The sequence below is a fragment of the Rhinatrema bivittatum genome, chromosome 1, assembly GCF_901001135.1.
Source record: "Rhinatrema bivittatum chromosome 1, aRhiBiv1.1, whole genome shotgun sequence".
NCBI classification, from domain to species: domain Eukaryota; kingdom Metazoa; phylum Chordata; class Amphibia; order Gymnophiona; family Rhinatrematidae; genus Rhinatrema; species Rhinatrema bivittatum.
The window spans coordinates 405,613,080-405,685,168 of record NC_042615.1 but is presented as its reverse complement, the minus strand read 5'-3'; the positions used below and the strand labels follow the sequence as shown (position 1 = coordinate 405,685,168).

Sequence of the window (72,089 nt, the reverse complement as noted above, 5' to 3'; positions counted from 1 at the left end):
CAGGTTTTCCCCTTTTCGGGGGAAAGTGAGGAATGATGGGTTTGGAGAGGAAGTGTAAGTGATATCCATCTTGAATTATGTCCAGAACCCACTGATCTGTCGTAATGGATTTCCACGCATCGCAACAAGCTGTCACCCTGCCCGGGGGATGTTCGGGTAGGGATGGAGGTAGAGGTGGCAATGGAGTCAAAAAGACGGAGTCGTTTTGCTTGGGACTGCCGTCTGTTGCTGCTGCTGTGGTTGCCTTTGCGTTCGGGGTTTCCCCCTCCTCTGCTGTTGCTGAGGTGCATTATTATGCGCTTGCCTCTGGTAAGGGGTGAAGGATTGTGGTCTGAAGGTCTGATATGACCTGTACGGTCGCCTATTGTAAGGTTGCCGGCGTGCTGAAAAATATCGTTTCGAAGGCTGTGGAGCTGTCAGCGATTGAACCGCCAGCGCCTGATCCTTTAGTTTACTCACGGTGTCATGTAACCGGTCTCCGAAAAGGTTATCCCCCGAGCATGGTAAATTCGCCAACTTCTCATGTAGATCCTCTCTAATGGCACTAGCTTTGAGCCAGGCCAGACGTCTGGCGGAGATTGCCATAGCGGAAGCTCTTGCAGAAGTCTCAAATCCCTCATATACCGCTCGTAGCATGTGACGTGTGCATTCCTCCATATCCGAAATCGGGGATGGAATTGTTTCTCCCCCTGCTGTAAACATGCCCTTGGTGGCTTGCAGACACTCGTATAAATATTGCACCATATAGAAATGGTGATGATTAATTCTGGCTGTAAGCATCGCGTTTTGATAAATCCTTCTCGCAAAATCGTCGAGACACTTATTATCCTTTCCAGGCGGAGCCGAAGTATGCGTCTTCGCCTTTCGGAACTTTTGGAGTGCGGACTCTACCACTATAGATTCATGTGGTAGCTGTGGCATGGAATACAAGGACGGCTTTTGTAGCTTAAATTTTAAGTCCGTTTTTCTGGATACTGCTGACAAAGTATAGGGTGTGTCCCACGATTTTTGTAGAACGCTATGCAACACTGTATGCGGTGGTAAGGCTGACGGCTCCCCAGGGGTGTCGAAGATCTTTAATAATCCAAAAGTTTCCGCCCTTGGTTCAGGCAATTTCTGGACATCCAGCTTCAAGATGTTACCCATCTTGTCCACAAATTTAGGATACGTGAGATCCTCTGGGGGAGAGTACAGTTCCGCTGGCTGGTCCGGTGGGTCTGAAGGGTAGCCCATCGAGGATGCCGGCGAAGAGTGCGGTGATATGGACTCCGTGTGATGGGACGGCGAGTCTGCATACAGTGGTGGCGAGTGAGCAATAGAGGCCGGTTTATTCAGAGGCGTCTGCGGCGGGGTGCGTGCTGACTCCCTCAGAGTAGTGGTTTCTGGAGGAAGGGTGTATGTGGATTGCAGGGATTCAAAAAATCCTGCTAGAGAATGCGTTAGGTCCCAGAACGCCTTAGAAGCGTGTGGTGGCATTGGTGGTGGTTGGCCCCTCGTAGGTGAGTGTAACGGAAGAGGACTGGCCTCCTTCGTCTGCTCAGGATGAGCCCCCCAACTTGATTCACTGTGGCTCCTGGAATGTGCTGAGTCTAGAGTGTTAGGGGACTGCGACGAGGAGATAGGAATCACCCTGTGCGAGGAGGAGGCAGAACGATTGGAGCTACTCCTAACCTGAGAGGATGAAGAGGAGGAAGACCTCCGATTGTGGTGATGTGTGCCTCTGTGCCTCTTCGACTCGCCCTGATGTCTTTTCGGGGGAGGCGATGAAGGCGAACAATGATGGCTCCTCTTTCTCGAAGGGGACACCCTGCCTTCCTTTGTTTGGTCTAACCCGGGCTGTTTGGTGTATCTGTCCCGGTCTCGGGAGCTTTCGCTTCCTGAGTGGGAATATCTCGACCCATGGAGAGTGGTCGGTTTTGCGATCGGTCGTGGCTCCTGAACACGTGGATTGCTGACCTTACGCTTGTTATGGTCCGTGGCTTTTGTCGAATCCGACTGCGGACCCTGCGTTTTCAGTTTCGATGTATCCCGCTTAGAAAACCCCTTTGCAGGCGGCTCCGAACTAGTGCTTGGCACCGCTCGTGACTCTGAATCCCGGGCTTCCTTCCCGCCTGGTCGGTCTTGTCTCCGAGCGGAGACGGCTCCTTGGACTTCGGCTTCCGTGTCGGCTCCGGGTGTTTTGACGCCCGCCCCGGCTCCGGGTGCTTCGGCGCCCGCCCCGGCTCCAGGTGTTTCGGCGCCAGTCTGTGATCCTTCGGCTCCGGGTGAGCCCGCGCCGTATCCGAGTCCGGCTCTGGTCGGCTCCCAGGCACCTGGAGTGGCCTCGGCGCCGGATGTGACTTCGGCGCCGATTTGGAGGAAATAGGCCGTGATGCCTTTCTCTGCGCCGACAAGGGTTCACCTTTCGATTGTGGCTTCTTCGGCGCCGCTGCTGGCTTCGGACCCCTGGCCTTGGACAGTAACAAGGCTCTGACTGGAAGTTCTTTTCGAGGTCTCTGGGAACTGGGTTCAGTCAACTTGAATGGTTTCTGTAACCCGTCGTCCCCTCCTTCGGAGTGACCAGGGCCCTGGCCCTCCGTCTCTCTGGGTCGTCTCTTCGCGTCCCTTACCTTCGGGGACTGAGGATCCCAGGAGGAAGCTCTCTTCGCCGTCGAAGTTTTAGTTTCTGGGCCCGGCGAAGAATGTGTGGTCGAAGTCTTCTCAGCAATTGCCAGCCAGCGATAGCTTCGATGACGACGAGCTCTCGGCGACATTATGTCGCAGTGTTCGCAATCGGTTTGAGGATGCTCGCGGCCTAGGCATCGATAGCAGCGATCATGTCCATCCGTGATGGACATGATCTTGCCACAGGGGCAAGGCTTAAAACCCGACTGCGGTTTAGACATTTTGTTTGGTTTTTTTTTTTTTTTTCTATCTCTTCTGAGGAGAAGAAGGGCTCTGCGTGCGCTCCCGCGCGCGGAAAAAAACAGACTGAGGAGAACCGTTACTGCTGCGCGGGAACCCACGCGCAGCCGCAGGCGATCAAAGATCTGATTCTGCTAAAAAGCTCCGCCTCCTGGGCCCTGATTGACAGTTCCCATACAGCATGGCTAATTCAGCCCTGCTATCGACGGGAAAAAAGGCATGACATCATGGTTTAAAGGCACATATTTTTTTCAATCCTTGATTAACAAGATAAATTATTAATCAATTGAGTAGAGGCTAAAGAACACATCCATATGCATCTAAGGGTCGCATGTTTGGGATCAGGCTCGCACTTATGTTTTTTTACAATTATTAAATAATAGCTTTATGTTTTTAAGTAAAAGAAAAGAGTCTTCAAGCTCATAACGGGTGAGGGCACACATTTTACTTGACCATAGGTGCCAAATTGTCTGGCTCTGTGTAGCGCCTCTACTCCTCCGTTTCATAGTCATTGTCCAAACAGCGTGGGAGTTTGGGTAGCATGCAGCTCAAACTTCCCAAGAGCCATACAAAGCTCTGAGAGACCGATGCAATAAAGTGCATGTAAAAAAGTGCATGTAAACTGGGCGCCCATTTTTTAATGCACGCACATTCACCTCGCTTGGGTGCCCAATGCAATAGGTAAAAATTATGCTTCTCTAGCACGTCCTTGGCATCGGGCGCCTAGATGTGGCTGTGTGCAGCTTACCAAAACAGACGTTCAATATACGAGTGTCCGTTTTATCCCATGGCAGCAAATTTATTGGCACAACATACATGCATAATACACACGGCCTGGACCAAGTATTATGTGCGTGTTTATTGTATGCCCAGAATTTTTATTTTTTCCATCAAGCCTTTTTATTTTTGCAGGATGCTTTCTGTGGTTCCTACTTGTATTGCGACAATACTAGGTGGGAGGAACCACAGAAAAGCAGTATTTTTTTGTTTTTAAGTAAACCCTTTGACACGCGGCCAGACTTTATGCCTGCTCCGGTGCAGGCATAAAATTTGACAGGTTAAAAATTGTTTTTTAGGCGCAAGGTGATTTTTTGCATTGTGGTGTAATAGCTAATAACCTCATCTACATGGCATTTACATGTGATGAGCGCCACTAGCTACGCCTTTGTTTAGACATGCATTTTGCATCAGGAAGTGTGTCCAAAATGAATGTCCACTTGTTAAGCTGTGTGCACTTTATTATATCAGCCCCTGAGTTGGCAGCAAAATTCTGCCAAATACTGTACTTGCTCCCTCCTGCTCAGAACAGCTGTGCATGTGAGGCCTGGGCCAGGACCCAGCAGTGTATGTGGGACCTGAATTTGAAAAACCCTGTGCTGCAGTATTTACTCACTGACAGGTCGATACAGTAAGGCCGCGGTAGAAACAGTGCGGCAGTGTCAGGCGCACCCTTCCTCCCCGCACGCACAGTTCTCTTCACTAAGTCCCCAATACTCTCTTCTAATTGCATGCAAATGCATGCCGCGGCTGTGAAGCGATAGGGAAGGGTTATGCCTGTGCAACCCATTTTACTGTATAGGCGCTTAATACAGCACCTATACAGTAACCTGGGTGCGCTGGTACCTGTCATTTCAAATGTCATTTCAAATGACATTTGGAATGACAGGCACCGGGAGGAGGGAAGCGGCGAAGCAACTTACTTCTTGCTGTGTCTCTCCTCCTCCCGGAGCAGGGCGCGAAAGCAGCCTTGCTCCGGGAGGAGGTGGGACACAGCGGCGAAGCAAAAAAAAAAACCAAAGGCGCGTGTTCGATCGGGCGGGTGGGCGCGTGTTCGATCGGGCGGGTAGGCGGCAGCAGCGGCGGCAGAGAAGAAAAAAAAAACCAAAAGCAATTTTTTTTTTTTTCAAAAAGCGACAATTTTGGTTTTTTCCAAAAGCGACTTACTTTTGGGATCTGTCAAGATCCCAAAAGTAAGTCGCAAAAGTAACTTACTTTTCTGAAGCCATCAGGAACAAGATCGTAGCTCCTCCCGATGAAGACGAAGATGGCCGCCTGCACGGGAAAGCGTGCAATTGGCCGCTGAAGACGTGACGTCACGACGTTTGGCGTCATGGGATGTGACGTCACGTCTTCAGCGGCCAATTGCACGCTTTCCCCCGTGCAGGCGGCCATCTTCGTCTTCATCGGGGGGAGCTACGATCCTGCTGATGGCTTCAGATCCCGGGGGGCGGGTGGGCGCGTGTCCGGCTCCCGCCGCTGCCTGGATGGGTGGGCGCGTGTCCGGCTGGATGAATGCCCGTGCGATTTTGGCGCTCATGGCATGAGCGCCAAAATCGCACGGGCATTCATTCCGGCGGGGGCCGTGCGTTCATCCAGGCAGAGGGAGCCGGAGGTCGTTCGCCGTCGGCTCCCTCTGCCTGGATGAATGCCCGTGCGATTTTGGCGCTCATGGCATGAGCGCCAAAATCGCACGGGCATCCATTCCGGCGGGGGCCGTGCATTCATCCAGGCAGAGGGAACCGTGGGCCGTTTTCGCCACCGGTTCCCTCTGCCTGGATGAATGCCCGTGCGATTTTGGCGCTCATGGCATGAGCGCCAAAATCGCACGGGCATCCATTCCGGCGGGGGCCGTGCATTCATCCAGGCAGAGGGAACCGTGGGCCGTTTTCGCCACCGGTTCCCTCTGCCTGGATGAATGGCCGTGCGATTTTGGCGCTCATGGCATGAGCGCCAAAATCGCACGGGCATCCATTCCGGCGGGGGCCGTGCATTCATCCAGGCAGAGGGAACCGTGGGCCGTTTTCGCCACCGGTTCCCTCTGCCTGGATGAATGGCCGTGCGATTTTGGCGCTCATGCCATGAGCGCCAAAATCGCACGGCCATCAATTCCGCTGCTGCCCCCGGATCCCGCTGCTTCTTTGCTGCCCCCCCCCCCCCCCCCCCGCTGCCGCTGCTGCCCCCGGATCCCGCTGCCGCTGCTGCCCCCAGATCCCGCTGCCCCCCCCTCTGCCGCTGCCGCTTACCCGCGAAATCGGGAGGAAGGGAGAAGGGACTACCGTAGCAGGCCCGAGCCTTGCTACTTTTTCGGTTTGTTTTTTTTTTTTGCTTCGGGAGGAGGGGACCGGACGGGGCTGCAGGAGACCAGACTGGGGCTACACCGGACGGCTGGACCGGGGACCAGGGCAGGTAAGCAATTTTTTACACTACACTACACTACACTAACACCTACTAGGGGGAGGCGGTAAACTAGCACGTTAAGGCCGCGGCAGAACAGCGGGTTACTGAGGAGATAATATCAGCGCCCGTTACAGTATCGGAGGGGAATAGCTAATTCCTTCATTATACAGCTTTTTCGTTCATTTACATGCTGCGTGCGGAAAGGGTTATGTGTTTACTTTAGGAAGCGCTAAGGACACGTGAAACTGGAGACTGAATTGCTGGACCGCCTTACTCGTCTGTATTGTGCGCTCCCAGCACGTTACAGACGGGGAATCTTTAACTGAACGTTACTGTATCGACCTGTGAATGACAGAAGGGGGGGGGGGATTTAGAATGGAACACACAAAGCAGAAGGTTGCTCTCTGCTGCCTGAAATTCTGTACTAAGAGTCCAGTGAAGAGCCTGGAGGCCATTCCAAGGGGAATTTTCCTATATTGCTCCACAAGACCCTAGAATTTATGCAAATTTCCAGAGTCTCTAAGTGAAATATGGGGAATTACAGTCTGGGAATAGAATGCTGCTAATTACAATGAAAAGAACTTAGCCTGGCTGAGATCAGAGAGAGCCATTGGCCAGTAGGTGGAGTCTGATCAGCTTTCTATCTTCTCCAGCAACAGCCATGCCCCATTCTCTGGGGTGGGGTACGGCTTGGTTAGGATTCAAAGCTTTGGGGCAGGTATAGGGATAGCCTAAAAACTGAGGCATATCCTTGTTGCTTTGGGTGATGAGGGTGGGCTTCCAAAAGACAGAGAGAAATAAAACCTGAGAAAGGCAATGAGGCCTCGCTTAGTCCTGAGAGCTTGCAGGGCCGGTTAGCTCAAGAAACATATTACGTCCACTGCTAGCTTTTGGTTTGGTAAACTGAATCTCCATGTCCAGCTTTCAGAACCCGAGGAATTCGTGTGACTGAGGGTCTGCTTCCTTTAAAAAAAAAAAAAAAAGAGAGATCACGTGATGTGGTGAGCGGAGGTGGACGTGTGCAGGAGAGCTCCGGGTGCCTCAATCCGTTTATCTATTAATCTGCACTTAAATCGGCACGAAATCCCCTCCCAATAAGAAGGACAATCATTGTTTATCTTTTACATGTCTATTACCACTTACATGAATCGCTCGCCCACGGTGATGCCGATCAGAGCAGGGAGACGAGACAAAGATAAGGCAAGCTCTGGGGACCCTAAAATGGCGGCGACACCGGGGACTGCGGGACAGAGAGGCCCAGACCCGGACTTGACGGAAAACTTTAAGGCGATCCTCATGGAAGCCCTGGATTCCAAATTGGGGGCTATCTCTACACAGATTGCGGATGTGAAATCGGCGCTAGACGAACTTAATCCGCGCTTTGACAGGCTGGAAGGCAGGGTAAATCTTGTCGAAGACGATACGCTCGCCCTCACGGGCAAAATCTCGGTCCTCGAAAAACTTGTCGATGCTCAGGCCTCTAAGCTCGAGGATCTGGAGAACCGGGCAAGAAGGTCTAATATTCGGGTGATGGGTCTCCCGGAATCCTTGGTGGAAAGTAATCTGGGCACCTTTCTAGAGAGCTGGCTCCCGGAGGCCTTGCACTTACCGGAGCTGACTACCTCCTTCCGGGTAGAGCGAGCGCACAGGCTCGGTGCACGTAAGGAGGGGGAGACACGGCCGAGGATGGTTATCTTAAAAGTTCTGAATTTTGCTCACAAACAAGCCATAATACAAGCCTACAGGAAGGTCCCAGATTTGGCGTATGACGGCAAGAAGATTCGGCTGTTTCAGGACTATTCCTCGAGGGTCTCCGGGCTGCGGCGGAGCTTCTCCCCCATCTGTTCCCTGTTGTTTGAGAAGCAGATTCGGTTTACCTTACAATTCCCTGCGCGCCTCAAAGTTTGGTATGATAACCAGATTACCTTTTTTGAGTCTCCGGAAGATGCCCAGAAGTTTGTGAAGACAAAACTACAAAACTGATCGACGGAGACCGGCGGCCATTTTGGCCACGTGGAAGTGTGTCTTTATGCACTGTCAGGGGCTTACATAGCGAGTGCCTAATCAGGGGCGCCAAATGCTGGGTAGCAGTGCACATTGAGCTTTGGTTATTTTTTACTTTTTACTTTTTATTTTTTTACTTTTTGCTCGTTACCTAATACCCTTGGTTTCTTTGGGGAGGCTGTGTTTATCGGGCGGCCCTCCTGAATCTCACCCGGAGATGGACACTGTATGCAGAGCTCGCTTTTCTCCCCTAGACGTTGGGGACCCTACGAGAGACTGGATGGTCATCGGGCGACATGAGAACCTATGGGGCATACATGGGTCTGTTTTTTCTTTTTTTTTTTTTTTTCAGCGCAAGGGGACCCCAGGTACCCTGACTGTAATGGGTGCTTTGCCTGGACATGTTTCTGGTTTTTTCGTTTAGTGGTGATGACATGACTGTATTTTGCTCAGCGAAATCGGCTTGGGTTTTTCTTTTCAGTATGGTCTATTGTTATGTTTTATAATGCCCTTTCTATCCTTCTCATTTATCTTATTTTGTATACGGTACGGGGGAGGGGGACTGGAAAGGGGCACCTGAACACTTGTTTAACGTGATCTCTTCCTCGATATACGGGGAGTTACTTGGGAGTTTGGCTTCTTCCCCACAGAGGGGGGTCGAGGCACAGATTGCTGAGTTATGTAAAGTTGGGTTTTGGTTTCGGTGGGGATCAGTTGGGGGGGGAAATGTAGAGGGAGGAGGGGGAAGGGATGGGAGGGTTGGGCAGGGGGGGGACGGTGTGTGTGTTGAACAACTGGTGTGTTTTTTGTGGCCTATGCAGTGTGAGGGTCAGGGAATTGGTGTTAGGGGGCATAGGTGGAAGTACGAGGGAGATTGTTTAGGTGGGGTTTCCCTTGGGGTTCTTCTCATTTGGAAAAGGGTGTGTGGGGAAGCCACATATTTTCTTTCTTGGTTGGCTGGGGCAATCAGGCTCTTAGCTACAGAAGCACGATTTCTCATCTGCATTTCATGGGAGTTTACTCTTTCTGATGGCTGACAATACACATATAATATCCTGGAATGTTAACGGGATGGGTTCTCCGGTGAAGAGATACAAAATCCTCAAACAACTCAAATCCCATAAACCGACAGTTGCCTGTATTCAAGAAACACATCTTTCTGCAATAGAAAGCAGCAAACTCAAAAGGGATTGGGTGGGAGACTGCCATTTTACCCCTGCAGTGGGGAAAAAGGGTGGTGTAGCTATACTGGTACACAAAGCTGCCTCTTTCAGTGCCTCTAATACAGTTCGAGACGCGGAGGGTAGATTCCTTCTGGTGTCTGGTGTCCTTAATGGCCAGGAGGTAACTATATGCAGTATTTATGCACCCAATGCATACTCTCACTCCTTCTTTATCTTTGTTTTGGAGCAACTGGTGGAGCATGCGAAGGGTTACCTTGTGGTGACGGGGGATTTTAACCTCCCTGCGGATCCTGGCATGGACAAGACTCCTTCGGGAGTGGCATCGCCCAATAGAGGGGGAAAGGGGGTCCCGTTTTTATGCTCCGAGTACTCTCTTTTGGATGTTTGGCGGACATTACACCCCATGGAGAAGGATTATACGCACATTTCTCGGGCGCATGCATCCTTATCTCGTATTGATTACATACTTATACCGAGGGAGGGACTCCATGTCGTCTCGGATGCGGCGATTGGGCCACAGGGGGTCTCAGATCACGCATTGATCTGGGTGGATCTTGGCTTCCATGCGCGGGACAGTGGGGACAGGATGTGGAGATTTCCTGGGTTCCTCCGTACAGACCTGCCCTTTAAGACTTTCTTGCAAAATAAATGGGAAGATTATGTCAGTCTTAATAGTCAACATGTCTCGAACCCGCAACTGTTTTGGGAAACGGCTAAAGCTGTTCTAAGAGGTGAAATCATCTCCTATGTTGCTGCTCGAAACCGGATGCTTAATAAAAATATCCTAGACTTAGAAGCTAAGTTGAGTACCCTTAAGCGAGAACTCATAGCTCATCCATCCCCAAATTCTCAAAGGGAGTATTTTGCGGTCCTGAGGGATTTAAATGGCATTTTGCATCAAAGAGCTCAGCGAGTGTTTCAAGCTGGAGAACGGAACTTTTTCCGTTATGGTAATAAGGCGGGGAAACATCTAGCAAATTTAGTCAGGGCCCACAGAGGGAGGACCTTTATTCCAGCTATGCGTACTACGACAGGTACTACTGTCTCCGCACGAAAAGATATTTGTGAAGTATTCCGTCAGTTCTATGCACAACTATACACTGACGATGTGCGGGGGGGAATGACGGACGAGGCGACGTTCTTTGAAGGACTCCAACTACCAACCCTTACTAAATCTCAATTATCTTTTCTCAATAGACCCATTATACCCCTGGAGGTCCTTGCTGCGATTTCTACCAGCAAGATGGGTAAGGCGCCTGGGCCAGACGGCTTTTCTTTTGATTTTTATAAGATCTTGCAACACCACCTTGTCAATCACCTGACTGATTTTTTCAATGATGCGGTAAATAAGGGGACATTTCCCCCATTTTTTAATACTGCTTTCATCACTGTTCTCCCCAAACCGGGTAAAGACCCGTTGTATCCTGCGTCTTACCGCCCTATCTCATTGTTAAACTGTGACCTAAAGCTTCTCGCTAAGCTACTAGCAAATCGACTAAATGTAATGTTACCACAGTTAATATCTGCTTACCAGGTAGGCTTTGTCAAAAATAGACCGGCCTGTACTCACATCATCAAGCTCCTAACCGCTATGTGCTCTTCCCTGTCCCAACGTTCTCCGGCACTGGTGATTGGCCTAGACTCGGAGAAGGCGTTCGACCGTGTATCCTGGCCCTATCTTTTTTCGGTCTTACAGCGTTATGGATTTGAGGGCAATTTTTTGAATTATCTCCATCTGCTGTATGCTCAACCTAAATCACACATCATAGCAAATGGTTGTAAGTCTGGGGAGGTACTCATACAGCGCGGGGTGAGACAGGGTTGTCCGCTTTCCCCACTCTTATATATTTTGGCTATTGATCCGTTACTTAGGAAAATAGCGAGCTCACCACTTATTAAGGGTTATGGTCCGGACCATCAGATGTTCTCGATTGCTGCCTTTGCAGACGATATTTTAATCTATCTCACAGAACCCCAAAAGTCTTTAACTCCTCTGTTGGGCATCTTGGAACAGTATGGAGATTTTGCAGGGTTACGCATCAATAAGGATAAATCGGAGGCCTTAGATGTTGGGAGTAGAGTGAAACCACAGTGGCACGGTCCTTTTCCCCTTAAGTGGGTGACCACCCACATGAAATATCTGGGGGTCCAGATCCCTTCTGATATACAGGACTTTCATAAGTTAAATGTGGGGCCGTTACTAGAGGCTACGTCTTTATTATTGAAGAAATGGCAGGGGCTACCCCTTTCGGTAACTGGTCGAATACAACTTATCAAAATGATGATCCTTCCCAGATGGCTCTATATATTGCAAATGACACCGATATGGTTGACAGGGAGAGATGTTAAAGGGGCAAATGCCTTATTTCGGAAATTCATATGGAATGGGCGCAAAGCCCGTTTATCACTCATGATCCTCACACAGCCTCATAAAAAAGGGGGGCTGGGCTGTCCCAATCTCCGAAGATACAATTTGGCTTGCCTCCTTCGTCATGTGAAGGATATTTTAGGGGGAACATCACACTACACTCCCATCACACTCCTTCGTTCCTGGTGGAATCAGAAATCCCTGAATCCTCTACTCCAACTACCTAGAGTCCAGGTACCAACGGGGCTCTTTACCCAACCATTACTTTGGGCAAGTCGGAAGGCATGGGCGTATTTGTGTTCCCTAGCAAGGTGCCCTTCAACGTTGACCCCAATGCTTACGATATGTAGTAACCCATTGTTCCCCCCAGCGATGACGGTTTCTACTTTTCATAAATGGAAAGAGAAGGGACTAATTTGGTTGTATCAGTGCTTTTCCCCAGATGAGAACCAGCTTTATGATTTTTCGAAATTACAGCAACTATTTGATTTGTCCCCTTCTGACTACTTTGCATACAGACAGTTGAGAGATTTCTGCTTGGCCCATAGGTTATTCAAACTGGGATCCCCACATTTTTGGGTGGTTAATAAGGTGATCTCGGTCCACAAACCTCAAAAGCCCACTATTGCGCTCTTTAACCAAGTTATAGGGCTGCATCTTCAGGTAGATGTTATATCTGGTCTTTGGCAACAATGGACGCAGTGGACTGAATTTACCCTTACCATTCAAGAATTTTTATCATGCTTTGACCGGCTTTTTGAGTGGTCAGAGAGTGTACTTTATAGAGAGATCCAATTTAAATTCTTGAGACGGTACTACATGGCGACCGATCGAGCTTTCTTGGCTCATATAGCGGAGTCTGCAGACTGTCCCAAATGTCAAACCAGTAGGGGTACTTATACCCATCAGTTCTGGGCCTGCGACATGATTTCCGTATTCTGGAGGGAGCTGATTGGTACCTGTAGCTCTCTGCTTTCCATGGATCTTCCAGCAGACCCTGCTTTTTGGCTATTTGGGATGATACGGAATCCTGTTATGGGGCTGGGTAAGTGTGAGCTACAGTTCATCCGTAGAGCGAGCCTGACGGGCAAAAAGGCCATCTTAGCCTGCTGGTTATCCACGGTACCTCCATTGCATGATGTGTGGTTTCGGCTTTTGATCAAGCTATTTACACTGGAGTATACCTGCGCTCAGGGTGCAACTGAACAGAAGCGAACACTTGTGGGCAATATCTGGAAACCATTGGAGCTTTACTTAAGGCCAAATATAAGCCCCTGAAAGAGACCCAGGTTTCTGTTTTTGTTACCTGAGTTTTCTGGACCACTTAATGAGTTTACCTCCACTCATGGTACTTATCCTGACACCTCATTACGTTGTTGTTTTAGCACTCACACACGTTCAGGGTTTGGGGGGGGGGGGGAGTGAAGAAGGGGGGGGGGGGGGAGACCTGGGGAATAATGGCTCACTTGTTCTGTTTTGAGGTTTTGGACGGTTGAGATGCCCGGGAGGGTTGGGACTGTTGGACTGTTGGTTTGTTTGTTTTTACTGTTTGACTTGAATGCCATGGTGTGTATTGCTGTGCTCTTTTCCTTGGATATTTGTCTTAATATATCCTAGTGTAATGGTCTTGTTTGCACTGTAATGGCTGCATTATTGTGTGTAAATGGCATATTCTGATTCTTTATGCTTAAAAATTAATAAAACATAAGTTTCAAAAAAAAAAAAAAAAAAAAAAATATATATATATATATATATATATATATATATATATATATATCACGTTCTTTTGAGTGGAAAAAAATACACGGTCGAGACCTCACTCGGTTCCAGATGCTGTCTCCCCATAGCCTAACTACTGATCACGTGTTAGTGTACTCAGTTCACGCGGGAGCATGCTACTCCCATTGGTCGGCATCGGCAGCTGGCAGGGTGCCCATTGGCTCCCCGGGGGCTTCACGTGAACAGCGTTAGGAATGGAACGCGGCTACTTAACAATGAAATCGTTCTTAAGAGGGTGGAGGGAAGCTTAGTGGGGATTTAATGCTAGCTTGTGGTAGTGAATCTTGTTTTTTTGGGGGAGCAGCTGCTCCGAGGGAGGGCTATTTCTCATCTAATGATAGGAGCTGAGAGCGCGTAAGACCGGGTTTCCCCCATAAATGCATCGTGTCCGCCTCTGCCCAGCTGTTCCCCCTGCTTTGGTAATCCAACTCTCTGCAGCCAGCCTTTAGGTGCCTCCCGCGCCTTGCGGCGCTGAAGGAACTTGTTGTACGTTGTCGGTGTCTGACTCTTTACCCCGTGGGAGGACTCTGCACGGGGATGCGAGCTGTAGCCGCTGGGGGGAGCTGTGGCTGCGCCGCTCTGAGCCTGGGTTCGGAGTGGAGGGTTTGCGTACGTGCAGCGTTAACTTCCGTCTACTTCTCTCCGGCAGGCGGGCGGCTCTGCTATTGCTTTCTTCTGCCGCAGAGCTGTGTAAATGCCTTGGAGCGGGACCGCTGTCTTGATGAACTCCCTCAGGTGAGGAGGGCTCTGCTGCCTCGCGTCCAGGAGTTGGGCAGGGGCAGTTGGGAACTCCCCAGCTAGAATCGGTCAAAATATCCGGTAGGTGATCGTCGCTTTGCCCTTGAGCCAACCCTTCCCCGGGGGTTTTACAACAAATGCTTTTCCTCTTCTTCGGGTGTCAAACGCCCATGGATCAACTTGTGGGCCGCGCAGATTGGGCTTGCTCCTCTTTTGCCTGGAAAATGTTTACTTTCTGCAGGGAGGAGTTGAAGAGGGAAGTGTTCAGTAAACTGTTTCAGCCAGGTCTGCTTGTTTGGAAATGTTAGGTATAATATAAATGCTTCCATAGTGTTGTGTGTGTGTGTTTTCTTGGTAAGCTTTGATATCTTTTCTAATGTATATGGTAGCTTTGTATTGAGGAAGGGGGCTGAGCTACAGAAGATTAGTTTTCAATATTAGATGACTTTAAAAAAAAAAAAACAAATCTAAAAACCTATTTGACTTTCTATGACCTACCCTTTTAATCTGTGAGTTGCATCTTAAGTTTTTATTGGTCAACAATGTACAGTTATTCGATTAGGGTGGTGCAAATAAATTGAAGGTTTACAGGATCATAGTAAAAAGTCATGGGACAGGTGGTGATGTCCTTTCGTGGATTACGAACTGGCTAAAAGACAGGAAACAGTAGGATTAAATGGGCAGTTTTCTCAGTGGAAGGGAGTGGGCAGTGGAGTGCCTCAGGGATCTGTATTGGGACCCTTACTTTTCAATATATTTATAAATGATCTGGAAAGAAATATGACAAGTGAGGTGATCAAACTTGCAGATGATACAAAATTGTTCAGAGTAGTTAAATCACAAGCAGATTGTGATAAATTGCAGGAAGGCTGGAAAATTGGGCATCTAAATGGCAGATGAAATTTAATGTGGATAAGTGCAAGGTGATGCATATAGGGAAAAATAACCCATGCTATAGTTACACAATGTTAGGTTCCATTTTAGGTGCTTCTACCCAAGAAAGAGATCTAGGTGTCATACCCTGTTTCCCCGAAAATAAGACCTAGTAGAGGTTTTGCTGAATTGCTAAATATAAGACCTAGCAAAGTTTTTATTTGGGAGCATGCAGCTGTGATTTTTTTACCCTGCAGGATTCACAGTTGTCATCACAAACCAGCATAACCAGACAACTATTCAGAATATAATAAATGTTCATTTTTTTTGTTCAACAATATATGTGAATTCTTCTTCATGGAAAAATAAGACATCCCCTGAAAATAAGGCCTAGTGCATCTTTGGAAGCAAAAATTAATATAAGACACTGTCTTATTTTCAGGGAAACAGGGTAGTGGATAACACAATGAAATCATCAGTTCAGTGTGCTGTGGCAGCCAAAAAAGCAAACAGAATGTTGGGAATTATTAGAAAGGAAATGGTGAATAAAACGGAAAATGTCATGCCTCTGTATCGCTCCATGGTGAAACCGCACCTTAAATATTGCGTACAAATCTGATCGCCGAATCTCAAAGTTATAATTGCGATGGGGAAGGTACAGAGAAGGGCTACCAAAATGATAAAGGGAATGGAACAGCTCCCCTATGAGGAAAGACTAAAAAGAGGTTAGGACTTTTCAGCTTGGAGAAGACTGCTGACGGGGGATATGATAGAGGTGTTCAAAATCATGAGAGGTCTAGAACGGGTAGATGTGAATGGTTTTTTTACTCCTTCGGATAATACCGTGTTTCCCCGAAAGTAAGACAGCGTCTTACTTTCTTTTTACCCCAAAAAGTCCCACTATGTCTTACTTTCAGGGTATGTCTTATATTGGAAAAAACCTGTAAGACATCCCCCGAAAGTAAGACGTAGTGTTCAAAAAAAAATAAAATTTTTTAAATACCTGTCGGAGGGCCGCGTGGGTCCAGGCGGCCGGCGGCGGGAGCCGGGTGGTCGCGTGTTAAATCTAGGCCGCGGGCAGGTGGGCGCTTGTTCCCGGGGGGGGGGGGGGGGGCGGATGGACGCGCGTTAGTTCGAGGCGGGCGGCGGGCGGTCGCGTGTTACATCTAGGCCGGGTCGCACAGGCGCGCATTCATTCACTGCCGGTGGGGGCTGCCTCGGCAGCCCCCGGCAGCCCCCACCGGCAGTGAATGAATGCGCGCACAGGCCCACAGCGCCTGTGCGACCCCTGCGATTCGGCGGTGGGGGCTGCTTGCGGCGCTCAAGGCACTGAGCGCCGAAAGCAGCCCCCACCGGCAGCCCCCAGCGCCGAATCGCAGGGGTCGCACAGGCGCTGTGGGCCTGTGCGCGCATTCATTCACTGCCGGTGGGGGCTGCCGGGGGCTGCCGAGGCAGCCCCCACCGGCAGTGAATGAATGCGTGCCTGTGCGACCCGGCCTAGATGTAACACGCGACCGCCCGCCGGCCGTCTCGAACTAACGCGCGTCCACCCGCCCCCCCCGGGAACAAGCGCCCACCCGCCCGCGGCCTAGATTTAACACGCGACCACCCGGCTCCCGCCGCCGGCCGCCTGGACCCACGCGGCCCTCCGACAGGTATTTAAAAAATTTTATTTTTTTTTTTGAACACTACGTCTTACTTTCGGGGGATGTCTTACATTAGCCGACCCCCCTAAAATTCCCACTACGTCTTACTATCAGGGGTGTCTTACTATCGGGGAAACACGGTAGAAAGACTAGGGGGCACTCCATGAAGTTAGCATGTGGCACATTTAAAACTAATCGGAGAAAGTTCTCTTTCACTCAACGCACAATTAAACTCGAATTTGTTGCCAGAGGATGTGGTTAGTGCAGTTAGTATAGCTGTGTTTAAAAAAAGGATTGGATAAGTTCTTGGAGGAGAAGTCCATTACCTGCTATTAATTAAGTTGACTTAGATGATAACCACGGCTATTACTAGCAACGGTAACATGGAATAGACTTAGTTTTGGGGTACTTGCCAGGTTCTTATGGCCTGGATTGGCCGCTGTTGGAAACAGGATGCTGGGCTTGATGGACCCTTGGTCTGATCCAGTATGGCATATTCTTATGTTCTTATAGCCGGATTATGTAAGTTTTTTTTTTGTTTTTTTTTCTTTTGCCTAGTGTCATGAAATTATTGCATCACTTTTGGCTTTGTTTCTTTGGACACTCATAAATGGGGTCTGCTGGAGGAGGTCAAGATAGAAGGGGAGGAGAGACTTCGCAGACTTGTGCAGGTTCTGACTAGAACTTTCTCAAGAAATAACTTTTGAAGTTTATTTATTTTTTATTTATTTGTGTTTTTCTATACCGGCATTCACGGAGTTCGTATCATGCCGGTTTACATAAAACAAGGGGTGAGCAATACATTATAACGTACATAACTATAACAAGAGAGTATACTTTACAACTTAAAACAAGTGCATAGAAAAATAAGTTACAATAAACAGGGATGAATCTAACTGAGAGTAGAATAAGAGGAAAGATAGAGGTTTAACAAGAAGTAGAACGTTGCAGTAATTGGTAAAGTCTGGATCAGTTTAAAGGATTATGATCAGTCTTGCTGCATTTGAAGGAAGAGAATCAGTAAGGGTCCGGAAAGGCTTTCTTGAACAGCTATGTTTTAAGTCTTTTCCTGAAGGTTGGAAGACATGGTTCTTGTCGTAATTCTAAGGGGATTGAGTTCCATAGTGGAGGACCTGCTGTGGAGAAGGCCCGATCTCTCAATGTTATATGTTGGGTGGTATTGGTGTGTGGTACCTGTAGATATTCTCTGTATGCTTCTCTAATGGGTCTGTTGGAGGAGTGTTTTTTGAGAGCTATTTGTAGATGGAGTGGAGCCAGTCCATGGATATTTTTGTAGATTGTGGTGAGGGACTTATGGATTATTCTATAGTGGATTGGCAACCAGTGAAGGTCTTTAAGGACTGGCGTAATGTGATCTCTTCCTCCCAGTCCTCCTTGGAAGATGCTTGGAAAAATGGATCTGTGGGTATAGCTTTGTACAGTGCTTGGACTAGTATAGCAGTTAATCACTAAGGGCCTGAATGTTACACTTTATTACAGATTTGTGACTACATTTTGTAACTTTCCTCAGATTTTTTGAGAAACTAAGTCAGAAGCCTGTATTCACTGTGCATTGAAAGTGTGCTGCTGTCACATGATGCTGCTTGATTAATTATACGCCTAGAATTTTTTCAAGCCATACAAGATTTAGTGTTTTAATGAAATATTAAACTCTCAAAATAGCTGGGCCATAAATTTGTGCAATGTTGCACACTGCAGTATGGAAGATAGAGGTCTGGTTCTGGAACCTGTTTTCTGCCCTTTAACCTCAAGTCCACAAATGCTGCGGAGGTTGTATTCATAGCAGTAATACTAACCAGTCTTTGCATGCATAGCAGGTTCTGGAGGAAACAGCAGTCTATGGCTCTTGTCCAAATATGATTTCTGTGCTCATCAGGTTAGTAGGGAGGGGACTAAAAACTGACTGAAGGACCCTGGGTAGCTGTGCCTGGTACTAGAACTCTAGTAAAGGCATGTTCAATAAATCTGGAAACCCAAGGAAGTTGCCAGGCCAAAAGCAATACATCTGGAACTCCATGACAGCTTAAAGGGCCAATGCATTAAAAGGATGCTGAAAGCGGATGCTGAGTGTTCAGCATTTGCTTTCCTAACTTGCCCCCAGGCACCCCTCCTGGGAGTGCTGTGCAATATTTAAATTAGGGGTCACGTCAAGGAGGTGCTTGGGTTGCATGTGTACCCTTAGCGCCTGCTAGTGGTTGGCTCTGTCAGTTTAGAAAACAGATCCCAAATTTATTGGCGCCCATTTTCCTAATCGGCGCAGAGCTAGGGATTTGGGAACAGATGCTTGTCTGTTTCCCTGAACCTGACCATGGCACTTTTTTTTTTCCAGTTTTCCTTCCTTCTACTTAATCATTGCAATATTAAGTAGGATTATGTACATGAAAACAGTATATTGTGCTTTTCTGTATGACTTTTGAGTGCTTGGCAATTAACGCCTGCTCTAAGCAGGTGCTACCTTTTGAACATAAAAATGTGCATTTTAGATGTACACTTTTTTGCATTGAGGGTGATTCCCTAATAGCTTCATCAACATGTATTTGCATGTGATGAATGCTATTAGTTTTCTCAGCACCTTGGATGCCTGTTGTGGAGGCACTAACTTATTGCTTAAGGCCATTAGGTGGTGACTACACAATCTGGGACTAACCACAGGTTAAACAGTGTGCTCAGCTGAATGCACTGTATTGCATCCGCCCCTTTGAGTATGTGTTATGACTGTGTTTTGCAGTTGCTTTATCAGTGGCAAAGGAGGTGGAAATAAGGTGTTGGAGGGGCAGCAGGTATGCACAGCAAAGCCTGCTAAAAAGATGTGCTCATATAATTGTGGATCTAGCATCTCACTGTAGTGAAAGTTGAAGAGTAAACAGTGCACAACTATAGTGACATGCACAAGTTTAAAATGTAAATCTGCCCCATTCTTATATGCCCATGTATCATTTAGATACAAATATACTTTAGGACCCTGGGAAGGTTTTTTTTTTGTTTGGGGTTTTTTGGGGCATGCAACATTGACTGCAAAAAGTGTAGAGTTGCATTTGGAGTGAAAAAAAAAAAAGCACAGTGTGGGGTAGGATTGATACATCAAAATGCATCGGGCATGGAGTCTTAAAGTGATCGTCAGATTACAAAAAGGTAGTGAGTGATAAGAGCCAGTAGAATGTTAATGCATAAGGAAGCATAGTCAGTGGGAAAAAGGAGTAATGGCTCTGTTCCATATGACTTGTCCTGGATTTTTTTTTATTGTTGCTTCAAGACTAGCACATTTTTTTTGTTTATTCTTGGTCAGTGTAGAAGTTTAGTTAGGATATGTTAGGTCCAAGAAAACAAACCGGTAACCGATCCAAGATGGCTGATAGCAACAAACACAAAAGGTTGAATCTGTATAAAATGGACTTTATTGAATCTTGCCCGACTCTGGCCGTGTTTCGCTCAACGAGCTGCCTCAGGGGCTTAAGAGCCACTTGAATTGGCTCAGATTAGCATGGGCATCTCATATGTCATAGTTAGAGAAACATTTATCAGCAAAACTATTGCATTGAGCAGTAAGTAGAATTGGAATGTCATTGCTTTTACAGCGGTCTGCTAAGTGTCTGTTTTAAAACAGGTCCAATAGTTTTGCTGATAAATGTTTCTCTAACTATGACATATGAGATGCCCATGCTAATCTGAGCCAATTCAAGTGGCTCTTAAGCCCCTGAAGCAGGTCGTTGAGCGAAACACGGCCAGAGTCGGGCAAGATTCAATAAAGTCCATTTTATACAGATTCAACCTTTTGTGTTTGTTAGGATATGTTATACTTTGTAAGATTTTGTGATTTATGGAGGAGTTCTTGTACAGTTTTGACTGGAGAAAATTGGTATAAAATTTACACTTGCAACAAAAGCTGCATCTCTAGTAGGGGTGTACAGCAGCTGCCCACCCCCCCCCCCCCCCCACACACACACACACACACACACTCACTCTGGGGAGGAGGATTCATTTGTTCTGGTTTAATATGCAAGGATTTTGTTTAAAACTATATTCCACCTGTCCTAACAAAAATAGAATACTGTAGGTATTTCCCTATCCCCAGAGAGTTTACAATCTAAGGACCTAATTTACTAAGGGGCAGATTTTCAAAGGGTTATGTGAAAACCTGCTCCTGTGTGCGCCGAGCCTATTTTGCATAGGCTCGGCGATGCGCGCAAGCCCTGGGATGTGCGTATGTCCCAGGGCGGGAAGGGGGCGGGGGGCCATATGCGGGGCACATGGCCCCCCGCCCCCGGCACAGCAGTTGGGCTGGGGGATGGCGTGCCGGCAGCTGGCCGGCACGTGCAAGTTACACCTACCAGAGGCAGGCGTAACTCCTGAATTAAAGGTGGTGGTGGTGGTGGTGGGGGGGATTTAGGTAGGGCTGGGGGGTGGGTTAGATAGGGGAAGATGGGGGGGGGGAGTGGACAGAAAGTTCCTTCCGAGGCTGCTCCGATTTCGGATTTTATAACATGCACACAGCTGCGCGCGTGTTATAAAATCGGGCATACATTTGTGCGTGCGTGCAGTTTATAAAATCTGCCCCTAAGGCTTTTCTCCCAATCTGTGTCTATAGTAAACGAAGCTCTAAGTTGATACCTGAAGTAATGGAAGGTGAAGTGATTTGCCCAGAGTCATAAGGGGGCAGCAGCAGGATTTGAACCCTAGCTTCCCTGATTCACAGCCCACTGCTTTAACCACTGGGTATACCAGTTTCAAATAACATACTCCTAAAGAAAAATGAAATGAAACAATTAAAACTTCATTAGCCTAGATGTGTACTCTGGAGCCTACTCTTTCTGAAGAGCAATTATAAAAAATAAAAACATACATTCTATTGTTTCTGGGTAGATGTCCCAGCAGCCTGTTTTTGGCATTTGGACTCTTAACAGCTTCCTAAGGCAGAAGTGCAAAGAGATTACTACTGTAACCCTGTCATAAGCTCATGCCTGGCAAACCTCACTGAGCTTTTCTCATGTTTCTTGGTGTTCGTATAATTCATTTAGGACACCCCAGCTTATATTTTTCCAAAAGCAGCAGGGTTCTTTAGTCTTTGTTTTGCTCTGTATATAACTTTCATTATTTACTGGGGGTTTTTTTATCTATACTTAATGGCTTGCATTGTTTCACTTGCTAGTCTATTCCTTTCAGGTTAATTGTGTTAGTTTTGCCTGTTAAGTCCCTGACCCTATTTTTTGGTGGGATTTTACTGTTATTCCTTCCTCATTACTGCTGTTTATACTATATTTGCTTGGTATCTATTGCTTCATTTTATTGTGGCTTTTGTCCATTTTTAACTTTCTAAAATTTTTTTATTTTTGTTATAGCTTGTCCCTCCTGATGTAGTTTTTTGAAACATGGCCTGTGGTGGGGGGCTGCCAACCTACTAGTTAACATTGAAATCATTCCCATAAGACTCTCTAATAAAGCCTTTCTGGAACAGCTTTAATTTGTGAATTTTAAATTTCCTAGCGTGTAGCAGATGGACTCAAAACAAGTGGGATATAGTGTGCTCGTGCTAGCAGTTGGAGACGGATCTGACGTCAGCACGGGTACATATACCCCCACAGGAAGTGCAGCAATTCAGTAATTTCCGTCTCCAAAGCAGTTTGGAGCTCCCTCAAGCTTGCTGAGCGTGTTTCCAAATTCTACACGACTAAATTCATAGAAGAAACTTACCTGAAGACGAGCCCCGCACTCCTGCGGCGATACCAGTCGGTCCCTCCCCCAGTTGAGTTTCCCGAGGCGATTTCCGGGGTCCCTCGGAGGTGAGTGCCTCGGTCCGATGGCTGGCTCGTGGCAGGGACCTAGCCCCCGAGTGAGAAGGGCTCGGGCGTGGCATAGAGGCAGCCTCGGTCCCGGCATGGACTTGGCCCCCGAGCGAGACGAGTTCGGGTGCGGCCCAGAGGCAGCGGGTGCACTTCCTCGAGCGCGGCGGTGACGGTACTTACCCTCTCCCCCCGCAGCCGGAGACCGCCCGGGTTGCAACCGGGAAGCACCGAAGACAAGGTAAGGCATACATCTTTACTTGGTCTCTGAGGAAGTGAGGCTTTGCAGAGTCTGCCTAGGTGGCAATCCGCCACGGGTCGCCATTTTTCTGCCTGATTGGTTGGCCACTCGTTGTTAGGCGCACGGTGGAAAGCGCACGTTTATAGGCGCCCGCTGATAAGCATCCGTTCCTAGATGCACATGGAGCGTAAGAGAGCCCAGGCATCAGCGGAGTTGGCCCCTCCAACATCAGGCATGAGCCTCTGCTCGGCATGCAACCTCAGAGCCACACAGAGCGAGGAAGCAGACTCCCTATGTGCCCAATGTGAAGAGGCCCTGGGAGTGCCAGGCCAGAACCGGTCACAGCCCAGTGTACTTGCCAGTTCCTCAGGGAACACCCCGGACCTAGCCGGCAGTAGCGAGCAGCCGGGGACCCCGAGGGACCTGGTACCCCTCAGACCAGATCCTGATTCGCTCTCCTGGGTGGAATTATTCAAGGGGATTCATGCCTTTGTCTCAATGCAGGCTGCTCCCCGAGCTGGTCCATACATACCGGATGACCCGGCTCTTGGACCCTCAAGGCCTAGGCATGGCCATGCGCCACCCGAAACCCCCACTTATGGGGATTCAGATTGCCCTGAGGAAGACGACGAGTCCCCCGAGGAGGGTGAACGTCCCTCGGGGGTTGAACCATATCGGACCATGAGGCGCTTCTTCTTGAGAGGGGATCTCCTAGGCCTGATCTCTCAATGCCTGTCGGAACTGGCTCTTCCGGGCCACGATGCCCCAGAGGAACCGAGAATGAACCCCCTGTTGGAGGGCCTGCGCCAAACGTCTCACCATTTTCCCCTCCTACAAGTAGCTCAGCAGTTAATCGATCTGGAATGGAATACGCCAGAGGCCTCATTCAAAGGGGGTCTGGCCTTGGCTGGCATGTATCCCTTAGACCCGGCAACCAAGGAGAAGCTGGCGTGGCCCCAGGTAGACGCCATGGTTAGCGCAATTGTGAAGCGCACCACCATTCCGGTGGAGGGGGGGACTGCCCTCAAGGATACACATGACAGGCGCATGGACACCATTCTGAAACGAGCCTTTGAGGTAGCAGCCATGTCCCTACGGATTGCGACCTGCTGCACCGTGGTGACACGTTCCTGTTTATCACAGGCTAGGAGCCACACCCCGGGAGAAGAAATGGAATCAGCTCTCTCATTCCTCACTGATGCAGCCTCCGACTTAGTCCGTACGGCAGCCAAGGGAGTGTCATCCTCATTGGCGGCCAGGAGACAGCTCTGGCTACGTAATTGGTCGGTCGACTCCTCCTCCAAGACGCGCCTCACGAGAATGCCCTTTGAGGGATCCCTCCTGTTCGGCAGTGACCTTGAGAAACTGGCCAATAAATGGGGCGGATCTCCATTACCTAGTCTACCAGAAGACCGGTCAAGGAGGAACCAGCGCCCCTTCCCCAGACCATCCAGAGGAAGAAACTCTCAGCGCTTCAACCCTTACAGGACTCGCTACCAAGCACCTCGTTCGCAGGCCAGGAACCAGTCCTTTTGGCCTAAGCACAACATTGTGGGGTACGGCCGGGAACCGGTTCGGGTCCCGGCCGTACCCCACAATGACAATCAGCCGACCCATCCGGGGGTCGCGGCCATAGGGGGTAGCCTGTCCCTCTTCTACCGCAGGTGGGCCGTGATTACCTCGGATCAGTGGGTCCTCGCCATCATCCGAGAGGGGTATTACCTGGATTTTCTTCGGCTTCCGCCGGACAGGTTTGTGGAATCTCCTTGTTCGCCCATCAAGAGGACGGCCCTAGAAGTCACTTTGCGGAGGCTCCTATCCCTAAAAGCCATAATCCCAGTGCCTGCAAGGGAAATGGATTCTGGGCATTATTCCATTTATTTCATAGTGCCCAAGAAGGAGGGCACTTTCCGGCCCGTCCTGGACCTCAAGTCAGTCAACCGATACCTACGGGTCCCCAGCTTTCGCATGGGAACTCTGAGGTCTGTCAAAAATTCAGTACAGCCAGGGGAGATTCTCACATCCCTAGATCTGTCGGAAGCCTACCTGCATATCCCAATCCATCGGGATCATCAGCGCTATTTACGCTTCAAGGTCCTGGACCAGCACTTCCAGTTCCAAGCTTTACCCTTCGGGTTAGCCGCCGCGGACCTTTACCAAGGTCATAATAGTAGTGGCAGCGTCCCTCAGGAAGGAGGGAGTCCTCGTCCATCCCTACCTGGACGATTGGCTGATCGGGCGAAGTCACCAGAGGAGAGCCGCTAGGCAACCAACAGAGTTATAGCTCTTCTGGAAAGCCTAGGATGGGTTGTAAACTTGAACAAGAGTTCCCTATAGCCTTCTCAGTCGCTGGAATACCTAGGAGTCCGATTCGACACCCAGGAAGACGGGGTCAGCCTGACCTCCAAGAGAAGATCAAAGCTCCAGAATCGTCTAAAAGCCCTGCTGAGCGCCACCCAGCCCACAGCTTGGGATTACTTACAGGTCCTCGGCCTTATGGCATCCACTCTGGAAGTGATACCATGGGCGTGGGCTCATATGAGACCATTACAACGCGCCCTCCTATCTCAGTGGAGCCCACGATCACAGAACTACACCACACACCTACCTCTACCAGCCAGAGTGCGGTATCAGGTACGGTGGTGGTTGCAGACCGACCACATGAGCCGGGGGTCAAGAATGTCCTCCCCAACTTGGACCCTGCTCACTGCGGATGCCAGCCTGAACGGATGGGGAGCACATTGTGAAGAACTCACCGCCCAAGGACGGTGGAACAGAGAAGAGTCGGGGTGGAACATCAACCGACTAGAGGCAAGGGCAGTCAGGCTAGCGTGCCTGCGATTTGCCCACAGACTTCGCAACCGAGCGGTCAGAGTGATGTCGGACAATGCCACCACAGTGGCATACATCAACCGACAGGGCGGAACCAGAAGCCAACAGGTATCCTTAGAAATAGCCCCCCTGATGACTTGGGCGGAAGCAAATCTCCAGGACATATCCGCCGTCCACATCACCGGGAAGGACAACACCGCGGCAGACTTCCTCAGCAGAGCAAGCCTGCATCCAGGGGAATGGCAGCTGTCGCCCTCAGCTTTCCAGATGATTGTGGATCGGTGAGGGACGCCGGGCATGGACTTACTAGCGGACAGGCCCAACGCTCAAGTACCCAGTTATTTCAGCCGCAGGCAGGATCCTCTATCCCAGGGGATCGATGCCCTGGTACAGCCATGGCCTCAGGGGATCCTGCTATATGCCTTTCCTCCATGGCCCCTGCTGGGCGCCATTATACACAAGATTCAGCGGCACAGAGGCCTAGTTCTTCTAGTGGCACCGGACTGGCCAAGAAGACCCTGGTACGCAGACATGAGAAAACTACTGGCAGGGAATCCACTACCCCTGCCTCCACACAGGGACCTGCTGAGGCAAGGTCCCATCCTCCACGAGGATCCAGCTCAATTCTCTTTTATGGTCTGGCCCTTGAGAGGGCTAGATTGAAGAAACGAGGATACTCGGGGCTGGTAATAGAGACCCTCCTCCAGGCACGCAAGTTCTCCACATCACTAACATATATATAAGGATCTGGAGAGTATTTGAAGCCTGGTGTGAAACTCACGGCACCAATCCACATGCCGCTAAGATCCCTATCATTTTGGATTTCCTGCAAGATGGACTTCAGAAGGGTCTGTCCCTCAGTTCCATCAAAGTTCAAGTGGCAGCGCTATCCTGCTACGGTCCCCGGAGTGACGGCAACAGCATCGCCACACACCCAGACGTTTCACGTTTCCTGAAAGGAGTCAAACACATTCGCCCGCCACTGAAGTGGCCAGTGCCCCTGTGGAACCTCAACCTAGCGTTGGAATTTCTAGTGGGATCCGCCTTCAGACCCCTTCGAGGCCTGTCTCTCCGTTTGACCTTGAAGATGGTGTTCTTGCTGGCTGTATGTTCCGCACGCCGCATCTCAGAGCTACAAGCACTGTCCTGCCGTGATCCGTTCCTCTGAATCACTCTAGAGGCTATCCATCTTCGCACGGTTCCTTCCTTCTTACCCAAAGTAGTCTCCTAATTTCACCTCAACCAAACCATATCCTTGCCTACCACGGAAGGTTTGAAGAAGTCAGAAGAAGGTCGAATACTGCGTCATCTCGACATTGGCAGAATACTGGCCAGATACTTGGAAATGTCAGAAGCAGTACGAAAGACGGACCATCTGTTCGTCCTTCACAGCGGGAAGAAGCAAGGAGAAGCGGCCTCACGGCCAACCATCGCCCGCTGGATCAAAGAAGTTATCAAGGCGGCCTATGTAGAGGCGGGAAAACCACCACCTCTACAGGTCAAGGCTCATTCTACCAGAGCGCAGGCAGCCTCTTGGGCAGAAACTAGGATGCTGTCGCCTGCAGAGATATGTACAGCGGCGACGTGGTCCTCCCTCCATACCTTCTCCAGATTCTATCGTCTGGACGTTCAGGCCAGGGAGGACACAGCATTTGCGAGGGCAATCCTAAACGGACCTCGGGCAGCCTCCCGCCCAGTCCAGGAGTAGCTTTGTACATCCCACTTGTTCTGAGTCCATCTGCTACACGCTAGGAAATGTTGAGATTACTTACCTGATAATCTCCTTTTCCTTAGTGTATGCAGATGGACTCAGCATCCCGCCCGGCTGCCGGTATACATGGGATTCGCCGACTCACGGTAAGCCATGTTTGCTTATATAGGGTTTCCACCCTGCCAGGTTTCGACGCCTTCCGGTTGAGAACACTGGCGGTCTCCAGCTACCATCAATTGGTCAGGGTAATCCTGTTCATTTAAACGATCGGTCAGTCGCACATATATCCATAAAAGCTTTTGCAAGGAAGATTACTGAATTGCTGCACTTCCTGTGGGGGTATATGTACCCGTGCTGACGTCAGATCCGTCTCCAACTGCTAGCACGAGCACACTATATCCCACTTGTTTTGAGTCCATCTGCATACACTAAGGAAAAGGAGATTATCAGGTAAGTAATCTCAACATTGTTCCCTAACTCTTCAGCTTTCCTCCTACCCCATTTACTTGGCATCCTGTTATTCTACCACTTTACTTCCAATTTGCTTCTGTTAAGTGGTGTGGGCATTCGGGATATTCTCTTAAATATTGCAGAGCGCAAGTTTAGCAGCAAGACTAGTTCTTGAGAAAACTTTGTATAAATCTATTAAAAAAAAAAAAAAAAAAAAAAGCTCTTCCCTTTGGTAAGCTAGACATAGCTTTCTGCAGTTCTTGTAAAGTATGGATTCAGCAAACTTTGTCCTTGATCTAACATTGTAGGTAAATCGGGCCTTTTCAAGGAAGGCAGCAAAGCTACAAGCTTTCAGCTTTCTCACCTAAATACAAATCGGAGAGAGTGCGTGTGGTTTAAAAAAAAAAAAAAGTCGCTAATATCTTGAAGGCAGTGTGTGAAATTCCCATCCCTGGTGCAAATACTCAAGATGATATTGTCAGGTTTCCTCTTCCTAAGCATTCTGACAAACAGTACTCCCATGTTCATAAAAATTTTGATGTGAACATTCTAATCAGTCTTGAGGCAGTCCAATTCCTTCCTGACTTTTTGTAACTGTTTCTAGACCTTAGTGGAACACCTTACTTTGTGCTGCTGTTAAAAGTAGATATTTCTTACTCAAGCTGCAGATGGTTAGTACAAACATCTAATCTTACTCTGTAAAACAAAACTTTTTAAATTTCCCTTAGCAACATTAATCAAAAATATTACCTGGACACCAAAATTTTTTTCAAGAGAATTAGAAAATAAATGGATGAAGTTTTCTTTTCTCAAAAGAAACAGATTTTAAATGCCATGTCTTCCTGAAGCTGGTGCTTGAGCAATTTTTTTTTTTTTTTTTTAAAGGGAAAGCAAAACAGGGTTACAATCAGAAATTTGCCCAAGCAACATATCAATGAAGCCTCATCCTTCCATATAACTTTCAGAGCAAAGAAAATCATCCAGATAACTGATTTGCGTACCTAAGTGTTCGGCACCTGGGGTGGATATTTCACTTGGCGCGCACACACCCGATTCACTTCTGTTCCCCGCTCCCTCTCGCATGTACACACAGACACAAACGCACTCCACTTCCTCTTTCAGCCCCCTTGACACAGGGACTCCTTTTTCTTGAGGTGGCACAGGGACTGTTGTTGCTCTGCTTCCTGCCTCTGCAGGGGGTGGGGGCCAATGCTGCTGCTTCCTATAACCCAGCATGCATGCTGATCTTCCTCCTGCTTCGGGTCACAATTGCATGAACCTTCCTTCTTTCTGCCCACATGGACCCACCATTTCCTCTTCCAGGCCATGGTGTTGGGAAGAGGAAAAGACTATGCAGTTGCTGGCTCCAGACCCGTGGCACTCTAGACAGCCATCCAGTGCCTCCAGCAGCCATGCTTCCACCACTCATGGCCTGGAGGCCTCCCTCTTCTACTGTGAGCGGGATGGGCTCTGCTTGTAGCTGGCACCGCCCTCTTAGTACATCTCTGCCTGTGAGTAAAAGGTGTCTTTTTTTTTGCTACAAGAGTAAGGAGCATGCCATGTGTCCATTACCCTAGACCAGGGCTTCCCAGAACTGTCCTTGGTACCCCGCAGTCAGTCTGGCTTTCAGGATCTCCACAATGAACCCCAATACCACAGCATTGATTGCTACCCTCAGTTATTTATTCATTACTGTATCTTGTGCTAGATTACTCTCGGACCTTGGTCTTGGGTGAGAACGTCTGTGGAATATGCCCAATTGTCTACTTGTTTACAGGTGAAATCTTATGTGCTTACGTTTTCCCGTCGATAGCAGGGCTGAATTAGCCATGCTGTATGGGAACTGTCAATCAGGGCCCGGGAGGCGGAGCCTCATAGCAGAGTGAAGATCTTTTTGATCCTCTGCGGCTGCGTGTGGGTTCCCGCGCAGTAGTAACGGTTCTCCTCAGTCTGTTTTTTTCCGCGCGCGGAGCCCTTCTTCTCCTCAGAAGAACAGTAAAATGTCCAAAAAACAGTCGGGGTTTAAACCGTGCCCTTGCGGTAAGATCATGTCCGTCACCGACGGGCATGATCGCTGCTACCGATGTCTTGGGCGCGAGCATCCCCAATCAGACTGCGAGCACTGTGAAAGAATGTCACCCAGAGCTCGTCGTCATAGAAGTTACCGGTGGCTGGAGTTAGAAGACAAGGCATCCACCACACACTCATCTCCGGAACCCAAGTCCAAATCATCAACCTCCACGAAGCGAGTGGCGTCCTGGGACCCTCAGTCCCCGAAGGTAAGGGACACAAAAAGGAAACCAAGAGACAATGAAGACCAGGGACCTGGTCTTCAGGCCGAAAGAATGGAGGAAGGGAAACAAAGGCCTTTCAAGTTGACTGAGCCCTGTTCCAAAAGACCTCAAGAGGAAAATCCGGTAAGGGCCTTATTTTCCAAGGCCACGGATCCGAAGCCGCAATTGAAATGAACAACTACGGAGCCGTCACCGGCGCCGAAGAAATCGCGTCCGGGAAGGGAAACACAATCGACGCAGAGAGTCATCGGCGCCGAAGACACTCCCGGCACCAAGGAAACACCTGGAGCCGAAAACTCACACTGCGCCGAGAGAACCGGAGCCGGAAGCACCCGGAGCCGAGAACACACCCGGCGCCGAAGCATCCGGAGCCGAAAAAAGACCTGGCGCCGAAGATACATTCGGCGCCGACAACAAAGGAAACGGACAAGGGAAAATCAAAGTCCACTTCTGGACCCGAATCATTGGAACCGTCGGCGCTACATCAGGGACCTGAGACTACATCTAGCAAATCCTCGGACCCTAAGAGCCGCAAAATAAACAAAGTGTATAGGGTCAACGCAGGCTAAACCTGCCTCGACTACGGCACGTCCAGAGACAGGCAGACGGGAACAGAGACAATCCAGTCCAGTCCCACAGCCTATCACAACAGCAGACCCTCTCCATGGGTCGGGATATACCCACTCAAGAAGAGCGGGATCTCCAAGAATAGAGAAGCACTCAGTCAGGACGCCAGGTTCGGACAAAGATTCCAAGAGCAGCAGAGCTTCCTCTTCAAGGAAGAGACGTCATCATCATTCTATTTAATCGCCCTCCCCGAGTCGACACCACGGGGAATCTAAAAGGCATCATAGATCACATCAGAAGAGAGGAAAATCTTCTCCCTCTTCATCCTCATTATAAGAGTAGTTCAAATCGTTCTGGCTCGTCCTCACATAGAGTGATTCCTATTTCCTCGTCTGTCCCCCAGCAGTATATGCTCGGTACAGTCCAGAGGTCAACGTGAAGCGAACTGGAGTGATCAATCAGATCGGGATAAAGATACTAATCCTCTCCATTCGCAGTTACCTCAAGCGGTTCAACGACCATCAATGCCACAGCACACTTCAAAGGCTTTTTGGGACCTCACTCACTCCTTAGGATTCTTCGAATCCCTGCAATCATCGTACACCCTACCACCAGAGTCTGCTATCCCGGAGGGGACTGCACACACTCCACCGCAAGCTCAACGGGATATTCCCTCCTCTTTATCCCACTCTCCACCAATATATCCCATTTCCCCGTCCCAACACACAGATTCCATATCAGCACATTCCTCGCCTGCTTCATCTACAGGTTATCCATCTGATTCGCCTGATCAGCCAGCGGAACCATACCCCCCCCCCCCCCCCCCAAGAGGATCTCACGTATCCTAAGTTTGTGGACAAAATCGGTAATATCTTAAAACTAGATATACAGAAATTACCGGATCCCAGGGCAGAGACATTGGGGTTACTCAAGATTTTCGATGCCCCGGGGGAACCGTCAGCTCTTCCGCCACACGCGGTGTTGCATGGAGTTCTACAGAAGTCATGGGACACCCCCTATATTCTATCAGCAGTATCGAGGAAGACAGACTTAAAATTTAAACTGCAAAAGCCATCTATGTACTCCATCCCTCAGTTACCACATGAATCTATAGTGGTAGAGTCGGCACTTCAAAAGTATTGTAAAACAAAGTCGCATATATCAGCTCCTCCAGGAAAGGACAATAAGTGCCTAGACGACTTTGCGAAACGGATCTATCAGAACGCAATGCTTACGTCTCGGATTAATCACCATCATTTCTACATGGTACAGTACTTGTACGAATGTCTACAGGCCACCAAAGGCATGTTCACAGGCAGCGGGGGAAAGCATTCCATCCCCAATATCAGACATGGAAGAATGCACTCGTCATATGCTGAGAGCGGTGTACGAAGGATTCGAGAATTCATCAAGAGCTTCAGCTATGGCGATAGCTGCCAGACGTCTGGCATGGCTTAAAGCTAGTGCCATTAGAGAAGATCTACATGAAAAACTGGCTAATTTACCATGCTCGGGTGATAACCTCTTCGGAGACCGTCTGCACAATACAGTGAGTAAACTCAAGGATCAGGCTCTTGCAGTCCAATCACTCGCAGCTCCAGCGTCTGCAAAACGATACTTTCCGTCCTCCCGCAGACAGCCTTACGCCAGGAGACCGTATAGGACTTACCAGAACTTCAGAACACAGTCCTATACACCTTACCATAGACAAACAAACAATAATCCTCCTCAACAGCAACAGAGGAGGGGAAAACCACGAGCACAACGGCAACCACAACAACAGACGGCAGTCCCAGCTAAAACTGTACAGTCTTTTTGAGTCCACTGCCACCTCTGCCACCATCCATACTAGAACATCCCCCGGGCAGGATAACAGCTTGTTATGCTGCATGGCAAACCATCATGACAGATCAGTGGGTTCTAGATATAATTCAAAACGGATATCAATTACATTTCCTATCCAAACCCATCATTCCACATTTTCCCCTGAAAAAGGGAAAACCATTCCAACCCCAACTGGCCCAGGAATTGACCACGCTTCTTCATCAAAAGGCGATTCACCCGATTCCTCGGGAATCAAAGGGCCAGGGGTTCTACTCCCCATATTTCCTCATTCCAAAGAAGTCTGGAGGCACACGGCCCATTCTGGACCTCGGGGAACTCAACAAGTGCCTAGTCCGGGAAAAGTTCAAGATGGTATCCCTAAAGTCCATCCTACCCTTACTTCAACACAGAGATTGGATGTGTTCTATAGACCTCAAGGATGCGTACACGCACATTCCGATCCACAAATCCTGTTGGCAATAACTATGTTTCCAGTATCACAACCAACATTACCAGTACAGGGTGCTACCCTTTGGACTGTCGGCAGCACCCAGGGTATTCACCAAGTGTATGGTGGTAGTGGTGGCCCATCTTCACTTACAGGGACTAACTATATTTCCTTACCTAGACGACTGGCTGCTAGTAGCGTCGGACCCGATCCTCTTGAAATCGCATCTCAATATAGCAATAACCTGTCTACAATGACTAGGATTGATCATCAATTACCCAAAATCCAAGTTACAGCCCTCACAAATTCTACAATTCATAGGGGCGCGACTAGACATGTGTCAAACCAGAGCATTCCTACCGGCGGAAAGGAAGCTAGTAATCTGCTCGTTGCTCCTAGCCCTACAGAGCACACAATCGACCACAGCCCGAACTATATTACGAGTTCTGGGACACTTGGCTGCGGCAAACTTCATAGTTCCAAACACAAGACTACACATGCGACGCCTACGCTGGGCGACTGAAACGTCAATGGACACAACACACTCAACCGTTACACAAAAGAGTATGTTTAACCACCCAGATGAGACAGGACATCACTTGGTGGCTCAAGATACCGACGTTGAGCAAGGGAGCTCCATTCAACCCCCAGCCACACAATGCAGTCCTCACAACAGACGCCTCACGGAAGGGCTGGGGAGCTCATCTGGATTTCCTAGAGACACAAGGCCTATGGTCGCCAACCGAACAGAAGTTGCAAATAAATCTCTTAGAGCTCAGAGCGATTCGAAATGCCCTGCTCACCTTTCAGGAATACCTACGAGGTCGGAGGGTTATGATTTACACGGACAACCAGGTCGCCATGTTCTATATAAACAAACAAGGCGGGTCCGGTTCATGGTCCCTCTGCAGAGAGACTACAGATTTTCTCTCACGCTCACAGGCACTCAATTTACCTACAAGCTTCTTACCTACCGGGGATAGCGAACACAAGAGCGGACAGACTAAGCCGTATATTTCACCCTCACGAGTGGAGATTAAATCCCGAAGTACTGCAGGAAATCTTCGACAATTGGGGAACACCAACTATAGACCTGTTTGCCAAGGAAGCCAACACTCTCAGCTTCCTCAGTTTTGTTCCATCCGACTCAGCCCGTACAGGTTAACTCAGGATGCGTTCCTGATTCCTTGGGCACCAACTCTTCTATATGCCTTTCCGCCGTTTCCATTAATCACGAAGACAGTACAAAAATGCATCACAGACTGCAGTCAACTCATTCTCATTGCGCCGGCTTGGCCTCGGCAACCATGGTACAGCTATCTCTTGCGTCTATCAGTAGAAGACCCGATCCGCTTCCCAGACCGTCCGGACCTTCTACTCCAAGACAATGGCCTACTCATTCACCCGCTCCTCTCATCCCTCCACCTGACTGCGTGGAGATTGAGCGGGCATTATTAACTGAACAAGGGGTTTCACCCAGGGTACAAGCCATTCTTCTCGAGTCTAGGAAACCGTCCACCAGAAGAAGTTACTCCTTCAAATGGAAACGCTACTCTACCTGGTGCTCAGAAAGGGATATTTCACCCATAGACTGTTCGCCAGCATCCTTGCTAGATTATTTGCAATCTCTTTATGAATCAGGGTTGGCAACCTCTTCTATCCGAGTGCATCTTAGTGCGATTGCAGCTTATCATAGACCACTAGATAACCACTCGGTGGCAGAACATCCGCTACTGTCTAGATTCCTCAAAGGTCTTCTGCACTTACGCCCACCGGTGGCTAAACCACCGATTACCGTGGAATCTTAACTTACTTCTTGAACAACTGATGCTGCCTCCATTTGAACCCATGGAATCCGCACACATGAAATATCTCACCTGGAAGACAGTGGTTTTTAGTTGCCGTAACCTCGGCATGCAGGGTTAGTGAGTTGCAAGCTCTAGTTCATTACGAACCGTATCTACAGTTTCATCATGATAAAGTTGTCCTAAGAACTCACCCATCGTTCCTTCCAAAGATAATTTCTTCGTTCCATCTCAATCAAACCATTGACTTACCTATATTTTTCCCAAAACCTCATTCAAATGATAGGGAGCGCTTATTGCCCACCCTATACTGTAAAAGAGCGTTAGCATACTATAAGAGAAGAACACATTCTCTCAATAGGACATCTCAACTGTTTGTATCATTCAACCCGAATGCTCCTGGTTTGCCAGTAGCAAAATGTACACTCTCCAGTTGTATCATACAGTGCGTCCAGTATTGCTATTCTAAGAAAGGAACCGAACTTTCTTCGCTGCCAAAGGCCCATCAACTAAGAGCTATGGCAACATCGATAGCACATCTACAGAACGTTCAGCCAGTGGATATCTGTAAAGCAGCCACTTGGTCTTCGCTACATACCTTCACGTCCCACTATTGCATAGATAAACAATCTGCGGGAGATGCAACACTGGGACAATCCATTCTACACACCATCTCTAAGTAAACTCCACGACTGCCACAATATTAGGCACGCTACGAAGCATAAATACAGCGTGTAGGGGAGCTTGGGACTCCCATACAGCATGGCTAATTCAGCCCTGCTATCGACGGGAAAAAGCAAGTTTGCTTACCGTAAACGGTGTTTCCATAGATAGCAGGATGAATTAGCCATGCTGACCCACCCACCTCCCTGTCAGTCGTGGTTTTTCCCGCTACGCTCAAGCTTAATTACAGACTGAGGAGAACCGTTACTACTGCGCGGGAACCCACGCACAGCCGCAGAGGATCAAAAAGATCTTCACTCTGCTATGAAGCTCCACCTCCCGGGCCCTGATTGACAGTTCCCATACAGCATGGCTAATTCATCCTGCTATCTACGGAAACACCATTTACGGTAAGCAAACTTGCTTTTTTTTGATTCAATTCTTATGTTTTGATGTAATACTAACTTTGGTTCCCTACAATCCTTATTTTGTACGCTATGTTCGATGTATCCCTTATGCTCATTGTAATTCTAACTTTGGTTCTCTGTAAACCGACGTGATAATGTACTTTTACATGAACATCAGTATATAAAAGCCTTTAAATAAATAAATGAATGTGTAGATATACATTTCTCATACATATTCATTGTGGAGATCCTGAAAGCCAGACTGGCTGTGGGGAACACACGATAGGTTTGGGAAGCCCTGCCCTAGATTCTCCATAAAGACCTAATCCCTCTTTGTTTTGATAGATCCACACAGCAGGTTGGACCAGTCAAGAAGTGGAACCAAAGAAGTGTTCCAATCTCCATTTGCTACTTTAAGATAAGTTGTGAACTTAGCAACCTCATATGCTTGTAAAAGATATTTTGATCTTTATTGGGCCCATAGATCTTGTTAGCCACCTTCTGCTCATATAAAAGCCCACTTAAAAAAAAAACCAAAAAAAAAATGTCCCTCTGGATCATAGATTCATTTTATTAATTAATGAGTTAAAATATATCGCCTGCTCTCAGAATGAGGTATAGTATACTTGTCTACCCACTCCAGTTCCTCTTAAGCGTCTCATGTTCTCCATCTGACAGTTGTCTCCTGTAACATTGCCAAATGTACATTGTGAATTTAATAACTGAAAATTTCCTGGCGTGTAGCCAGATGGACTCAGAATGAATGGGATGGTATCCGCGTGCTAGCAGTTGGAGACGGATCTGACGTCAGCACGGGTGTATATATACCCTCACAGGAAGCGTAGCAACTCAGTAATTTCCGTCTCCAAAGCAGTTTGGAGTGCCTGCACGCTCGCCGAGCGTGTTTTCCAAAACTACTTTAATTTTTTTTTCTTATACTTCTAGGTTCTACTTCCTATTTTCTACAAAACCATCGAGCCCCGCACTCCTGCGGTGATACCCTAAGGTCCCTCCCCCAGTAGAGTTGCCCGGGGTGATTTCCGTGATCCCCCGGTAAGTTAAGTCCTCGGTCCGGCCGAATCGCGGCAGGGACATAGCCCCCGGGCGAGGTTCAGGTGAGGCATACGAGGCGCCTCGGTCCCGGCGTGGACGAGGTAGCAAGTGCATATCCTCAATCGCGGCAGTGAAGGTCCTTGCCCTCTCCCCCCGCAGCCGGAGACCGCCCGGGTTCCAGCCGGGAAGCGCCGAGGATCAGGTGAGGCGTACATCTCTTATTTCTGGTCTCTGAAGGAACAGAGGATCGGCGGCGTGGCTCGCCAAGGAGGGCGCCATTTTGTGGACCTCATTCAGGTATGGGCGCCCGTAATAGGCGCAGCTCTATTCCTCCTTGTGCGTATATTGCCTTCTTACTGTAAGGTATTGACTGCCATTGTGCGTGTATTGCTAACCGCCTATTGCTCAGAGCATATTGAATGCCATTATTGCTAACCGCATATTGCTGAGAGCCTATTGCATGCCATTGAGACTGTGTTGCGGCCTGTATATTACTTAGAGCATATTGAATGCCATTGAGCGTGTATTGCTAAACCGCCTATTGCTGAGAGCCTATTGAATGCCATTGAGCGTGTATTGCTAAACCGCCTATTGCTGAGAGCCTGTTGAATGCCATTTGGCGTGTATTCATGACTGCCTATTGCTGAGAGCGTATGGTATATCACTTAGCGTTCTTAAGCGCCTGTTGTATTGAGCGCATATTGCTGCCGCATAGTATTGAGCGCCTGTTGTATTAAGCGCCTATTGCTGCCGCATATTATTATTGTGCGCCTGTTCTCTTAAGCGTATATTGTGGCCGCTTTTCATTCAGCGCATACTATGGAACAAAACGCCTCTGCGTCTTCAGCGGGGGCGCCGCCTGCCTCCGGCATTAAAGCCCTCGGCCTCTGCTCTGCATGCCAGCTTCGAGCCACACACAGTGAAGAGCCAGACTCCCTATGTGCCCAATGTGAGGAGGCCGTGGGACCCTGGGGCCAGGACCCGTCTCAGCCGCGATTTGCGGACAGTTCCCCAGGGGCTACCCTGGATTTAGCGGGCAGTCTCGACCAATCGGGAATCCCGGGGGATCTTGTACCCCGGCGATTAGAGGCTGCTTCAATTTCCTGGGTGGATCTCTTTAAGGGGATTCATGCTTTTGTACAGATGCAGACGGCTTCCCGTCCAGGCCCTGCTGTTCCTGCGGTTTCTGCGGTTCCTGCGGTGACCGCGACTGCGGCTGCTGCTGCGGTGGTGGCTCCTGCGGATCCTGTTCCTGGACCCTCACGCCCTTATCGTGAGTGGGACCTCCTGCCGCTGGACAGCCCAGATCAGTCAGACCAGGAGTTTTCACCGGACGAGGGAGAACTTCCCCCAGGGATTGAGCCATATAGAACCATGAGGCGGTTCTTCCCTAAGGAGGATCTCTCCGACCTCGTGTCTCAGTGTCTGGCGGAGTTGGATATTACAGGTCCTAGCGCTACGGTAGCATCTGCGCAGAACCCCCTGCTGGAAGGTCTTCGTCCTACAGCCCGCCATTTTCCATTCTTGCAAGCGGCACAACAACTGATAGATTTAGAATGGGCAGCGCCAGCGGCTTCCTTCAAAGGGGGCCGGGCCCTGACGGGCATGTACCCATTGGCGCCGGCTATCCAGGACCTGCTGGCGTGCCCTCAGGTGGGCGCCTTAATTAGCGCTGTGGCAAGCGCACTACCATTCCAGTTGAAGGGGGGATGGCCCTCAAGGAGCCTCATGACCAGCGACTGGACGCCATCCTGAAACAGACTTTTGAGGTGGCAGCTCTCTCTTTGCAGATTGCAACCTGCTGCACAGTGGTGACGCGTGCCTGTTTGTCACAGGTCAGGAACAACGCTCCAGCAGCTGACATGGAGTCCACTCTCTCGTTGCTTACGGATGCTGCATCAGATCTAGTCCGGACAACAGCCAAGGGGATCTCCTCCTCCGTAGCCACCAGGAGGCAGCTCTGGATCCGGAAATGGTCAGCGGATGCGCCTTCCAAGACACGCCTCACCAGATTGCCCTTTAAGGGCTCTTTCTTATTTGGCAGCGACCTTGATAAACTGGCCAGCGCATGGGGCGCCTCTCCAGTGCCTAGACTACCAGAAGATCGGTTCCGAAGAAGTCAGCGCACCTTTCCAAGGCCCTCCAGGGGCAGGAGTTCACAGCGCTTCATTCCTTACAGGAGTCGCTATCAGGCGCCACATCCTCCGGCCAGGAATCAGTCCTTTCGGACCAAGCAGCGCAAGAGGGGAGCAGGCCCGGGCCCAGGTCCCGGCCGCGCCTCCCAATGAAATTCCGCCGATTCATCTGGGGGACGGAGCCATAGGGGGCAGGTTAACCCTCTTCTACCCCAGATGGGTCGAGATTACGTCGGACCAGTGGGTCCTCGCCATCATCCGAGAGGGGTATTATCTGGACTTTCATCATCTCCCTCCGGACAAGTTTGTGGAATCCTCATGTCCCATACACAAGAAGGCGGCATTGGAAGCTACCTTGGCAAGGCTCCTGTCCTTGAAAGCCATCATCCCAATATCTGCCTGGGAAGGGAATTCTGGACACTATTCCATTTATTTCATGGTATCCAAGAAAGGGGGCACCTTTCAGCCTGTGCTGGACCTCAAGTCAGTCAATCGATACTTACGGGTTCCGAGGTTTCTCATGGAGACTCTGTGCTCCGTCAAGGCCGCAGTACAGCCAGGAGAATTCCTCACGGCATTAGACCTGTCGGAGGCATACCTGCATATCCCGATCCATCCAGATCATCAGCGCTACCTGCGCTTCAAGGTTCTGGGTCTCCACTTACAGTTCCGGGCTCTGCCCTTCGGATTGGCCACGTCACTGTGGACCTTCACCAAGGTGGTTGTCGTGGTAGCAGCGGCCCTCCGGCGGGAAGGAATTCTGGTCCATCCCTACCTAGACGATTGGCTGATCAGGGCGAAATCACGAGAGGAGAGCCATCGGACAACCGACAGGGTGATCGCCTGTCTGGAAAGCTTGGGCTGGGTAATCAACCTCAGCAAGAGTTGCCTACAGCCTTCCCAGTCACTGGAATACCTGGGGGTACAGTTCGACACGCAGACAGACACAGTCAGTCTCACTCCCAAGAGGAGGTTGAAACTTCAGACGCGTATCCAATACTTGATGGGAACCAGTCGGCCCATAGCTTGGGATTATCTGCAGGTTCTCGGTCTCATGGCATCCACTCTGGAAGTGGTACCTTGGGCAAGGGCCCATATGAGACCTCTACAACACTCCCTGCTCTCTCGCTGGAGTCCCCGTCTACAGAACTATTCCACACACCTACCTCTACCTGCCAGAGTACGGACCCAGTTGCGGTGGTGGTTGCAGCCCAGCCACATGAGCAGAGGGTCGAAGATGTCCTCTCCCACGTGGACTCTGCTCACCACGGATGCCAGCCTGAGCGGCTGGGGTGCCCACTGCGGTGGAACAGAGAAGAGTCAGCGTGGAACATCAACCGCCTAGAGGCTCGGGCAGTCCGATTGGCATGTCTTCGATTTGCTCACAGACTGAAGAACAGAGCAGTCAGAGTGATGTCCGACAATGCCACCACAGTGGCATACATCAACCGTCAGGGCAGAACCAGAAGTCGACAAGTATCTGTGGAGATCGCCCCAGTGATGGCTTGGGCAGAAGCGAATCTGCAGGACATCTCCGCCGTCCACATTGCCGGGAAGGACAACACCACGGCAGACTTCCTCAGCAGAGAAAGTCTAAATCCAGGAGAGTGGCAGCTGTCACCCACAGCCTTTCAGATGATCGTGGATCACTGGGGGATTCCGGACATGGATTTACTGGCGGACAAGTCCAATGCTCAAGTACCCAGATACTTCAGCCGCAAGCGCGACCCGATCTCACACGGAATAGATGCCCTGGTGCAGCCATGGCCTCCAGGGACTCTGCTATACGCCTTTCCTCCGTGGCCTCTGCTGGGCGCCATCATTCACAAGATTCAGAAGCACCGGGGCCTAGTTCTTCTAGTGGCACCAGACTGGCCAAGAAGACCCTGGTACGCGGACATGAGAAGACTACTGGCAGGGGAGCCCCTTCCCCTGCCTCCTCTCCAGGACCTTCTATGTCAAGGTCCCATCCTCCACGAGGATCCAGCTCAATTCTCTCTTACGGTCTGGCCATTGAGAGGGCTAGACTGAAGAAAAGAGGTTACTCGGAGCCCGTGATAAATACGCTCCTCCGAGCTGCCAAGTTTTCCACATCCCTCACCTATGTAAGGATCTGGAGAGTATTTGAAGCATGGTGCAACACTCATGGCACCAATCCACATGTGACCACAATCCCTATTGTGTTGGATTTCCTGCAGGATGGACTTCAGAAAGGTCTCTCCCTCAGCTCCATCAAGGTTCAGGTGGCTGCGCTGTCGTGCTATGGCCCCAGGAGGGATGGCAAGACCATCGCCAAGCACCCAGATGTTTCTCGCTTCCTGCAAGGAGTCAAGCATATTCGTCCGCCACTGAGGTGGCCTGTGCCCTTATGGAACCTCAACCTTGTTTTGGATTTCCTCGCAGGATCCACCTTCAGACCCCTTCGGGGTCTGTCTCTCCGTTCTCTCACTTTGAAGATGGTGTTCTTGCTGGCTGTCTGTTCAGCACGCCGCATCTCGGAGCTACAAGCACTGTCCTGCCATGATCCCTTCCTGAGAATCACTCCAGAGGCTATCCATCTTCACACGGTTCCCTCCTTTTTGCCTAAAGTGGTTTCACCTTAATCAGACTATATCCCTACCTACCACGGCGGGTTTGAAGAAATCTGAAGAAGGGCGTTTATTGCGCCATCTCGACATTGGCAGATTACTGCCCAGATATCTGGAAGTGACACAACTACGAAAGACGGACCATCTGTTTCGTCCTGCACAGCAAGAAGAAGCAAGGTGAAGTGGCCTCGCGGCCCACCATCGCCCGCTGGATTAAAGAAGTTATCAGAGCAGCTTACGTAGAGGCCGGGAAGTCTCCGCCTCTACAAGTCAAGGCTCATTCTACCAGAGCACAAGCGGCATCCTGGGCTGAATCCAGGATGCTGTCGCCTGCAGAAATCTGTAAAGCAGCGACGTGGTCCTCCCTCCATACCTTCTCCAGATTCTACCATCTGGATGTCCAGGCCAGGGAGGACTCAGCATTTGCGAGGGCGGTACTACATGATCCTCAGGCAGCCTCCCGCCCAGGCTGGGAGTAAAGCTTTTGTACATCCCATTCGTTCTGAGTCCATCTGGCTACACGCCAGGAAATGTTGAGATTACTTACCTGATAATCTCCTTTTCCTTAGTGTAGACAGATGGACTCAGCATCCCGCCCTGCTGCCTGTGTACATGGGTTTCACCGATTCAAGGTAAGCCATGTCTTATGTTTCATAAGAGCATACCAGGTGTCAACTCCTTCCGGTTGGGAATGCTGGCGGTCTCCAGCTACTATCAATCGGTCAGGGGAATCCTGTTTTCACTTTTCACTGAGCGTCAGTACACATATCCATAACAGCTTGTGCAAGGAAGATTACTGAGTTGCTATGCTTCCTGTGGGGGGTATATATACACCCGTGCTGACGTCAGATCAGTCTCCAACTGCTAGCACGCGGATACTATCCCATTCGTTCTGAGTCCATCTGTCTACACTAAGGAAAAGGAGATTATCAGGTAAGTAATCTCAACAATCCTTTTGATAGATATGCCTTGTGCATTAAATGAAATAAAGTTCATCTGTGTATTAGCAGTTAATAATTGAGCAGTGAGCATAGCTATGTATAACTGCGCAAATATTTAATATCCATTCTTCCTTTCAAACTGCAAACCCCCAAACCCAACATCCTCCCAGTTTGCAATACAGACAGGGTAAGTAACCATGGAAATATTACATTATCTTTTTCTTCTCACCTTTCAAAACTAACAACTTGAAACCTATTCTGCCTATGTGGGAGCACCCTTGGGGAACACTCTGCTTCCTCACTCCAGTCCAGGTCATAATGAATCCTATTTGTACCCCCCCCCCCCCCTCACTACCCTGTAGTACTGAAATAGGAAAAAAAAAAAAATTGTCATTTTGCTTATTGAGTGTAGCTATGCCAGCATTCCTTCCAGTCTCCGGATCACCTGCATTCATGGAGTTCTCTAGTAAAAGGTAACAGGTATGATTTATTGCAAGTTCAAACATTAAGTGGAAAAAAATTTATGGATAACATAATTGCAGCTGTTTGCCCTCACAGTTGACCAAAATCCAGTAGGGCTTCTACCACACAGCTGCTTCTGAAACATCCTGCTCAGTTCTCCACCCTGCATCATACAGCCAAGGACATATGGGTCTTTCTCCTGCTTTTCATGCACAGAGTTGATACCAAGCATATGGCAGCATAAACAGAGGCCTTTCCTTCTGCTGAAGGGCCCCCCACCATGCATGCACAAAGCAAATAAAATACTTGACTGCAACCCCCTTCAAGATCCCAACATATGAACAAATATAAAAGCATAGAACTTTTAAGTAACAGTGCAAGGGAGTCCACAGTGTCAGCAGGTTTGACTGTATGCATCTTGTTCCCTGGCAAGAAAACACAATTCGTCAGCAGTTTGTTCACTGCTTACACCTTGTTTATCAGCTTCTTTTTGGCAGCAAATGCTTCCCTGGACTGTTCTAAGAAATGCTGTACTTCACTGGCTTAGCAAAAATCCATTGCTGCTTAAGAACATAAATTGCCACACTGGGTCAGACCAAGGGTCCATCAAGCCCAGCATTCTGTTTCCTCCAGTGGCCAATCCACTGTCAAGTACCCAAAAACTAAGTATATCCCACGCTACTGATGCTAATAATAGTAGTGGCTATTTTCTAAGTCAACTTGATTAAGAGCAGGTAATGAACTTATCCAAATCTCTTTGAAATCCAGCTACACTAGCTGCACTAACCACATCCCCTGGCAACAAATTCCAAAGTTTAATTGTGCATTGAATGAAAGAACTTTCTCCAATTTGTTTTAAATGTGCTACATGCTAACTTCATGGAGTACCCCCTAGTCCTTCTATTATCCGAAGGGTAAATGTAAATCTGTTTACACTTTTTTTTTTTTTTTTTTTAAGACCTCTATCATATCCTCCCCTCAGCTGTCTCTTCTCTAAGCTGAACAGCCCTAACCTCTTAAGTCTTTCCTCATAGTGGAGCAATTCCATGCCCTTTTATCATTTTGGCTGCCCTTCTCTGTACCTTCTCCATCACAGCTATATCTTTCTTGAGATGCAATGACCAGAATTGTGCACAGTACTCAAGGTGAGGTCTCACCATGGAGCGATACAGAGGCATTATGACCTACTCTGTCTTATTCACCATTCCTTTCCTAATAAGTCCTAACATTGTTTGCTTTTTTTGACTGTCACAGCACACTGAGCAAACAATTTCAATGTATTATCCACTAGGATGCCTAGATCTTTCCTAGGCGGTAGCTCCCAATATGGAACATAACATCGTGTAACTACAGCATGGGTTATTTTTCCCTATATGCATCACCTTGCACTTATCCACATGCAATTTCATCTGCCATTTGGATGCCTAATTTTCCACTCACAAGGTCTTCCTGTAATTTATCACAATCCGCTTGTGATTTAACCACTCTGAATAATTTTGTATCATCCTACAAATTTGATTACCTCACTTGTTGTTTTCCTTTCCAGATCATTTATAAATATATTGAAAAGCACGGGTCCTGGTACAGATACCTGAGGCATGCCACTGTTTACCCTTTTCCATTGAGAAAATTGTCCATTTTCCTAGCGTGTAGCAGATGGACTCGGGACCAATGGGTATAGTGTACTCCTGATAGCAGTTGGAGATGGATCACATTTCAATCTGACATCAGCCCTAGTACATATACCCCTGCAGGAAGTGCAGCTCTTCAGTATTTTCCGTCTCCATAGCAGTTAGGGACTCTATGCATGCTCGCACAGCGTTAGAGTAATTTTACCAAAGAAAACCAAAATGAGAAATCTTACCTCTACAGACGAGCCCCGCTCACCTGCGGTGACACCCACTGGGTCCCTCCCTCAGTTGCGATTTCCCAAGGTGATTTCCACAATCCCTCAGAGGTAAGCCTCTGTCTAGCGGCCGACCCTCGGCGGGGACCTAGCCCCCAACATCGGGTGAAGCTGAGAGGCAGCGGGTGCAACCTCGAGCGTGGCGGTGAAGGTATTTTCCCTCTCCCCCCGCAGCCAGAGACTGCCCGGAACGATACCGGGAAGTGCCGAGACAAGGTAAGGTAGAAATCTATTTAAAAGACTCCGGTTTCCGAAGCTTGAGGAGCCGCACAGATCACCAGCCGGGACTAGTGCCACTGGGTTGATCTGCCCTAGCAGGGCTAGACCCCAGTCATATTCGAGGGTCCTCCCACGTGGAGACCCTCCGAGGTGGTTGCTATATTATCCGCGTGGTCGCAGTCACCATTTTGCTCTGTTCGCCACCCTGTCCTTTTCAATCTGTGTGCACACAGGCAAGCCATGCACACAAATACCTTGTGCGCACAACGTTGCACGCCCAAGTACCGGGCGCACAAGCGCCGAGCATAGCCATGCGCTTACTGTGCCAGGCACATAACTTTGACCCGTGCGCTTAACAGCGTGCACATCTCCCTGAGCACACACCAAACCTACGTGCACAACTTAAACGCACACCGGAGCGCACAACTATTTTACGCGAACAAGCCATGGCACCACCGGAAAATAAACTCAAAGCTCAGGGCCTTTGCCCAGCATGCCACATTAGAGCTGCACAGCATGAGGAGGCCACGGTCCTGTGTATACAGTGCAAAGATGCCCTAGGGGATCCAACTCATGGCCCTCCCCAGCCGGTACCGGGTTCCAGCCTCTCGAGCAGTACGCTGGACCTAGCATTGCACAGCGGGACACACCCCCCCCCCCCCCCCCTCAAACGGGGCTCCCCAGGGACACAGTGCCCCTTAGTCTAGACCCAGCATCTATCTCCTGGGTGGCATTCTTCAAAGGTCTGCATACCTTCGTCCACATGCAACCGGGGTCTCCTATAATACAGCCACAGGCTCCACCAGAGGACCTCAACAGGCCGGGACCCGCTATGCCCAGGGAAGTGATCCCACCGCCCAGAAGCCCCACCTTCGGGGACATGGACGACTCAGATGAGGATTCAGAACCCCCTGGAGGAAGGGGAACTCCCGGGGACAGAGCCCCCACCAAACCATGAGACGCTTCTTCACCAAGGACGAGCTTCCAGACCTGGTCACACACAGCTTAAGAGCTTGCTATCCTGGCACAAGTGAGTTGGGGAAACCTAAGACGAACCCACTATTAGAAGGACTCTGTCAGACCTCCCGCCATTTCCCACTATTACAAGCCGTCCAGCAACTAATTGACCTGGAATGGGATGCCCCAGAAACTACATTCAAAGGGGGCCGGACTCTGGCAGCCATTTACCCTCTGGACCCAGCCGCCAAAGATCTCCTGGCATGTCTGAAAGTGGATGCCATGGTCTGTGCACTACTATCCCAGTGGAGGGAGGAGCAGCACTCAAGGATGCTCAAAACAGACATCTGGAATCTATCCTCACAGTCCTTTTGATGTCTCCACTATGTCTTTACAGATCGCAGCTTAGCACAGACCAGGAACAACACTCCTGGGGAGGCCCTGGAACCAGCTGTATCATTCCTCGCGGATGCCGCTTCTGATCTGGTACGCACAGCAGCTAGAGGAGTGTCATCCACCGTGGCAGCCAGAAGACAAATGTGGCTCCGAAACTGGTCGGCCAACGCATCCTCCAAAACAAGACTCACAAGGATGCCTTTCAAGGGAACACTCCTGTTCGGAAGCGAACTAGAGAAATTAGCCAACAAATGGGGCAAGTCCCCACTGCTGCAGCTACCGGAGGACAGGAATAAGAGAAACCAGCAATCCTTCCTCCGAACCTCCAGGGGCAGATATCACAGCGCATCAACCCATATAGAAGCACATATCAAGCGGCCCGCCCCGCAGGCCAGAGCCAGTCCTTTCGGAACAAGCACAACAAAAGGGGAGCCAGCTCGGGATCCGGCCCCAGCCGACCCATCCAAAGGAAGAAGCCATAGGGGGCAGACTTGCCCTATTCTACCAAAGATGGGTCGAGAGAACTTCGGACAAGTGGCTCCTATCCATCATTCGAGAGGGATATTACCTGGATTTCCACCACCTCCCTCAGAACAAGTTTGTGGAATCTCTCTGCCACGACCCTTCCAAGAGGAAGGCAGTGGAAGCTCCACTGACCAGATTGTTGTGGAGGCTATAACACCGGTGCCTCCACAACAAATAAATACTGGACATTATTCCATCTATTTTATCGTCCCCTTGAAAGAAGGAACGTTCAGACCCATCCTGGACCTCAAGGTGGTCAACCGTCACCTGAGGATTCCTCTCTTCCACATGGAAACCCTACGCTCGATAATAAGGGCGATACAACCGGGAGAGTTCATTACATCCCTGGATCTGTCGGAAGCCTACCTACACATTCCGATCCATCAAAAGCATCAGCATTTTCTAAGCTTCTCTATCCTGGACCATCACTACTTTTCTGGTTAGCCACTGCACCCCAGATGTTCACCAAGATCATAGTGGTGGTGGCAGCAACAATAAGGAAGGAAGGAATCCGCGTGCACCCTTATCTAGACGATTGGCTGATCAGAGCGAAATCCCCAGAGGAAAGCCACCAGGCAATCAACAGTCAAAACTCTACTGGAGAGTTTCAGGTGGGTGGTCAACACAAACAAGAGCTGCCTGCAGCCCTCCCAATCTCTAGAATACTTGGGAGTCTGGTTCGACACCAAACGAGACAAGGACATCCTGACACCGACAAGGAGATCAAAACTGATGACCCTGTTGAGTGAACTTCACCCCACTGCATGGGATTACCTAAAGTTCTTGGCCTCATGGCATCCACAGTGGAAGTAGTCCCATGGGCACAAGCTCACATGAGACCCCTACAACGCTCACTACTATCACAATGGAATCCACTGTCCCAGAACTACACCATATGGCTTCAGCTCCTGGACAGAGTTAGGGCTCAACTACGATGGTGGCTACAAGAAACCCATCTGAGCCAGGGAATGAGACTATCCTCACCAACCTGGATCCTACTCACCACAGATGCCAGCCTACAAGAATGAGGAGTACACTGCCAGGAGCTAACCGCCCAAGGGCAATGGAACGAAGAAGAGTTGAGATGGAACATCAATCACCTAGAAGCCCGGGCAGTCAGACTAGCCTGCCTATGGTTCATTCACAGACTCAGAGACAAAGTGGTCAGAGTAATGTTGGACAACGCTACAACAGTGGCCTACATCAACCGTTAGGGAGGAACCAGAAGCCAACAGGTGTCTCTGGAAATAGACCTCCTAATGTCATGGGCAGAAGTGAATCTTCAAGAGATCTCTGCCATCCACGTTGCCAGGAAAGACAACGTCTCTGCAGACTACCTCAGCAGAGAAAGTCTAGATCAGGTGAATGGAGGCTGTCGACCACAGGATTCCAATTGATAGTAAACCATTGGGGAACACCAACCATGGACCTCCTGGCAACCCGGTCCAACACCCAAGTACCCAGTTTCTTCAGCTGCAGGTGGGAACCCTGGTACGGGCCTGGCCACAGGAGACTGTTATATGCCTTCCTGCCAAGGCCCCTATTGGGTGCAATCATCCACAAGATAGAACACCACAGGGGACCAGTACTTCTAGTGGCCCCGGACTGGCCAAGAAGACAGTGGTACATAGACATGCGAAGACTGCTGACAAGGAGCCCCCTGCCGTTACCCCCACACAATGACCGATCCTCCACGAGGATCCAACTCTATTCTCTCTTACCTCGCCTAAGGAAGAGCAGATACTTGGGGGCAGTAATTGACACCCTACTCCGAGCACGCAAGTTCTCCACATCCCTAACATACGTAAGGATTTGGAGAGTATTTGAAGCCTGGTGAGAGGACCGCGACATCATACCACACTCTGTCAAAATTCCTGCAATTTTGGAATGCCTACAGAAGGGATTGTCTCAACTCCATCAAGGTACAAGTGGCCGCATTGTCATGCTACGGAACAAAGAGCGAGAGCGGCAGCATAGCCTCTCACCCGGATATCTCCCGCTTTCCGAAAGGAGTCAAGCAGATCCAACCACCCCTGAAGTGGCCTGTACCTTTTTGGAATCTCAACCTGGTCCTAGATTTCCTAGCAGGAACCTCCATCAGACCTCTCCGACTATTAACACTGAAGACAGCCTTCCTACTGGCAGTCTGTTCAGCCCATCGTATATCTGAGCTACAAGCACTGTCCTGCCGAGAGCCGTTCCTCAGACTCACCCCGGGAACCATCCAGTTACGCACAGTTCTGTCGTTCCTCCCCAGAGTGGTGTCTCGCTACCATCGCCAGATGAGCATAAGAATTCGGAAGAGGCTCGAAGTCTACCCCATCTCAACGTCGGCAGGCTCCTAGTCCGATACCTGGAAAGGTCGGAATCACTATGAAAGATGGACCATCTATTCATCCTTCACGGTGGGAAGAAGCAAGGGGAAGCGGCTTAGCGAGCAACGCTGTATCAAAGAAGTCATCAAGGTGGCCTATGTAGAAGCAGGCAAGCCACCGCCTTTACAAGTCAAGGCCCATTCTACTAGAGCCCAGGCAGTGTCCTGGGCAGAAACAAAGATGCTGTCAGCCGCAGAGATCTGCAGGGCGGCGACATGGTCCTCCATCCACACCTTCTCCAGGTTTTACCGCCTGGATGTTCAGGCTCGGGAGGACACAGCATTTGCAAGGACAGTACTAAGTGGGTCACGGGCGGCCTCCCACCAGGTTCGGGAGTAGCTATTATACATCCCATTGGTCCTGAGTCCCTCTGCTACATGCTAAGAAATGGAGAAATTACTTACCTGATAATTTCGTTTTCCTTAGTGTAGACGGACTAAGCATCCCACTCACAGCTGCCGTTACTCATGGAATTTTCGGGGGACATCCCCGGGAGCGAGTGATTCACGGGTAAGCCATGCTTTCCTTCATCTAGGACACCCATCCTACCGGGTATCAATGTTTCTTGGTTGAGGGCACTGGCGGTCTCCAGCTATAGCCAGTTCAAATGAATTAAGTTAACCAAGTTATAAAGTTAATCAAGTTTATTCAAATTATTCAGTCATACATATATCCACAATGCTTTTCGAGGAGAATACTGAAGAGCTGCACTTCCTGCAGGGGTATATGTACTAGGGCTGACGTCAGATTGAAATCTTATCCATCTCCAACTGCTATCAGGAGTACACTATACCCATTGGTCCTGAGTCCATCTGCCTGCAATAAGGAAAATGAAATTATCAGGTAAGCAATTTCTCCATTAATCCTACTGTTTCCTGTCTTTTAACCAGTTTGTAATCCATGAAAGGACATCGCCACCTATCCCATTAATTTTTACTTTTCTTAGAAGCCTCTCATGAGGAACTTTGTTAAATGCCATCTGAAAATCCAAATATAATAAACATAGAAATGACGGCAGAAGAAGACCAAATGGCCCATCCAGTCTGCCCAGCAAGCTTCCCTCATTTTTTCTCTCATACTTATCTGTTTCTCTTAGCTCTTGGTTCTATTTCCCTTCCACCCCCACCATTAATGTAGAGAGCGGTGAAGGAGCTGCATCCAAGTGAAATATCTAGCTTGATTAGTTAGGGGCAGTAGGGGTAGTAACCGCCGCAATAAGCAAGCTACACCCATGCTTATTTGTTTTTACCCAGATTATGTTATACAGCCCTTATTGGTTGTTTATCTTCTCCCCTGCCGTTGAAGCAGGGAGCTATGCTGGATATGCGTGAGGTATCAGTTTTTTTCTTCTCCCCTGCCGTTGAAGCAGAGAGCTATGCTGGATATGCATTGAAAGTGAAGTATCAGGCTTATTTGGTTTGGGGTAGTAACCGCCGTAACAAGCCAGCTACTTCCCGCTTTGTGAGTGTGAATCCTTTTTTCTTCTCCCCTGCCGTTGAAGTTATGCTGGATATGCGTGAAGTATCAGTTTTTCTTTTCCCCTGCTGTTGAAGCAGAGAGCTATGCTGGAAATTCGTGATGTATCAGTCTTTCTCCCATGCCTGGAGAAGGACCATCTCTACACAACAAGAAACTGGAGGGAAGTGGAATAGATGAAAATCCTTTTACAGTAGAAAATGTGTGGGAAGAGCTAAAGAACCTGAAAGTGGACAAAGCCATGGGGCCTGATGGGATTCATCCAAGGATATTGAGGGAGCTCAGAGATGTTCTGGCGGGTCCGCTGTGTGACCTGTTCAATAGATCCCTAGAAACGGGAGTGGTGCCGAGAGATTGGAGAAGAGCGGTGGTGGTCCCGCTTCACAAGAGTGGGAACAGGGAGGAGGCTGGCAACTACAGGCCGGTTAGCCTCACTTCGGTGTTGGGAAAAGTAATGGAGTCTCTGCTGAAAGAGAGAATAGTGAACTATCTACAGTCCGGAGAATTGATGGACAAGAGGCAACATGGATTCACCAGGGGAAGATCCTGTCAGACAAATCTGATTGACTTTTTTGACTGGGTAACCAAGGAATTGGATCAAGGAAGAGCGCTCTATGTCATATACTTGGATTTCAGCAAAGCTTTTGATACGGTTCCGCACAGGAGACTGGTGAATAAAACGAGAAGCTTAGGAGTGAGTGCCGAGGTGGTGACCTGGATTGCAAATTGGTTGATGGACAGAAGACAATGTGTGATGGTAAACGGAACCTTCTCTGAAGAGAGAGCGGTTTTAAGTGGTGTACCTCAAGGATCGGTGTTGGGACCGGTCCTGTTCAATATCTTTGTGAGCGACATTGCGGACGGGATAGAAGGTAAGGTTTGTCTTTTTGCAGATGACACTAAGATCTGCAACAGAGTGGACACGCCGGAAGGAGTGGAGAGAATGAGACGGGATCTAAGGAAACTGGAAGAGTGGTCGAAGATATGGCAGCTGAGATTCAATGCCAAGAAGTGCAAAGTCATGCATATGGGGAGCGGAAATCCGAATGAACTGTATTCGATGGGGGGGAAAGGCTGACGTGCACGGAGCAGGAGAGGGACCTTGGGGTGATAGTGTCTAATGATATGAAGTCTGCGAAACAATGCGACTAGGCGATAGCAAAAGCCAGAAGAATGCTGGGCTGCATAGAGAGAGGAATATCGAGTAAGAAAAGGGAAGTGATTATTCCCTTGTACAGGTCCTTGGTGAGGCCTCACCTGGAGTACTGTGTTCAGTTCTGGAGACCGTATCTACAAAAAGACAAAGACAAGATGGAAGCGGTACAGAGAAGGGCGACCAGAAAGGTGGAGGATCTTCATCGGATGACGTACGAGGAGAGATTGAAGAATCTAAATATGTACACCCTGGAGGAAAGGAGGAGCAGAGGTGATATGATACAGACTTTCAGATACTTGAAAGGTTTTAATGATCCAAAGGCAACGACAAACCTTTACCATAAGAAAAAAATCAGCAGAACCAGGGGTCACGATTTGAAGCTCCAGGAAGGAAGATTCAGAACCAATGTCAGGAAGTATTTCTTCACGGAGAGGGTGGTGGATGCCTGGAATGCCCTTCCGGAGGAAGTGGTGAAGGACTTCAAAGGGGCGTGGGATAAACACTGTGGATCCATAAAGTCAAGAGGCCGCCAATGAAGAGTAGGTGACTCGCCAGAATGATGGCTACTGCCTGGAGACAATACCCTTATTCAATAAACATACACATGGTTACTGTGACTCCAACATCACTCTAAGCTTCAACAGCAAGAGGAAATGTGGAAAAAAGGATTTGCACTCACAAAGACAGGAGTAGCTGGCTTGTTACGGCGGTTACTACCCCAAACCAAATAACCAAATTACTACCTCCACCTTCCTCTATTCCTGATGCCTTTCAACTAGCTTGATCACTCCATTCTTATACTTCACTTTCAATGCATATCCAGCATAGTTCTCTGCTTCAACAGCAGGGGAGAAGAAAAACTGTTACTTCACACATCCAGCAGAGCTCTCTGCTTCAACGGCAGGGGAGAAGAAAAAAGGGTTCGCACTCACAAAGCGGGGAGTACCTGGCTTGTTACGGCGGTTACTACCCCAAACCAAATGTATCTGATACTTCACTCTCGACGCATATCCAGCATGGCTCTCTGCTTCAACGGCATGGGAGAAAGGCTGACGTGCACGGAGCAGGAGAGGGACCTTGGGGTGATAGTGTCTAATGATATGAAGTCTGCGAAACAATGCGACAAGGCGATAGCAAAAGCCAGAAGAATGCTGGGCTGCATAGAGAGAGGAATATCGAGTAAGAAAAGGGAAGTGATTATTCCCTTGTACAGGTCCTTGGTGAGGCCTCACCTGGAGTACTGTGTTCAGTTCTGGAGACCGTATATGTTTAACCCCTTTAAAAAAAAGTGAAGCAGACTTGTGAGGCAAGACTTGCCTTGGGTAAAGCCATTCTGTCTTTGTTCCATTAAATCATGTCTTTCTATGGTTTTGATCTTTAGAACATGTTCTGCTATTTTTCCTGGCACTGTAGTTAGCCTTACTGGTCTGTAGCTTTCCAGATTGCCCCTGGAGCCCTTTTTAAATATTGGGGTTACATTAGCCACCCTCCAGTCTTCAGGTAGAATGGATGATTTTATGATAGGTTACAAATTATAACTAATCTGAAATTTCATTTTTGTTCCTTCATAACCTTGGGGATTATACCATCCAGTCCAGGTGATTTATTACTCTTCAGTTTGTCAAAATCAGGCCTACCACATCTTTTAGGTTCATCATAATTTGGTTCAGTTCATCTGAATCATCACCCATGAAAACCTTCTCGAACGGTTATCTCCCTAACATCCTCTTTGGTAAACACCAAAGCAAAGAAATTGTTTAATCTTTCTGCGGTGGCCTTATCTTCTCTAAGTCCCCCTTTAACCCCTCTATCATCTAACAGTCCAACTGACTCCCTCGTAGGCTTTTTGCTTTAGATATATTAAACATTTTTGCCAACTTCTTTTCAAATTCTTAGCCTGTCTTATCAGTGTCTTATATTTTGAACTTGCCAGCGCTTATGCTTTATCCTAATTTCTTCTGTTGGATCCTTCTTCCAATTTTTGAATGAAGATCTTTTGGCTAAAATAGCCTTTCACCTCACCTTTTTTAACATGCTGGTAATCGTTTTTGCCTTAATGTGTGGAATACATCTGGACTGTGCTTCTAGGATGGCATTTTTAACAATGTTCACACTTCTTTCATTCTTCTTACCTTCGAAGCTACTCCTTTCAGTTTCTCATTTTGTCAAAGTTTTCCCTTTTGAAAGTTTAGTGCTAGAGCCATAAATTTACTTAGTCCCTCCTTCCTATCATTAATTCAAATTTTATCATATCACTATTGCCAAGCGGCCCCATCACAGTTAACTCTCTTCAAATCCTGTGCTCCACTAAGAATTAGATCTAAAACTGCTCCCTCTTTCATTTGGTTCCAGAACCAATTGTTCCATAAAACTCATTTATTCTATCCAGGAACTTTCTCTCTAGCATGTCCTGATGTTACATTTACCCAGTCAATATTGGGGTAATTGAAATTTCCCATTATTACTGCGAATCTAGTTTAACTAAGTAGAGTAAGGAGAAGCCCCATTGTTAAGCTATCTTGACCAGGTCATAGCCTGCCCACCCTCCCTTTTTTTTTTTTTTTTTTTTCCCGCAACAGAAAATCCTGGAATAACATCACAACCTTTTTGTATATCTTTCCCTCCTTTTGGTGTGTGCCTTATCAAGGATTCTCACTTTATGGTGTTGCATAGTGACAGTCCCAAGGGAGGTGCACACACGTGTGTGTGCTCTCAACTAGTATGCAACCTCCCTCTGCAGCCAGCTTCAAACCTCTGGGATCCATTTTGTGTGAAAGACCATTGGGAGTGGAGGCCCCGTTTTAAGGACTTGCATGTGGAGGCCGGTTAGAGCAACCACATGAACCACTGTTACCATGTGACCCAAAACTAGCACTTCCTTGGCTTTTATCTGATCCATGTTCACTAATGATGAGCTAGGGACCTGAGGAAATCTACTTGATTTGATTGAAGAAATGCTCTGTTCTGAAAGTTTAAGCCCTGACTAACTTCATTCTCTGAGATGGGATTAGGGTCAATTTTTTGAAATTTACTAGGAATCCTTAGGAGTGCAGGTGTTAAATTTGTCTTCCACAGGGAGGTCAGCACTCCTTCAGAAGCTGCTGTAACTACCCAGTCTCCCAGGTAAGTGAAAACAGATGCCATGATATAAATTTGCCACTACCCCAGGTAGGCATGCAGTTGAGTTAGAAGGTGAGGATCTTACAATAAAGCATAGGTATACTGCCAGTGGGGGGGAATGGATGGGTATGTGGCATATACATCCTTCAGATCCAGGGCACGCATCCCTGCCTTGGATGAAGGGCAGAATGGGGTGGAGGGAGTTCATCTTTAATTTCTTCTGTAAGATAGTTCAGACTTCATGAATCTAGGATGGGTCTCAATCCCCCAAATTTCTTGCGCATGAGAGGAAAGTAGAACCCCTGCCATGCGGGTCTGGCCAGACAGGTTCTGTCGCCTGCCACTGGAGAAGTGACTAGCCTCATCTGGCAGAGCTGCACTTGGGTGAGACTGATCCAGATTGAAGACTGAGCAATACCAAAGCATTGAAAGTGGGAGAAATGCAAGCAGGAACCAAATTCCAGTCTTGAGTATCTAGCAATCCTTGATGCTTTTGTGCCACTCCTCCCAGCTAGAGGAGTTGAGATCTGGAATTAGAGATTGGCAAATAACATGTCTTTTATTGTTGTCACTTTCCAGCTTCCCTATTTATATTTTTCAAAATCTGCTCATTCAATGATTCAGATTGACTTCTTTGTACAGGTATTCACTTGAAGACAATGGAGGGAGGCAGCATCTATGTACCCCATTTAAGGATTTCATATGTTTTTCTTCTAAACTTTCTCTTTACTTATTAGCAGTAACTTCTTAAATTATTGTAGTTTGGTTCTATTTTCTTTGCATAAGCTTTGGAATACTGCACATACAGAACCCAAAACAGCCAGAGATGGCATTTATGACACAGGGGTTCAGTGCATGGTAAATCTGAATTGCTTTTGAAGCAGAAACAAAACTGGTACGTGAGTTTTAGGCAAAAAGAGGTTCAGATGTTCTTTTTAAGTGACTGCTTATTTTCTTAATGGGCAGAAGAAAAGAGAAAAATGAGTGACAAAACTGAAGTGACATAAAAAAAAATTTGCAACTGGTTCCGACCAGGTCTGCACCTTCCCTGGTCAATCGTGCTGACCTAACCTGGCTGATCACTTGCTAGTGTGCTGTCCTTCTAATGTGAATCTGTGCTACCCCTATTGGTTTTAAGCTTAATGTTTCCTCAAGGCCTTCATGTGAACAGTGCAGATACTTAACAATGAAAGCATTCGTAAGGGTGTCTGGTGTGCACCACACTATGAGCTGGAGTCTGTTCAGCCTCCCTCTGACAGCAGCTACTGCCACCTCAGTCTCCACTTAGGTCGGGCTCTGGTTCTTTATGTTAGGTGCAGCACATCCTGGTTGTTTGGGTGATGGGTGGGAGAGGAAGCAGAATTCTAGTTGTCGAAAAATAGAGCCAAAATTAAAAGGCAGCTTGGTAGCAGACCTGTCTTCTCCCATTTCAAGAATCCATCTCCTCAACAGAAACTCCATCCAGCACAAACACTTGGGAGCAGGTGGTAATGGCTCTGAGGTGTAAGTCTCATTGCTGAGCTGGCTGATTGAAGGCACACCACACTTCAGATCATGGAGAAGCACAGGGTGTCTGTCATGCAGCAGCCTACTAGTTTCTTCAATGCTGCACTGCGAGCAACTTCAAATTTCATGAGATTAGCAAATGCTGCCCTGTGAAATTTGAAGTTATTGGTAGTGCCAGCACTGAAAAAATTGAGTGGTGGCCTACTGCCTTCTTGGGCTCCATTAGCTGCTGCAGGGACACAGGCAAACCAGGGAAAGGGTGGGAGAGGCACAGAAGATATGAAGGCAAGCCCCATAACAGGAGGAGAGGTAAGGAATTGGCAAACAGAAGCTGGGGGGGAGGGGGAGCTAATAAAGGGGAAGTGAATGCCAGGAGAAGGCAATCTGCAGGGGTAGCAGATGCCTGGGAAGGAGGTGCAAGTAGCAGAGGGAACAAGTGCTGGGGAAGAAAAATGAGGCAGATGGCTGGCTGTATGTAATAGTGTGCCTGGCTATACAGGTTTATATTTTAGACAAGTGGCCAAAACCCCTCATGCAATAAAGGAATTGGCATGTCCAAACCAGTGCGAAGCTAATTGTGTTCATCACATGTAAATTCATGTTGAGGCTATTAACCAAGATGCAAAAACATTGTGCAGCTGCACACTTTTACACTTATGTTTATATTAAAAAAAGGCAGAAAATACTGCTTTTCTGAAGCTCCTCTGACTTAATATCATGGCGATATTAAGCCCGGAGGAATCATAAAGGAGAACAGGAAAAAAAAAACTTAGCACCAGCAGTCAGGTTAGTAAAAATGATGCTTGTAAAATTGAGCATCCATTTTCCTAATCCACTGATAGCCACTTTTCCTGGGTGCCCAATGCCAAGAAGGTGTCAGGGTGCAAAATTTTCCCTAGTGACTCCTTTTTATCGTAGCAGCCCTCTTAAATATTTAATCAGGCATTAGAAGTGGATTGGGCACTTAATCATGAGTGCTAGTTAAACACATGCTTATGGCATTGGCCTGAAGGTAAATTAATGCCAAGTCCAAAGGGTTAAAGAAGCAGAGAGATGAGTGTTCTGGGAGGAGGTGGTTATAGATGGATGCAGGGGATGAGAATGAAGGGTTGGAGGTAATAGAAAAGATTCTGTGGATAGGAGAGGAATGGCAGAGTAGAAGAAAAAATGACATGGGGAGGCAGGGGACTGTTAAGGCAAGTGATGCTAGGGGGAAAATGAGAATATGTGGGGGAAAAATGTAAAAAAAACTTGGGAAAGGTGGAGAAGATGGAGTATGAAAAGAATGGAACTGTAGGAGAAGAAAATGGAGAGGGGTAGGTGAGAGCTGAATGAGAGGGAAAAACAGGGAGGGCAGAGTACTAGGGGCATATTGGGGGGGAGGGGGGCGGAATTTACAGAGGACCAGGGATGAAAGCAAGAGGATCCTGGATTTGGTGGGGAAAGAAACTGAGAAAATGGAGGACTTAAACAGGTTAATATAAATCTGTTATTTACTCTCTCAGATAATAGGACTCGATGGCACTCCATGAAGTTAGCAAGTAGTTCATTTAAAACAAATCCAGATTTTTTTATCTTTTTTTCTCTCAGTGCATACTTAAGCTCTGGAATTCATTGCTGGAGGATGTGATTACAGAAGTTAGTTAACTGGGTTTAAAAAAGGTTTGGATAAGTTCCTAGAGGAAAAATCCAAAAACTATTAAATAATGAGCAATAATATCTTGAGATTTTAGTGTTTGGGTTCTTGTGATTTGGGTTGGCCACTGTTGGAAACAGGATGCTGGGCTTGATGGACCCTTGGCCTGACCCAGTACGGCATATCTTATGTTCCCATGAAGGGAATGAGAACTGAAGGAGAGAGCATGCAGGAAAGGAGAAGGAAGAGTATTAAAATTGTCACTCAGACAAGGAAGAGAGGACACAAAATAAGGCAGAGATGAAACTAAGGAGAATAAGCATGGAAAAGACAAATCAAACTGGAAACACAGGTTGGAAAACTTTCTTGATTTTTGAGATTTTCTGCCTTGTGCTAGGTATATATTCTAAATTAAGGGACCACTATAATAAGCTGAGCATCAAAACTATTCTGAAAAGTTTCTTAATGCACAGTAAAAATAGTGGAAGATATGGTTTGTGTATCTTTTTTTTGTGCAGAAATTTTTTTTTTGCCTACTCTTTATAAAATTGTGGCACTAGATCTCAAGCTTTAAGTCTCCAGTGCACCAGTGAAGACTGCCATTAGCATAGGATTTGTATGAGAGGACCTTAATCTGTAGATACTTATGCATAATACTCCCTGCTGCAGTGGCATTAAAGTGAGCACATTTTTGTGCCCAAATGGCAGGCTAATACGTATGCTCTATCAAGTGCATATTACATCAGTCCCAGAGGTAGGGGAAACATAAGTTAGCTTTCTCTCATTCATCCTTGTCACCAGTGTAAATAAGGTTATTTTCTGGAAGGATCAAACAGGGTGGGGGGCAGGGCCTGGATTCACTATTCCCCATGTTTTATTTATTTTTTATATACTGATATTTGATCTGAGATATCACATTGGTTTACATTCAGGTACTATAGGTATTTCCCTATCCCCAGAGGGCTTACAATCTAAGGTCTGGATTTATCAAAATGCAGTAAGTACCGCATGCGAGAGCAAAAGGGGCGTGGTTTATGCAAAAATTCAGTTTATCACAATTTGTGCTAATTAGCTATGCGAAGAGCTAAGTTAGTGCACATTGCGATAACATTATCTGAATTTGCGATAGGTGTCAGACCTGTTGTATTTCCTGCATATGAACACTGGGAGGACCATAGAGAGAGCGCGCCTGGCCATAATGTCATCCCCAGAGGTAGGTATTTGTATCCCTCTGATAGGCCCACCTAGTAACTCGAGGTGGGGTTTAGGTATGAGTGTAGGGGGTTAGGGGCCACTGACATTCGATGTGACATGTACGAACAGAACAGTGATCTCTTGTGAAGATTTGATGACCTTCGGAGTGAGGAAACTCACTCAAGATGAGATTTGTGCAGTGTTCTCAACAGAGCTTGATGGTCTCTCTACCTGGGTAACATCAAGCTAGATGGAGAATATTGCCCAAATCTCATCTTGGAGTGAGTTTCCTCACTCTGAAGGCCATCAGATCTTCACAAGAGACCACTGTTATGTTCGTACATGTCACATAGAATGTCAAAGTGGCCCCTAACCCCCTACACTCATACCTAAACCCCACCTCGAGTTACTAGGTGGGCCTATCATAGGGATACAAGTACCTACCTCTGGGAATGACATTATGGCCTCTCTCTCACTCTCTCTCCCCTTCAGTTCTCCTCAAATAGGCCTTACGGTAGACATCGCAAAAGGCAATGAAATCTTACCGCACAGCCTAACACAATTTAGAGGCGTAGTTAAATTCGGCGTTACGGCTGTGCGATAGCTCTTCGTAGACAGGCTAACCCAGCCCACTCTCCGCCCCTAACTCCTCCTATTTTCTGAATTTGCATCGCACCATACGATATGGTGCTATCGCATGCGTTAACGGGGCTTTTCACATGCGATAAGCCTTTAACGCATGCGAAAACGCCTTATCGCATTTTGATAAATGACCCCCTAAGTTTGTACCTGATGTAGTGGAGGGTAAAGTGACTTGCCCAAGGTCACAAGGAGCGACAGCAGGCCTGGTCTCCTGGTTCCTAGCCCACTTCTGTAGGCTATTCCTCCTCCCCTATGTTAGAAATCACTCTTAAAAACTGCTCCACCTCTAACAGTTTGGGTGGAATGGGTTTCAGAAGAGGGGCTGTGTGGGTAGAAGTGAGGCATTCTAGGCTGAAGGATATTTAAAAAAAAATACTGGCACCAGGAGTACTGCGGGATTTAAGGTATAGGCAACACCTCAGATGTCACATTTTCTTAGGTGCCGGAAGACTGCTTTTGCTGCTAAGCCTTCATCCAGGCTTACTGATGCTGTTAATAGCCCCAAGTCTTCCAGTCCACAAACTTTGACAGGCCCTGCGTACTCTACCTCTGTGTTCCCCAGCAAACTTGTTACCATGGAAACCTGTGGGAGGGGTAGGGCCTCAAGCAGTGGTTCTCAACCTTTTTTTCTGTCGGGACATGCATGACACACTGACCCATGATCGTCATGGGACTAGATGTAAAAGTACAGTTTGCATCCACGGGAAACACCCCCCCCCCCCCCCCCCCCCCCCCCCCCCGACCCACAATAATGGATGTAAAGCAGAATTATTATATTCCCCATTCAACTCACCCTACAAAAGATGTTCTGGTATCATCTCAGTAACAGCAACTCAAACTCCTACTTCCAGGCTCAACAGCCCTACTTATGAAAAGACAGCAGTTTACCACCAATGCATGTCCTCTTGAGAAAACACAACAAATAAGACTGATACAAACGCTTACATGCTAGTAAAATATCTCATCTCATCTCAGTAACAGAAAAAAGAACTAGCAAGCAGCTATAGATCCCCACACAGAAACAATTGTAAAACTATACTAATAAGCAGAATAAATGTTTCAAAACAGCTATGAACAGAATAACATCCAACAATTAAAAACCTCATAAAAATTAATTCTCCAAACACCAATAAAATATTTCAAAAAAGTGGACACATCACATAATTAAAATGGCAGTCAATCAAGAAAAATAAACTTAAAAAGCCACCTTTACTTACCCCCTCCAGCAGCTCTCCTACTCCTGTCCTCTTCCATGCAGGCTGTAGCACACACCAGAAGCAGCAGTAGTGGCTAAGCTCTATACTCATGGTCCTCTTCCTTAGGGCCCATGTCTCTCACACACACACACCCCATACCAGTCATGCCCCCGTGACCAGTTTCTGTCTCTCACACACCAATCATCTCCCAAACAGTCTGACACACACACACCAGTCACCTTCCTGAACAGTTTCTCTCATGCCATACACACACACAGGCTTCCCACTCCCATGTTCTCTTTCGGATATACCGGCTTCTCCCTCCCATGCTCACTCTTCACATGCACAGGCTTCTCATTCCCTGAATCACGTTCTTTCACACAGTCACCTTACCAACCAGTCCCTCTCATGCATGCACACACACAGGCTCCCACTCCCATGCTATCACATAATCAGGCTTCTTACTCCCATGCTTTCTCACATACCCAGATTTCTCACTTCCATGCTTTCGCTCGTGCTTTCTCTCTCACATACACATTCTCTCACTCCTCCCCCCCCCCCCCCCCCCCCGAGCTCAAATGGTAACTGCAGCAGCCTCCTCCTCCTCCAGCCCCCGCAGGCCAAGAAAGAAGAAGGAAAGGCCAGCCACAGGTGCCACAGCTTCTTCTAGCACAGTTGCCGTTCCCATTGGGCTTGAACGTGCTGATAGCCTGGCAGCAGGGAAGGAAGAGCAGCGGGAGAGACCGGGAGCACGCGACACACTAGTGTGTTGCTCTAGAGGACAGTTTAAGTGGTGGTGGGTCTCATTGCCTCCATTTTAAATCCAGCTGTGGGTGGTAATGGAATTTTTAGTCCCAAGAGCTTGCAGGACCAGTTACCTCACTAACTACATAGTGTCCACCCAGCTACTCAATTGCTTTAGCGAGTTGAATTTCTACTGTGTCCCTGAAGCTAACAAATTAGTCTTTCATGTGGGGAGTCTCTTCTCCCGCTGGCTGGCATTGGCAGCTACCATGACATGTGGTCGGGCCTGTATCTGTCTCTTCCTCCTGGCTCCACCTACAGCCTGGGTCAGAACCTATAGACACCAGAGAGTTGGGGCTTCAGGCCTCGCATGATGTTCACTGCAATGCCGCTTTCGCATGTGCCAGACTGTTATCAGTCACATGGATGCTGGGTAGCACTACCCCTGGAGGACTGTGACATTGTTTTGCAGTGACATGCTGCTGGGTTTGCTGCTGAGGAAGCTGCTCATGTTGACTGCTTTGGCCATTGCTGGCGGGTGGTGTGGAGAAGGATTCTACAGTCTCTGTGGAATGCAATGAGGTACTTACTCCCACTTTGTACTCCAGGTAGTAACCAATTTTTTTAATTCTTTTTTGAACGAGGGAAGTGTACTTTGCCATGCCTCATTCTCTCCCCCCACCCCCCTGCATAGCAACACTCCTGATGTATATGGCATGCAATCATTCTGATATAATCATTAATTGGCTTTGAGATGTACAGTATTCTTTCTAAATTAGTATTAGTAAGAATAGCTTGGGTAATCAGTCTTATTTTTCTTGTTCTGCTGGGAAGGTGCAGGCTGAAGTATTTGTAACTAGTCACTGGTAAATACTGATGAGTTTGGAATATTTTAGTCTAAATTCAGGACTATCAATTCTTGCATAATGTAAAAAGTATTTGAAAGGATAAAGCAGGCTTAAATTGATTTATAGATGCTTGGATATGAAGGCATTAGTCCTTACTGAAAAGAACTTTCTTAGTTGGTGCTTATGAAAAAGAAATCCTTATTACAAGACTTATTAGCAGGTACAGTAAAGAGAACCATGTTTAAACAATTGTCAAGACAATTTGCTATTTTTATTTTTTAATCTAACATAGCATAATTAAGGGTTTAAGCTGCTTGGCTGCCACAAAAATTCATTTCTATATTGTATTGAAAATTGTTTGGAGGTTTCTTGTTTGTCTTAAATATGCCCGTTATGAATAAAATGTTACATTTTTCTTTCCCTATTCTTTCAGAGTTTGGGACTATATACCTCACAAGCCAATGATGGCATTGGACATAGCCATGCAGCTGTATCTGCATTCTCCCCCTTTGCAGAGAGAGAAGTTTGCCTGTAAAATTGGAAATAAAGCAAACAAGCCATTGAGGCCCTGCATTCAGCTGAGCAGCAGTAAAGTAGATCTGGATGACCCTGGGGTGCCAGCACAGTGTCTCCCGGAGAACAAGATGAAGAAGCGTGTGTCCTTTGCTGACCATAGGGGCTTAGCCCTGACCATGGTGAAAGTGTTCTCAGAATTTGATGATCCCTTGGATATTCCATTCAACATCACAGAGCTGATAGACAATATCGTGGGGCTGACTACAGTGGCAAAAGACAGCTTTGTGCTAGACTTCACACAGCCTTCTGCAGACTATTTGGACTTCAGAAACCGCCTTCAGGCAGACTGTGTGTGCCTGGAAAACTGTATGCTCAAAGACAAGGCTATTGTGGGCACAGTAAAGGTGAAGAACCTTGCATTCAAGAAGAATGTCAGTGTAAGGATGACATTTGACACCTGGAAAAGCTTTACAGACTACGAGTGTCAATATGTCAAAGACACATATGCAGGTTCAGACAGGGATACTTTTTCCTTCGATATTAGCCTGCCAGAGAGAATTCAGTCTCATGAGAGACTGGAGTTTGCTGTGTGCTACCAGTGTGATGGAAAGATATATTGGGATAGCAACAAAGGCCATAATTACAGGATTATTCGGTCAGAGCTAAAATCTGCCCAGGAAACAATGAACCAAAATGGACCGGAGTTTGGGATTGCCTTTGATCAGTATGGGAGCCCACGCTGTTCCTACGGTATATTTCCAGAGTGGCCCAGCTATTCAGGATATGAGAAGCTTGGTCCTTACTACTGATGTGAATTGGAAAACTATTCCTGATCAAGACATATTTGTCACAGTTCATGCCAAGAGATAGATGACAATTTAATGACAGGTCACATTTAATGCCTGAACTTGTTTCACACAAGTTTGTATTATCACCCCATCCTTCCCACTTTCTGCTGTACATCATAGTTTACTCAAAATGAATCCATTTCCTTGTGCATGATGGTAAAAGGAAGGTAGGAATTATCTCTAGACTAACCTCTTCCTGTGTTATGCTGCTAGCACAGACCTGGAAAGAACTTCCTACTTCAGTGTTTGGGATCTCTCATGTTGCACACAGTTATTACAAGTAGGAAGTTTTAACAGAGGCATGTGATGAAGTTGATCTAAGCTTTTTACATTTCATAGTACTGCACAAGGGTTTTGGTTTTTGTTTGTTTTTGTTTGGTTTTTTTTTTTTGTTTATTTCTTCAGGTGTCACCTATACTTGACGAGTAGGTAACTTGGGGTTGGGTAGGGGGAGGCTCAGTGTTTGGCATATTTTGTTTCTCAGGTAAGAAGTTATAAGGGACTGGGCTTTATCAGCAAATAAAGGGACTCTGGACTATTAATTGATGCAAAGTGCAATAATTTTGAACCCATTTTTCCTTGCTGGAGTCTGTTTAGAAACATATCAGGATAGTTGGGGGAAAGGATGGGTTCCCTCAGAAGCTTATTTATAATCTTAATATGTAGGATGCATCCCTGCCCTCCTCCTTTCACTATTTTTAGCAGTTCTAACACAGACAAGGTAGGGCCTATGTCTATATTTGGTGGGCAATTTTTCTGGTCGCCTGGTGGCTTTAGCACTGCCATAGGGCTAAAGTGTAAGCTATGATGGAGGTGCTGCTTGGAGGCAAATATTTTGATCCATTATTCATAAACCTATTAATCTGAGCATTATATAGTACTTTGGGCATAACTTAAATTCTAGAAACAATGTACAATCTTGACACATTATAGATTTCCATCCTTATAGGATAATTAATAACTTCTTGTTCCTTGCTCTGTTCTGTAAAAAGCAGTCATGACTTGTCTATGCTATCTTTAGGGTAGTGAGTTGGCATGCCTCAGGCCTAGAAATTCACACCTGACTAGCAGCATGGTTAATGAAGCTTAGTAAGCTACTGCTAGTTTTAAATTACTTAAGATTTGTCTTGAGGATTGTCTTACTACTGCAAAGTTTTCAGTGTTGAGTATTCACTTTCATTTTGTCCCTTAATTAGTTCACACTATTTAGAACTGCAAGATGCATTCTGTTACAGGAGTCCTCTGGATTTTGTTTTGTTGGGAGAGAGGTTATATTTTAGGTGATCAAGCACTTGTAGGAGTTTTGTGGGCTTTTTTCACAGAATTTGGACCTCCAAAAGAGCACAAGATGAATTTTACCTTGACAGCTGCATTCCTTAATTGTAAAACACAAGGGCACACATCTCCCCTCTCTTCAGCACAAAGGTAACTAATGCTCTTAGCACCCCAGAAGTAGTTACAAAATGTCTGGATTTGGTGAAAATGTTTTTGAGGGGCTGAAAGGAACTTAAATTTCTCCCCAGAATAGAACCAGATCACTCGCTATTTCCAGAAGGCCTTATTCAAATGCTGATGTTGCATCAGAAATCCTGAAAGATAACTGGTTGTGGTTTGACCCATATTTAATTTCTCTCAAAATATAATTTTTATAGATATAAGCTTTTTTGTTTAGTTGTCTGAACATTTTTGGAGGTTAAACCTGTACACTGTACTTCTTTTAAACTTAATTTAGATAGTAAGCTTAATATTTAATTTGGAAATTCCAACAAAAACTTAATTTTGAGAGGCTTGAGAAACTGTATTGCTTAGAGGTACTAATCAATTAGAAACTAAACTGGTGGTTATGCATTTCTGTGTAAGCCATAAAATGAACCCATGTTCTCTGATTTAAAAATTCAGTTCGGGCAAACTTCCCTGTCTTAAGGGGAAAGTGAAGTCCTTTGACTTGAATCTTTGAGTAACTTGCACAAAACAGTTTCCAAATTAGTGATTAAGTTGCTATTTCTTCTTTAACCTATTCAGAACATCACATGACAACTCTTCACAATCACACATCTAAGTGCTCTTTTATCTTCTCTATTGTCTCTTCCACTGAGTAATGGCAGGTAATATAGTATGTACTAGTTAATGTCAGCAGTATGATGGTGGCATATGACAATCTGAATCACAAGTTGTCAGATTTTAGAATTATACTTTTTTTTTTTTTTGCCAGATGGACTTTACCAACCTCAAAGCATGTTTGCTTTTGTTTGCTTTCTCTGCACTCCCTCCACCTTTCCAAAATGAATGTATAATCCTAAAGAATATTCTTTTCCTGTTTCTTCCTTCTCCCCAGTCTGTTCTGTTACTAGAAGTGCCTTTTCAAGGTTTTTCTGCATGTTTCATGTTTTAAAAGATATTTTTGTAAACTCCTCAAGTTGAAAAAATGCACTTTATAATCAGAGAATGGATTTATATTCCATGTGTTTTAGAATTGTTCATGTTTTATCTATGAAAGTGAAAATATAATAAAGGTAGTACAAAATAAAGCTGGTAAATTTTTTTTGTTTTTTTTGCTTAATTTTATATACTGCTTTTTCAGCATGGCTGAACTATAATTATAATAGCTTGCTGGGACACCTGCAATGTTTAAATTAGCCTTTAGTCCTCTAATCTGCAAGATAGCTTGGATCTAAAAAAGGTAATAAAGCCGAGGGGGTCTCCACCCTGGTCCTCAAAGCTGGCAAACAGGTATTTGAGTAATCAGCCCCCTCAGACCTTATGTATGCAATATATCTACTGAACTTTCATGATAGATTAATTCCAAGTCAATGCTTACAGTGCCTTTTTTCTTAAAACTGTCTCCACTCCTTTAGACATTTATAGCAGACTCTTCATTAGCATGATGGATTAAATAGATAGCTGCCATTTATACCTAACTGTCTCACTTTTTGCAGTTTCCTGACGTCCCACATGTGGACTATTTATTGGCATTCTAGATGAAAGTGGTATGGCTGTGGTGACTACAGTGTTGGTATTCTCAAAGTATTTCTCTCAAACAGATGTGCATCTCTGAGCATGCAACCACATATTTCAGAGCAAACATCCCAGATATGTTCTGGCAGCTATTGGTATAACCAGCATTATTCGGCAGGGGAGAAGAAAAAAGGATTCGCAATCACAAAGCGGGGAGTAGCTGGCTTGTTACGGCGGTTACTACCCCAAACCAAATGTGCCTGATACTTCACTTTCGATGCATATCCAGCATAGCTCTCTGCTTCAACGGCAGGGGACAAGAAAAACTAATACTTCACGCATATCCAGCATAGCTCTCTGCTTCAACGGCAGGGGAGAAAAAAAAACAACCAACAAGGGCTGTACAACATAGTCTGGGTAAAACAAATAAGCATGGGTGTAGCTTGCTTATTGCGGCGGTTACTACCCCTACTACCCCTAACTAATCAAGCTAGATATTTCACTTGGATGCAGCTCCATCACTGCTCTCTACATTAATGGTGGGGGTGGAAGGGAAATAGAACCAAGAGCTAAGAGAAACAGATAAGTATGAGAGAAAAAAATGTGTGAAGCTTGCTGGGCAGACTGGATGGGCCATTTGGTCTTCTTCTGCCGTCATTTCTATGTTTCTATATTCAGGAGATACATAGTTACCAATAGTACATAGTCACACTAATTTGTTTGCATTTAATGTTTAAGTAAAATTATCTACAGCACTTTCACATTTTAGGTGGAGATTTCAATAGTGTAAATAACACTTGTGGAAGGTTTTAGTTTATAGCTTTAGAAACCTTCCACTTAAAACTATGCTGGAGCAGCCAAAAGGCAGAATATGAATAACTAAAATTGAGTTGTGTGTATCTTATTGTGTCTCTATCAAATGTTTGCAGTGCTTTTCTAAGACCTTGTATAGAGCTAACTGTTATACACCCAGGAGTGAGAGAATGTCTGTGTGCATACATTTATCAAGTGTGCTCATTTTGCATAGCTTTTTTTCTCTATTTTATATGCTACCTTGTGAAACAATTCCAGCATGCATGTAATTGCCTCTATGTAAATTGCTGTAGATGTTATATTTGCATGCATGTCTTCTCTAGTGCCTGTATAATAGCTGACATGAGCTGTGCCTAGATGAATAGACCCAATTTCTTGTGAATATCACCATGTCTTTGGGAATGCAGCCATTAAAGTGAATGTATATCCAAAACAAACTGTAACAAGGCTTTCAAAAAACACCAATGAGGCTAAAACTGAAACCTTTTTCAAGTACATTAGAAGCAAAAAGCCTGTGAGGGCTGGCCCACAAGATGACAAAGGGGTGTGTAGGGACGGCAAGCAAATAGACTAAGTGAATTCTTTGCCTCAGTGTGGGTAGGTTTTTTTTCTTTTGTTTTACAGGGGATGGAGGGGGACATACCCACACCTGAAACGTTTTTATTAATGGTAGAGCTTCTGACTGACAAACAATCTGACACTGGTGGATGTAATAGATCAGATTGTCGAATTTAAAGTAACAAAGTGCTGGGACCAGATGGCATCCACCCAGAACTCTAAAAGAGTTAAATCTTGAAATTGTTAACCTGTTACTGTAATCTGTAACCTATTAAACTGTTCAGTTTCCTGAAAACTGGAAGGGGCCAATGTGACCCTTAAAAAGGGCTCTAGAGGTGATTTGGGAAGCTATAGACAGATGAATATTTCTGCTGGGCTTGATAGGGAGCAGTCAGCATGATTCTAGGAAGGGAATGTCTTTTCCTCAGAATTTTTTTTGAAGGTGTAAATCATGTAGATGAAACTGAGGGCAGACTAAGAGAAATCAAAGCAAAAAGTCAAGCAGAAGAAAGGATTGCCAAAGAGGTAAAGCGAGTTGACAAAACATTTTTCGGACACATCAGTGAAAACAGAAATCCAAAGTGGTATAGTGAAATTGAAAGGTGAAAAGGATCAATGGGTAGAAAGATGAAGAAATGGCAGAAATATTAAATGACTACTTCAGTTCGGTGTTCACTAAAGAAGACCCCGGAGAAGGACAGTTGATAGTAAACAAAATTGGAGGGGAATGGAATGGATGAAACTCCATTCACAGAAGAGAATGTATAGGAAGAACTAAGAAAACTGAAAGTGGACAAAGCCATGGGGCCTGATGAGGTTCATCCCAGGATACTGAAGGAGCTCAGATGTGCTGGAGGCTCTGCTGCATGACCTGTTCAATAGATCCCTGGAAACGGGAGTGGTGCCGCGTGATCGGAGAAGAGCAGCGGTGGTCCCTCTACACAAGTGGGAGCAGAGAGGAGGCTGGAAACTACAGGCCGGTTAGCCTCACCTCTGTGGTGGGAAAAGTATTAGAATCTCTGCTGAAGGAAAGAATAGTGAACTATCTACAAGCAGCAGAATTGCTGGACCAGAGGCAGCATCGTTTCACCAAGGGAACATCCTGTGAGACTAATCTCATCGACGTTTTTGATTGGGTGACTAAGGAATTGGATCAAGGAAGAGCCCCTGTCACCTACTTGGATTTTAGCAAAGCTTTTGATACTGTCCCGCACAGGAGGCTTGTGAATAAAATGAGAAGCTTGGGAGTGAGTGCCAAGGTGGTGCCCTGGATAGCAAACTGGTTGAAGGGCAGAAGACAGTGTGATGGCAATGGAACTTATGCGGAAGAGAGAGCAGTTGTGAGCGGAGTGCCGCAAGGCTCTGTGTTGGGACCAGTCCTGTTCAACATCTTTGAGCGACATTGTGGAAGGGATAGAAGGTAAGGTTTGTCTGATCTGCAACAGAGTGGACATACCTGAAGGAGTGGTGAGAATGAGACAGGATTTAAGGAAGCTGGAAGATTGGGTGAAGATATGGCAGCTGAGATTTAATGCATGACAAGGTGATAGCTAAAGCCAGAAGAATGCTGGGCTCCATAGAGAGAGGAATATAGAGTAAGAAAAGGGAAGTGATTATCCCCTTGTACAGGTCCTTGTGAGACCACAGCTGGAGTATTGTGCTAGTGCTGGAGACCATATCGCTGAAGGGCAGAGACAGGATGGAGGCGGTCCACAGAAGGGTGACCAAAAAGGTGGATGGTCTTAAGACATTCGCTGATGAAGAGAGATTGAAGAAGCTAAACATGTATACCCTGGAGGAAAAAAGGAGCAAGGGTGATATGTTATAGACTTTCAGATACTTGAAAGGTTTTAATGATCCAAAGTCAATGACTAACCCTTTCCATCAGAAAAAAATCAGCAGAACCAGGGGTCATGATTTAAAACTCCAGCGAGGAAGACTCAGAACCAATGTCAGGAAGTTTTTCTTCACGGAGAGGGTGGTAGACACCTGGACTGCCCTTCCGGAAGAAGTGGTGAACACCAAAACTGTGAAGGATTTCAAAGGGGCATGGGATAAACATTGTGGATCCATAAAATCTAGAGGATGCAAATGAGAAGAGGCATGGGGGTGGCTTGCAGGCATGATGGCTACTACCTGGTGCTTAATAACCTTATTCAATAAACACACACACACACACACACGGTTAATGTGACTCCAACATTGCTCTATGCTTCATCGGCAAGAGAAAATGTGGAAAAAAGGATTTGCATTCACAAATAAATGGGGGAGTAGCTTGCTTATTGCAGTGGTTACTACCCCCAACCAATTAACAGGCCGATACACTAAAGTTTGCGGGCGAGTGCACAGGCCAGTGTCCTGTGTGTGCGATTCAATAAACTAAAATTTAAATTAGGGCCTGCAGTAAAGAGGCGCTAGGGACACTAGTGTGTCCCTAGCGCCTCTTTTTGGACAGGTGCGGTGGCTGTCAGGTTTGACAGCCGCCACTCAATTTTGCTGGCGTCGGTTCTCGAGCCCGCTGACAGCCATGGGTTCGGAAACCGGATGCCGGCAAAATTGAGCTTCCGGTTTCCAAGCCGTGGGCTGCTTTCAAATTTTTTTTAACTTTCAGGACCTCCGACTTAATATCACCATCACTTTCCTGGTGCCAGCACAAATTAGCGCCTACTTTGGGGTAGGCGCTAATTTCTGAAAGTAAAATGTGTGGCTTGGCTGCACATTTTGCTTTCTGAATCGTGCGGGAATACCTAATAGGGCCATCAACCTGCATTTGCATGTTGCAGGTGCTATTTGGGGGGGGGGGGGTGTTTGGAGGTGTGTGTTTGCACTATTACCCCTTGCTGAATAAGGGGTAAAGCTAGCGCGTCCAATCGCGGGTTAACAGTGCGCTCCACCGGAGCTCACTGTACTGTATCGGCCTGTAAGATACTTTACTTTGATGTGGCTCCAGCACTGCTCTCTGCATCAATGGCAGAGGGGAAGGAAATTGGAACAAAAAAGTTACCAATAAGGGCCAAGAAACATAAGTATGAGAAAGTAAGGGTGAAGGCTTGCTGGGCAGGCTGGATGGGCCATTTGGTCTTCTGCTGTCATTTCTGTTTCTATAAGTCAGGAGATGTATTTGGACTTTCAGAAAGGCATTTGACACACACTAAATATAAAGTCATGGGATAGGAGGCAATGTTCTGTTCCTGAACATACCCAGATCAGTCCAGACAAGCGGGTTTTATTCATCCCTACTAGCAGATGGAGGTAGAGAACAAAACTTTTTGGGCACTGCCACATATGAGAGTGCCACCTGCAGTCCCTCAATATTTCTCTACCTCCAGCAGATGGTAGAGGTGCTAACCCTGCAGTACTGACTGACTGGATATTTTTAAGGAAAATTGCTCCCTGAGGTGACAGGCTCCTGCAGAAGGGTCATCCCTCAGGTTGAGCCAGGCAAACAGGGGGTTGGATGCCCCTGGCCAGCTTCAGCCCGTGACTCCGGGACCCCTGACAGCCAGTGGTCTGGTTCCCTCTGTGGGCCCAAAGCCCCTCCGCCTGCCCAGGACAGTACCCTTACTTTTTATTTTTGTGCTTTCCTGTGTGTCTGGGCCTTTAAATCTCTG

The 72,089-nt window shown here is 47.4% G+C and overlaps 1 protein-coding gene across 4 annotated transcripts; it reads left to right on the top strand.

Annotated features, from left to right (window-relative positions):
- The first annotated feature begins 13,640 nt into the window (after positions 1-13,640).
- On the top strand, positions 13,641-66,706 carry PPP1R3B (protein phosphatase 1 regulatory subunit 3B). Of its 4 annotated transcripts, none has more exons than XM_029602224.1 (3): positions 13,641-13,835; positions 14,066-14,151; positions 63,222-66,706. In XM_029602224.1, exons 2-3 carry the CDS (start codon positions 14,111-14,113, stop codon positions 64,111-64,113), a joined length of 933 nt encoding a protein of 310 aa, XP_029458084.1. In that variant the 5' UTR covers positions 13,641-13,835; positions 14,066-14,110; the 3' UTR covers positions 64,114-66,706. The 4 variants fall into 4 exon arrangements, with proteins under 4 accessions (XP_029458084.1, XP_029458092.1, XP_029458075.1 ...); XM_029602232.1 differs by having other exon boundaries at positions 14,066-14,235; positions 63,222-66,705; XM_029602215.1 differs by having other exon boundaries at positions 13,641-14,151.
- Positions 66,707-72,089: the final 5,383 nt, after the last annotated feature.

Bases quoted from the DNA above. Each gene is read 5' to 3' on its own strand.
- PPP1R3B (XM_029602224.1), top strand. From the start codon at position 14,111: ATGCCTTGGAGCGGGACCGCTGTCTTGATGAACTCCCTCAG. The intron at 14,152-63,221 runs GTGAGGAGGGCT...CTATTCTTTCAG, and splicing joins GTCTTGATGAACTCCCTCAG to AGTTTGGGACTATATACCTC.